Source organism: Helicoverpa zea, chromosome 1, assembly GCF_022581195.2.
Source record: "Helicoverpa zea isolate HzStark_Cry1AcR chromosome 1, ilHelZeax1.1, whole genome shotgun sequence".
Classification (NCBI taxonomy): domain Eukaryota; kingdom Metazoa; phylum Arthropoda; class Insecta; order Lepidoptera; family Noctuidae; genus Helicoverpa; species Helicoverpa zea.
The window spans coordinates 15397151-15467374 of record NC_061452.1 but is presented as its reverse complement, the minus strand read 5'-3'; the positions used below and the strand labels follow the sequence as shown (position 1 = coordinate 15467374).

The window sequence follows — 70224 nt, the reverse complement described above, 5'->3', positions numbered from 1 at the left end:
CCACTACTGGGCAAATGGCTTGGGCTTCATAAACTGACTGTTCAAGTTGGACATTAGAACCGGGTTTTCTCGGGACCTCTGGGACCGATTTCAAAAATATTTGGATTCCGTCTTAAGAGTGAAGTAAAGAACCTATTCTAACCATTCCCACTACTGGGCAAATGGCTTGGGCTTTATAAAGTGACTGTTCAAGTTTAACATTTGAACCGGTTTTTCTCGGGACCTCTGGGACCGATTTCAAAAATATTTGGATTCCGTCTTAAGAGTGAAGTAAAGAACCTATTCTAACCATTCCCACTACTGGGCAAATGGCTTGGACTTTATAAAGTGACTGATCAAGTTTAACATTTGAACCGGTTTTTCTCGGGACCTCTGGGACCGATTTCAAAAATATTTGGATTTCGTGTTCAGAGTGCACTATGGAACCAGCTGAAACTACTCCCACTGCTGGGCAAACTTTGAGCCCACACCCTGGCATTGTCCTTTCAAAAAATCATAACTTTAGTTTGGTCGCGACGACCCTTTCTTTTTAAAATTGTTACTGATAGTTTTAAGCGAGTTTTAGAACATATCCAAATTTTATAATTTTATCTTCATTAGTTTTTAAGATATTAAATTTTTAAATATTAGGGGTTAGACGAGGGTTGCTAATTACAACCCCTAGCAATTAAGTAGGTATCCCCAAAAATCTGGGACATTATTTAGAGTAGCAGCAAATTTTTTGGAGATTTTTGTTTTTTTTTTTTTTTTTTTAAATTTTTAAGCACTTTTCCGTGCAAAATTCCCTGTTTTTTGAAAAAATCTAATCAGGGGTTGAGCCAAAAAATATTTTTCCCCATCCATTACATAGCCCTTTCAAAGACCTTTTCAGCAAGCTAAAGCGCGAGTCTGTGGGACGATTAGAACTCGAGGAATCTGCGATTGAAATTTGGGGCGGAAATTGTCGCGAGGGCGGTGGAGTCCCGCCCAGTTCCGCCCAAACTTTCATATCGCGATAACTTCGGTTCCGGACGTCGTACGGACTTGCGGTTTCTTTTGCTGACCTTCCCCTAGCTTTTTGCATCCCTTCCACCCCCTTCCCACGTCTTTAACATCTAACTTTTGGACCCTTATATTAGGCCTTGATCCATATAGAGAGGGCGGAGGGAAGAACAACGAGCCATCGCACGACCCTGAGAGACGCTTCATTCCAGAGATATCGAGGTGCAAAACTTGGCGGCCATTTTGGACGGCCATCTTGGTTTTATACAACACGCGATATCTCGGGAACCAGGAGTCGTAGAGACGTGCGGTTTTCTTTATTCAGCTTCCCTCTTACTACCCTTTCATCCCATTCCCTCAGAACCTTCCCCCCTTCTTTGTAACCCCCCCCCCCCGTCCAATTTCAAACTAAATTAAATCCGGATGTTGTGTACTTCAGATAACGCAGTAATTGAACATAGTTGAGGTTCACCCCCTCACGTTGACCCCCCCCCCCCACCCCCTCTAAAACTTAGAGTTAGTTTTGCGCGTAGGTTGTTGACGCGAATAAGGGGCGAGGGACCTCACTGTAGTTTTTAAGATAGACTTAGGTAGAACTAGGAATCTACCTTGAAAACTTAGTTTTAGATAAAATATTTATTTTACAATTGTTACTCAAAATCAGAACTGACCCCCCTATACAGGGTCAAGTCTTTGACAATTTTCCCCGTTACCCTCGCAAGACTTTTTACCAAACACACACTACACTACATATACATACATACACAAACACAAACTTACACAATGTATCGCACTCCTACAACGTCGGGCACTTCCAAGAACGCCACACCTAGCCCCTCTGGTGGACCACCCGCAGCGCAGGACGCTGCCAAAACATTCATCCGCAGACCCGAGCGGAGTAGAAGGTCCCTGGACAACATGGAGGCGTATAAGAAACTCCAGGACAATTACGCGGCTATGACAAGCGACAAACTCCTCCAGGAGTTAATGAAAACTTTCGAGGATATTCCTTCGAAAGTCCGCGAATATCCGCAAATGCGGAAAGATATCAAAAGCTACCTGGAGATTCATTCGGACAGAGGCCAGCGGGTCCTCTACGAGCTCAGCAAGAGAATGACATGTCTGGAAGCAGGGACAAAAACACAACCACACACAAAAGGGACCTTAGCAGGAAACGACCAAGACGTTCTGATGCGCCTTGATCAGGTTGAAACCAACTTGGAGACACGACTCAACCTCCTTGAGTCAAAAATGACCGCAGCTTTTGAAGAGCAAACTGCTCTCCGCGACGATGGTGGCGCTGACATCATCGACAAAATCATCGACAAAATTGACGAGGTTAGAGCGGCTGTTGATACCACGACCGACGATGTCAGAGTCATGGGCCGCTCTCAACATACCCTCGGCAATAAGCTCGATGAAATTGCCGGTGATGTTGCGATAGCCAAAGAGAAAATCAACCAGGTTGCCACAGGGACGGTCACGTGTCAGAGTCCCAATCCCAGGACTTACGCCAGCGTAGCAGCGTCCAATCAAGTATACCGGCCAGCACTTCATTCGATGGCGGTCACCTTCGAAGGCAATCTGGAGACTGCTGATGAGGTACTCGCCAGAGTGAAAAAGGCGGTTGATGCCAGGACCACTGATCTAAGAATAAATAAGGTCAGAAAGGCCAAAAATCAGACTGTTATTCTAGGATGTGACACAGTGGAGGACCTAGAAAAAGTCAAGCACAGGCTAGAAAGTCAGGGTGAGGGACTAACAGTAGTACCAATGAAAAATAAAAACCCTCTAGTCGTCCTGAAAGATGTGTTTTTAGATAGTGATGATGAAGAAATGGTTAAGGCGCTACACTCACAAAATGAAAACATTTTCAGGGGACTTGAACAAACCGACAAAGAAATGGAAATAAAATATAAAAAAAAGGACAAAAAACCCCAGAACAGCCCACGTCGTGGTTCAGGTAAGACCAGTAGTATGGCAGAGGATGACGGAGTCCGGAGCCCTCTACCTTGACCTGCAAAGGATCAGGGTGGAGGACCAGTCTCCTCTCATCCAATGCACTAAGTGCCTCGCCTACGGTCATGGCCGGAAATTTTGCACCGAAAGTGTGGACAGATGCAGCCACTGCGGCGGACCGCATCTGCGCGAGAAATGCGCAGACTACATCGCAGGAAACGAACCGCAGTGCTGCAACTGCTTGCACTCTAGGCAGCAGAAAACCGACCATAATGCATTCAGCGCACAGTGCCCAGTACGTCAAAAATGGGATTACCTGGCCCGCGCAAACACTGCTTACCATTAACTCACGAATTGTGGGGTGCGTAACACACACTACAGCACGAAACACATACACAGACATGACATGCAATAACTCAAACCGGGAGTACAAAAACCGAGAACACTTAGGAGGAAAGAACAAAACTATGGAAACCGGAGAACAAAAAACAAATATACACAGATATGCAAACTATATAATGACCATATACAAGCATATCAATAACAACACACACAACATCAAACCGCACCCAACAAAACAAATAAAATACCAAGACCAAAATAGATACTGAAAAAGAAAATATGACAATAAATATATATAAAGTATGTATATATATATTATTGCCATTAATATAGTAGCAAGTAATAAATATGTTATAAAAAGTGAGTTAACTCAAGACCAAAAACATGTTACAACAACTTTTATAGTAGAAAAAACAGAAAAACAATAAATCATGTAAGCCCTTACAAAACTGTAAATCTTGTTCTAAAAATTAAAAGTATATTGTTTAAAATTAGTTTAAATAGAACAAGATGGAAAAGTGCCTACTTTTAGATATAAGAGCATAGCCATAAGCCATAAATAGTATTATTAATTTGTTAATGTTATATTTAGTAAAAAACAATGTCATAAGCTAAATTAAGAAATAAAACTGATCTAGAGCGTAAGAATCAAAATAGTGTAATCAAAACAACAACATTGTACCGAAACAAATTAAAAGTAAAGTTAAGAAACATTTGTTATTTCCTATACTTAGTAAAAGTTCAAGTAAATAAAGCCCCTTGAAAAAATTATTTTCCCTGTTGTTATAAATAGAAGTAGGGCAAATTAGCGGGAATCCCACCCGGCAGAGTGAAAAAGATGATGCATGAAAGGAGGTATGACGCTTGAAAGTGCGAGAGGCATAAATGCGAGAACTAGTATGAAAGAGTACCACTAGAATAATAAGGTCCCGTTGTTCTCATGAACGGGGAAAAGCAGAAAAAAAAAAAAAAAAAAAAAACCCAACATAGTGAAACCTACCTTTGAGCAACCCAACATAGGGAAACCTAACTTTGAGCAGCCTAACGTAGTAAAACCTATGAATAAGCTAATAGCTATAGCTAATATGTCAAGTTTTGTGGACTGGGTTAAGTTGTGTTCAATGGGTGAAGTTTTGTAGATTGCGTTAAGTTGTGTACTATGGGTGAAGTTGTGTACAATGGGTGAGTTCAGTACAATGGGTAAGGTTGTGTCCTACGGGAGAAGTTGTGTACAATGGGTGAGTTCAGTACAATGGGTAAGGTTGTGTCCTACGGGAGAAGTTGTGTACAATGGGTGAAGTTCAGTACAATGGGTGAAGTTTTATAGACTTTGTGTAGACTGGGTGAAGTTGTGTACTATGTTTAAAGTTGGGTACAATATAAAATATAAAAATATTAATAGGTATAGGTCGGGGTAGGTTTGTGTCGTGGTGGCCTAGTGGGTAAAGGACCAATCTCTCAAGTATGAGGGCGCGGGTTCGATCGAGTAGTTTTTTTTAATCTTCTATAATACTCTTTGGTTATTTGATCCCTAATAACACTATGTTCTATTTTTCCTGATTCATGAACTCCTAAATATTTATAGCTATCTCCTATGGCAAGTTGTTTGAATGTATCCCCACTTAATAAAATATGGCCCTCTCCTATTGTGCTGCTTCTTTGTCCTGAGTCTATATGTAATATATTGCATTTATCAAGCCCAAATCTCATCCCTATGTCATTTGTGAATATCTCTACACTGTCTAATAAAACTTTCAGATTATTTCTACTGTTTGTGTAAATCTTTAAATTGTCCATGTAAAGTAAATGATTGATCCAGTAAGTATCTCTAAGTTTGTACCCTTTTAATTCGTATTTGTTAAGTATGTATGAAAGAGGATTGATTGCCAAACAAAATAGTAAAGGAGAGAGGGAGTCGCCCTGAAATATTCCGCGTCTGATGTAAATCGGATCCGTGGTTATGGAGTTTTAGGAGCCTCGCGCTGTCATCACTACTCTCCACGAGGGCATTGAGAGTCTAAGAAATTTCTTGACTACAGCAGGACATTTGTAAATGTCCAGGATCTTAAGGAGCCATTCGTAAGACACGCTATCGAAAGCCTTTTGGTAGTCAATCCACGCCATGCTCAGGTTCTTGTGAGAGCGACTTGCGTCTTCTAAAATGGTCTTGTTAACCATGAGGTGGTCTTTGCACCCCCTGGCACCGCGCCGACAACCCCTTTGTTCTACTGCCATTATGTTGTTCTCATAGCAGTGATGGCAAAGTGTATTAGCTAAGATGGAGGTTAACACTTTGCATATACTTGATAGACAAGCGATAGACCTCCAATTTTTGGGATCTTCAGTGTTTTCATTTTTGGGTATCAATATTACCTGACCCGTCGTAAACCATTCCTCTATCGCTCCCCCCCCCTGTAATTAAATTCGTGAATATTAATATTAAAAATATTAATATGAATATTAAAGCTTATATTGTGTCATAAAATTTATTATTTGATATTTTCACTCTGATAGTTAATTTGTGATAGATATATGTGACAAAACATGTGCTTTCTTATCGGGCCTATAGAGTGCGACTTTTGCCTACCAATTTCGGCAAACCAAACGTTATTCTGTGTGTATTTTTGTCACTTTTAGGTAAAATCAATTTTTCGACCAAATCTTTGAAATTTTGTTCTATACTTACTCTCAAACACATACCATTGGATAGCTCTCGCTAAGACGCTTCTTTTGACACCATTCGCGTTTCGATATCTTTTACGAAACGTCAAAAAAACTTTGCCTCAAGGTCATATTGTGATTACCGCGTTTTGAATGTAATTTGTCTCGAAGTTGCTTGTAGTTACCCGCACAAACATCTTTTGTTATAACAAAACACTCATAGTCGTACCAGGGAGTGTCATGCGAGTGTTTTGATATTAACTTATTATTAACTTTTCGATATGTCGACCCGACAAAAAGCAAATATCAGTTTTGTGTATGAAGCTGTTCAACAGAAGACATCTATAAAGAATAATGTTTATTTTATACTGTGATAGGCTGGTTATAATTTCGTCCTCTTTTTGCACAAAGACCGAATCTAACGCGGACGAAGTCGCTGGCAGAAGCTAGTTGTAAATATACATATGCTATGCCTTATCTTTCAATTAAATATTTCTCTCTGAATTCCTTTAGGTACTTAGGTATTTCTTAATTTGCAAATTCCTAAATGAAACTTCCATAGTATTGTATGTTTGTTACTCAATCAAACAAAATCTACTGAAAGTTAATAGGTATAGTTTAGACATCAGATTTGCATAGGTATACCTAGACTGCTTTTATCTAGATATGAGATTTGTTTAGAGCTGTTGCTCTTGTCTTAATGTATTGATAATCTTGATGGAGTTACACTTGATAAATAAAACTTGAAGACTTGCAGAAAATAAAGTCATCATCCTCCGAGCTTTTTTCCCAACCATGTTGTGCTCGGCTTCCAGTCTAACCGGATTCAGCTGAGTACCAGTGCTTTACAAGAAGCGACTGCCTATCTGACCTCCTCAACCTAGTTACCCGGGCAACCCGATAACCCTTGGTTAGACTGGTGTCAGACTTACTGGCTTCTGACTACCCGTAACGACTGTCAAGGATGTTCAATGACAGCCGGGACCTACAGTTTTACGTGCCATCCGAAACAGTCATTGGTAATAATAATAATAAAAACGTTTATTTCATCTCCACAAATTACATTTTAGGAAAAACAGTTGACAGAATTAAAATATTAGGGTGACATTTTGTAATTTGTGGGAGATCTGGAGTCTGAACTAAGCCTAGGCCTGTATCTCAGAACTCCAGGCCCCCCATTACATCATAAGAGGCTGTCAACATATTGATTTAGGGCATGTTGTGTGTGTGTGTGTTGTGTGTGTGTGTGTTGTGTGTGTGTGCGTGCGTGCGTGTGAGTGCGTGTGCATGTGTGTGTCTACGTAATGATATATTGTATTCCAACTCTCCTCGGACCCGTAAACTCCTGCACCTTCTACAGTCATCCAGCTTAATTATATTGCCTCTTCAGGCTACTCATCGATCCACAATCGGTGATGATTCTTGGCTGGATTTAATGATCATTTCCAACCCATCCCTCATTTCCTCACATGGTCAACTTGTTGCTCCTGGCTTTTCTCATCACGACCTAATTTTCCTTTCCTATGTCCTTAAACCTCCTAAACCCAAGACTAAGGTTTTGCATAGGCGGTGCTTCGCACGCATGGATGTAGATCGGTTGCTTGAGGACGCCTTTGATATTGATTGGATACCTTTGATGACAGCTGATGCCGTAGATGACAAAGTCTCAATTTTTAACAACTCAGTGAACAAGCTGTACGATGTCCATGCACCAATCAAAAAGGTAAAGATAAAACGGCGACCAGCTCCGTGGTTGACCAGTCTTATCAAGATTGCCATGCGTAAGAGGGACCGGACGTTTCGCAAGTTCAAGAGGGAACGTACTGATGAAAACTGGGTTCTGTATAAGGCTGCTAGGAATCGGTGTAATCTGATGATACGCAACGCTAAACGCCGCCATATACTTAGCAATGTCTCATTATCTACTTCTGCTGATATCTGGAAGTTCCTAGGGACTCTGGGTATTGGCAAATCGCGACATTTAGACCTTCCTAGTTCTATAACTTTAGATGCTTTAAACAATCAATTCAGCACATCTTCCCATTTGGATTATTTAACCAAACAGGATACTTTCAACTTCATAGCGAGTCTAACGCGTCCTGATATTAATCCTTTTAATTTTCAGCCAGTCGATGAGGAAGAGATCAGAAGAATTATCCTATCGATTAAGTCTAAAGCGATGGGATGTGATAACATCAGTCGCCAAATGATTATTTCCATCCTTGTGCCGATCCTTCCTGTTATCACTCACATCGTCAACTATTCGCTCTCCTCCAGAACTTTTCCTTTGCTTTGGCGAAAAACATTCGTACGTCTTCTTCCCAAAATTTCCAGCCCCACTCTTCCCAGTCATTTCCGTCCAATCTCTATTCTTCCCTTCCTATCCAAAGTGCTTGCGGCTTGTGCTCATAAACAATTTGCGGGTTTTATTTATGCAAATAAACTCATGAGCCCGCTACAATCTGGGCTTAGGCCGGGCCACAGCACTTCCTCTGCCCTCCTTAAAGTGACTGGCGATATTAGGCGAGCTACGGAAGATGCTAACCTAACGGTGCTGGTTCTAGTCGACTTTTCGAATGCGTTCAATACCGTCAGTCACGATATCTTACTATCTATCCTATCCCATTCGATGGTCTCTCCTAAAGCTTTAGATTGGTTTTCTTCTTATCTTCGGGATCGCCAGCAGTCTGTTCGGGTGGATGAAGGCTCATCAACTTGGTGTACTTTGAATGTTAGCGTTCCACAAGGCGGCATACTCTCACCTCTTCTATTCTCGATATTTATAAATCTACTCACTCTCAAGCTTCAGTGTTCGTATCATCTCTATGCCGACGACTTGCAGCTTTACCGTCACACCAAGGCCATTGACTTGACTGATACGATTGACAAAATTAATGCTGATTTGGAAGTGGTGAAGACTTGGTCAGATAGGTTTGGGGTGGAGGTTAACCCTACCAAGTGTCAAGCTATCATTATTGGGGGCTCGAGAGCTATGAGCAAAGTTGATAGTCTTGGTTTACCAACGTTAGTGTTTAACGGGATTAACATTCCGTACAGCTGCACTGTGAAAAATCTTGGCCTACACCTTGACTCCACGCTGAATTGGCAATCACAGGTTGCAGCTGTCAGTCAGAAAGTGACCAGCACGCTTCGGTTCCTCTATCGCTTGAAAAATTTTCTCCCGGTAAACGTGAAGGCGACGCTTATGCAAACCTTAATCTTTCCCATAATCGACTATGGTGATGTTTGCTACTATGACCTGAATGCAGATCTGCTGAATAAACTGGACCGGCTTCTCAACAATTGCATTCGATTCGTTTTTAATCTCCGCAAGTACGATCATGTGTCAGCGTATCGAGCGCAACTTAAATGGCTACCGATAAGACAACGACGTGTGATGAGGGCATTAACTACTCTTTTCCCTATTCTAGATTCTCCCACTTCACCTTCTTATTTAACTCCTCACTTCCAATATATGTGTTCTCAACATTCCAAAAATCTTCGCTCTTCAAATAATCGTCTTCTACACTGCTCTACTCACCGTTCAGACATTATGCATTCTTCCTTTTTCGTTAAATCCATTCTTCTCTGGAATGAGCTTCCTCTGGAAATCAGGATGGTTAGCAGTCGTTATTCCTTTAAAAAGAAGCTACGTGACCACATCCACAGGAAATTGGCAGAATCGCTACCATAGCTTGTTTTCTTTTCTTTGTCTCTCATGGCAAAATGTAATATGTATGTGTATATATTATAATTATATATTATTATCCATATATTCTATATATATATTTTTTTTCTTCGCATGTAGACTATATTAAATACTGCACCTACCACTGCTATTTCCCCACCACCCAAAGGTAGACTGGGAGAAAACGCCTAAGGCGTTAAGTCCGCCATTGTACTGATTGTGCAAAAAGTCTTATAAATAACTAAAATAAATAAATATATTGGTATAACATACCAGCATATCACTACACAAGCCAAAACATCCCTCGATTCTACCAAATCAACACGACCACTTCAATGAGTTTTTCAGTTTCCGAGTATCCCAAACTAAGTAACCATTTTTTAACTTGATTTTTGCATTCGGTTTTGCGAGAATTTGCTATGGTAATTTTTTTATTTACTTTATTGTACAGGACGCCTCCTCGGAAGTGGAAGAATCTCTGCGCAAATGTAGTGTTGACAGTAGTGGGCTCACACATAGCGTAATTTCTTCTGGAGAGAGCTACATGAATTCTCCTTTCGTTGGGTAGGTTGGCATGTTTAAGTAGTACAGTCAACATTATATAAAGCTGCCGCACAGTCAGTATTTGGGCTTCTTCATAAAGACTTGAGGTAGGGGATAAACGAGGCTTGGATAGGCTCACTTTTAAAATCATTCTCTGCGCTCTTTCCAGCATTATCGTTTTAGTTTTGCATGCACCCCCCCCCCCAAGTCGTTATGCAATACCCTATGATAGATTGCACCAAAACCTCGTATACCATCCTCATAATCTGTTTATCTGCCACATCACGGCGCCCTTTGAAAATATAAGTGAGTTTACGTATTCTACAATTTCGATTCCAAGATACCTGATACATTTAGTACGACTAATATTAGGACAGTTACAGTTTGTAATTGGAGGAAAGTTGCATTAATGGGCATAAATATTGTTGGTAAGGTTGGCTAAATCAAGGTGATTCTGAATTGAGAAGACAATATATTTAGTTTTTCTCCATTTAGAGTCAGGAAGTTTGATGATAGCCAGTGGCATACAGTGTTGAATCCTTCCTGTGCAAAATTAAAAAGTTCATTCCACGAGTCTGCGAAAAAGGTAAGAGCTGTATCATCTGCGTATGCGGAGATACGGCAATTTTATATGTTAAGCATGCAGAGCTCATTGATGTAGCAGAGAAAGAGACTTGGGCCCAAAATACTGCCCTGCGGCACCCCAAATTCAATTGGAAGGACTTCACTGATGTGTTCTCCAATTTTGACACATTGGGTTCTGTTATTTAAGTAATCAGAGAACAATGCGAGTGGAACGTCTCTAATACCATAGTCTTCCAGTTTTTTCACAAGGCGTGGAACAGATACAGTGTCAAAGGCCTTTGCAAGGTCGAGAAAAATCGTCATACATTTGTTTTTATTGTCTAGTTTATTAACCAAAAAGTTTACGGTGTCTAAGATATACTTAGAAAGTACATACAAACTTAGAAAAGTTGCATTGGTACTTGCCTGACCTGGGATCGAACCCGCGCCCTCAAACTTGAGAGGTTGGTCCTTTACCCACTAGGCCACCACGACTTTTTTGGAAATATAGAAAATAAAGTAATTTAATTAAAATCCAAACTTGATATTAAAATAACTTGTGTACTCACTTGTACGGTCAAATGAAAACTGGCTGCTAAGTAAAATGTAATGTCTTTTTAAAATGTAGAAAAATGCAATTCAACACAAATATGTACTTTGTACATTCTTCCCTGGGGGAGATGAGGAGGCTGCGGCGCACAAATCAAATTAATACAAATATGTTAACGTGACAAATGATGAATGTTACAGCCTTTTTATCGTCCCACTGCTGGGCACAGGCCTCCTCTCGCACGGAGAAGGATTGAGCATTAATCACCACGCTTGCTCAATGCGGGTTGGTGATTTCAGACTATATAGTCCAGGTTTCCTCAAGATGTTTTCCTTCACCTTTTTATCAGCCATTGGTGTCTAAGATATATTTAGAAAGTACATACAAACTTAGAAAAGTTGCATTGGTACTTGCCTGACCTGGAATCGAACCCACACCCTCATACTCATACCCGAGAGGCTGGTTCTTTACCCACTAGGCCACCACGACTTCCTTTACCCACTAGGCCACCACGACTTCCTTTACCCACTAGGCCACCACGACTTCAAATGATGAATGACAAATGATAAAAATTAAAAATAATAAACATGGAGTATGGAAGACTTACAGCTAAGTACAATATAATAGGTGATTGTGTGACTAACTGACAGCCAATTACAAGTCTTCACTTCTAAAACTAGTTTAACATAAAAAAGGACAGTGGAACAAACACAACATACTGCTCATAACGCATGAGCAAAAATAACAAAACAATAATTAAAAATTTAAGAATTTGGATTGAATTAGGAATTAAGGATTTTGTGAGGGAAATGTTAAGTATTAAAAAATGGGAAAAATTAATTTAACTTTTAAAGAAATTCAATGCTAAACTCTTTTTCATCGAAATCACACTTGTTTTAAATATGTCGAAGTCAAACTGCTTACACACTTTATTAAAATATCTACACTCGCGCACAAATAAGAATGCCTGTAATTTGTATTTGATAATGGTATGCTTAGTGGTGGATTGAACCTTTTGGATTTACTTGGCACATTAAAATAGAAAGACGATAAAATTTCAAAACAATTTATAAACATCTTGATAATATAGCACAAATAAAAAGAATAAAATAAAAACAAATTCTTCTTGAAAACAGAGAGCTATCCCGTTGCGTTAGCTTGCTTGCGTCTCGATCCTCTCAGACTGATCTTGTGTTGTTATCGTGGCTAGACGACGTATGCTCGGCAGCGGAGGAGTTGCAGACGGGTCGGCTCCTACAGCTGCTTGCGGTACTTGCCACCGACGATAATACTCTCAATTATACTAATAATGACGTATATCATCACGTAGTGGTGTATGTCATGATATGATACATCCTCTGCTTCTGCCAACACCTGATCTTCTTGCATCAGTGTATGAATCCTGTTTCCGTTTGATTCTGTATCTTGATACAAATGCGATTTATTTCCACAGACCGACCACAGACAGACCATTGCGGTAATGTGATATTAATGACGTCATTTATAGGTGCAATTGTTGGTGCATATAAATTATTATAAATCAGGTAAAATGTTAACTTCGCTTGAGTGAGGGTATTCTTCCCGGACGCGATGGAGGCATATCGCTTGGTGCGGAAAATACAGCCGCAGTGAATCCGAACTAGCATCTTTACGGGCCATGGGGGGTTCTCCCAATATTTGCACCGCTTCAAGTGTCGGGAGAGCCCGTCATGAGTCTGCGACCCTGCGGTCGAGGAATCTGTCCAGCACATTTTATTTCAGTGCCCAGTGTTTGGAACTAAACGTTTCGACCTCGCCCAAAAAATAAATAAAGATGTGATTGTCGCAGACAATAGGACAAGAAGTAATTTTAAATCCTACGTCTGCAATCTGCAAAATTGTTGTGGAGAGGAACGCATCAGATTAAATCGGAGCATTTCTGTTCACAACAAAATAAATGTGACAAAAAACCCTTTAAGACATACAGGTCTCTGATTATGTCAGAGGTACATTGCAGTACCCAAGATGGCGGGTGCAAGTAAAAAAAAAACTTCCTTAAACATCTATTCTACCTATATTAAAGAGGAAAACTTTGTTTGTATGTTTGTTTGGTTGTAATGAATAGGCTCAAAAGCTACTGGACCATTTTTAAACATTCTTTCACCATTCGAAAGCTACATTATCCACAAGATGTACTTTCTTAATGCACTCCCCGTATGTACTCTCCTTATGTACTTCCTTTTATACTCCCCTTATTGAAGGATCAAAGGCCTTATCTCAGAAATCAAACAAGGATCGTAGAGATATAAAAGGATTTATTTCGAAACAACTGATCTGTACAATCGTTCAAAATGAAGTGGTCATCTTTTTAATGTCAAAATGACAGCTAGACATCTGTCATAATGTTACCATAGCTAACTCATATTCGGTATTCAAATATAATCGGATATATTCTACTAACGTCAACTAAAGCTGCTAAATCAAATATTTATACTCTATACACTTTGCGCAATATTTTGTGACAGTACCCGCGTCTTAAGTAATAAACCTTACAGTTCGGCCATCCTGTACAAAGTGAGTCCTCTCACTTGCACCGTGTAGACTATGACGAGTAAATAATCAACTTAAGTAATAAGTAACGATAAAATAAAATATTGTAAACACTCATTCATTCGAAAACTAAATTAACAACAATTTTTATAACTATCCACAATCAAGTAATCAATTCAAAATATCTTGACTTCATCTTAACACACTCTGGACTCGCTAATTACAATTCGGCTACCTATTAATAACTGATTATAGCACTTGGATATTACAATCTATTAAAGTATCAAAATTCAATTTTAGTTCAAGTTCTCATCGAAATCTTATTCTATCTTATCTCATATAAACATTGGTAATATCTTAATCACAATTCAAATACATAATACATTATCTATTTTCTCATTCTCTATTTCTTGCACAATCTGTCAAAATCTGTGGTCATCTGTGCGGCACCGTTATCTTGGCACCATTCAATGTCTGCACTGACCGTCACTGACAGATTGCACTCGCATCATCTAATCTTATTCACTATCTTGCAATTATCTGTGCGACTTCGGTTCTTCGAAGCCATTCTGTATCTGCACTAATTGCTCATCAGGCAACATCCTTAATAATGACACGTCTCTTTTGTTGGTAATTTAATTTATAATCGACCAAAAACTGTCAAATTATTCTGTAAAGTATCTGTTTCAAGAATCACTCTTTATCTACCTCTACATGTGTGTCATCACTCTGTTCACTATCCGTACTTTCACTACTATAACCTTTAAAATTCATCCAGGGGTGAATTTTATCCAACGCAACGACATTTTCGTATCTCTTTTTACCTCTTCTCGTCAAGGGAGTATCTTCGACAAGAAACCTGTCATTAGGTAATAGTTTAAGAATTCGATAGGGGCCTTGGAATTTGGGTATGAGTTTTTGCGATTTACCTACATGATTTTTGTCAATCACCGTTCTTTCGATCCTAACCAAATCACCTACATTATATTTTGTCCGACGTTTCCGATGCTTATCAAACTGATTTTTGGCGTATTCCTGCTGTTTTTCTATCCTTGCCTTAGCATTCGACCTTAATTCCACTAACGCCTCCCCGTCTATTCGTTCCGTTGTTTCGGTAATTACGTCAGTCAACATATTTTCAGATGCGTTCATCAATTTACACCCGAACAATAGCTCAGAGGGACTTTTTCCCGTTGTCTTATTAATAGTGGTATTGATACCTAGCTGTATATCCCCTACGAAATCGTCCCATATATTGTCATTCCCACCATGACATTTAGCACTCAAGGCGTCGGTTATAGTCCTATTAAACCTCTCGACCTGTCCGTTCGCTCTTGGAGTGGCTACCGCATTCAAGATGTGTTTTATTTTTAATTCGTTCATAAAATTCTTAAATTTTGCGCTTGTGAAACAAGAACGAGGCGCGAAGGGACTCCAAAGAAGCTAAAATGTTCCTTAAACACCTTTATAGCCGTCGTGGTTTTGGTATCTTTGACAGCACGTATATTAATGAATTTAGTGAATGCGTCTATAATAACAAGTAAATACATATTGCCTCTTTTTGAACGAATGAATGGGCCGAGATGGTCTGCATGAAGTGTATGGAACGGCCTGTCTAACTTAGGAATGGGATGGAGCAGCCCTTCCTTGGGACCACCCGGAGCCTTGTGATGCGCACACTCCAAACAAACCGATACGTACTTTTTAGTGAACCTACGCATTTTGGGAAACCAAAACGCGCTTCTCAGACGATTTAAGGTTTTCTCGAATCCAAAGTGTCCCACATCATCATGGTTCATGCGCAACAATTGCCACCTACAACCACGCGGAACTACCCAACGCAGTCCTTCGTCCAAAATACACATAGCTACCCTTTAACTGGTAATTATTTCGTACGTCAGCTACAAATTTCGTCTTATCATCTTCTAAAATATCTCTTATACGTTTTATCTCACTATCATCGCCTTGTACTGTAGCAATCCAGTCACGAACGTCTATGTGTAACACGTCAATAATATGCTCGGTATCGGTATCAGTAGGTTCACTAACAGGCCCACGACTGAGAGCATCTACGTGCGCCATGCGCGAACCGGGTCTGTACTCAATCTCACAGTTATACTCCTGCAACTGGATCCACCAGCGTGAAATTCGTGGTATAAGGTCTCTCTTAGTTAAGGTAGTACGCAGCGCATTACAGTCGGTGACAATTTTAAACCTTACCCCTAGTAAATAGACTCTAAAACGATTAAGAGATGCGATGACAGCTAAAGTTTCCAATTCAAAAGAATGACATTTTTGCTCATCTGGTGTTGTCTTCCGACTGTAATATGCTACTGGCCTAAGTAAACCATCTGCACCCCGTTGCAAGAGGATCCCTGCGATTCCAAATTTTGAGGCATCCGTGTGCACCTCGGTTTCTAAAGCAGGATCATACAGAGCCAATATGGGGCGCTCAACTAATTTTGCCTTTAACATACTAAACGATTCTGCCTCGACAGAGCTCCATTTCCATTGGAATTTAGACTTTAATAGGTCGGTCAATGGACGAGCGATCAGGGCGAAGTCCTTTACAAACCTCCGGAAAAAACTAGCTAAACCGATAAACCGTCTGACGTCGTGAACGTTTTGCGGAGTCGGAAAGTTTTCTATAGCTAATGTCTTACGCGTCCCGGGACGTATACCTTCGCCACTAACGTGAAATCCTAAAAATTCTAACTCGGTATAGAAGAAATTACATTTCTTTATTTTAAGAGTAAGCCCGGAATCTTTGAAGATTTGAAGTACCTCCTCTAACCGGTTCATACCCTGAGTGCTTAGTGCGAGTTTTCGTGAATTTTTTTACGGACTCACATGAGAGCGCGTATACTAAGATTTGTATGGAACAAAAACAGCTCCACCTAGTGTCAAAAATTGGAACCTGTTTTTGTTCCATACAAACAGTGTTGCCAACAGTTGTAGAAGCTTACCACCAGAGTCAACTTTTAAAACCACCAGAAAACCACTAACAAAAATTTATCCCACACTTAAAATCACCAAATTCACCACTAAAAAAATATTGTTTATATTTTATTGTAACCTAAAACAATTTAATCATCCAAAGATGTAACTCGGCAACGATAGAAAATTAAAACAGACAAAACATTACATCTGTTTAGCAATTCATCCGACCCGATCCGAATCCTTCACAAATTATAATCGGCGTAGTAGTTTCACAAATTGTTTAGTTACGCATTTGACCAATGAATGAGTACTTAATATAATTATATAGTAGTCGTTCACCTTTTTGTTTTGTAGATGCTTTTTTGACATTCCGTGAGACTTCAAATCTCCATAGTAACTCCTTAAAGTTGTACCACAAAACTTACATTTCGCTACTTGACCCGCAGTACTTTCAACATTTCGCCACTAAATAGGGGACTTAAACCACCAGTATTAGTGGAAAATCCACTAAGTTGGCAACACTGCATACAAATCTTAGTATACGCGCTCTCATGTGAGTCCGTAAAAAAATTCACGAAAACTCGCACTAAGCACTCTGATCAAAAGATTGTGAAGGAATAAGTACGTCGTCCATGTAAATAATCGTATAGTTGACCTTCGACAAGATTTTATTCATTGTTCGTTGGAACACAGAAGGAGCGTTTGCTAATCCGAAGGGCATCCGTTTAAATTGGTACTGCCCATCCGGAGTTACAAACGCAGTCTTGTTTTGGGACTTTTCTTCTACAGGTATCTGGTAATAGCCAGACGCGAGGTCCAAGCTTACGAACAGAGAATTACCAGATAACCTGTCAAGTTGATCGTCAATGATAGGTAACGGATAGTGTTCCTTCTTAGTTTTATTATTTAATGCACGATAATCGACGCATAGCCTGCTTTCGCCAGTCTTTTTCTTCACTAGTAAGACAGGACTAGCGTAAGGCGAATTTGACTCACATACAATGCCTGCATCTATCATCTCTTGAACCATAGATTGGACTTGCCTACGCTCCGGATATGAGAGTCTATAAGGACGGTAAACTACTGGTTGCGAGTCATTTAAATCAATCTCCATTTGCACTACATCAGTGTACCCTAAGTCTTTTAGGTTTTCCGAGAAACATGTTTCATATCTTTTGAGTAACTCTTTCAGTCTATCAACTTCATCTTCACTGAGTTGTTTGCCATAATTGAGTGTAAAACTAGGGTCAGTTTCGTCAAAATTCAATGAACGTATATTTAAACAGTCATTTGTACATACAGCTCGCGTAACGAGTGTGCCCTTCTTTAAAGTAACTGAACCATCACAAAAATTTTGAACTAATATTCGACTATTTCCATTTTCTATGTCGTATTCACCTGGCATCAAATAATATTCACCTTTTGGCGCACCACGTAAGGAACCACTAACACGAACCACACCTGAGTAATTTATTGTTGAGGTACACGGTAATGCAACCATTTCCTTAGGTGGTATCACAATATCGACCGTCAAACACAACTGTAATTTAAAAGTATGATCACGGGCAAATATCAATGAGTTTGTTGTTTTCATTATAACTATACCCGGTTTCTCGGTAAAACTATGCCCTACTAAAACAGAATATTTTATAACCGTATCATCAACGATATACGCATTGACTTCCTCCACAATATTTTGAATCTCGATGTTAACGTTAGAGACGCCTAACGGTATTACTATACTATTACCTATACCTCGCATACTCGGTAAATTCTTATCAGACCATGTGATTCCTAACCTCATTGCCTCACTATGACGGATCAACGTACATTGGCTACCCAAATCTACGTAACCTTGTATGACTTCTCCATTTAGCTTCAAATACAATAAATACTTGCTATCGCCTGAATTGTTCGTCTCAACACGCATGACATCTTTGTCCTTGGGTAAATCATGTTTGTTTGTCGAGTCAGAAGGCAACCTGGGACAGTTGATAGACAAATGGCCTAATCTGGTGCAAACGTTACATTTTAAAATCTTTTTTGTGCATCTAGAACTAAAGTGTCCAGGTTCATTGCAGTTAAAACATACAATTGGCATATTATTTTGGGGTTTGGGGGTTTTCGTTTCATTGCTATTTGGAGTCTGCCTATAATTATTGTTGGATAAGGAAAAGTTAGTGACGTTACGTTTATCAAAATTTGTTCTAGGCCGGTCAGGTTCACGAGACTGTTGCTTGATTGATAAAAAGTATTTTAAGACTTGCTCCGGTTCGTTACATTTTGCTGCCTTCGCGCCTAGTCGTAATGACCTATCCTCAATTCCATATAAAAGACAGTCTACCGCACGTTTACCGGCTATTTCACATCGATTTAGTAAATTAATTTTCTCATAATAATAATGTTCTAAAGAATCGTTGAATTTAACACGTTTCGATAACATCTCGGTGAGTAATTCGGCATAATCGTCGCTACTTGGAAATGATTCATGGAGTTTAGTTTTCCACTCGGACCAAGAGTAAGACATGGATGGGAGGGCCTGATACCAGGTCTTTGCAATCCCTGTTAGTTTTGGTAACGCATAATGTATTATCTGGTCATCACCCCACCCATAAAGCCTAGCACACTCATCCACTTTGTTAATCCACATAAGTATGGTCTGGTTCTTGTTCATGGGGTCGAAGTCCGGAATCACATTACCCAACATAGGAAATTTATTGCCCTGAGGTCGATTATTCGTTAAGGCTTCCACTAAACTGGCAAAAAACGCTTGCGTGTCATTATTAAGAATATTAGGGGTACTCACATGACTCGGCGCTGGAGGTGTATGTCGCTCACCGCTGGATTCACCGCGGCTTCGCCTCCCACGTCTCCTACTCTGGCTCCGCCTGGTCCGATGTCGACGATTTTCCTCGTAGCTGCTGCTCCGACTTCGATACTGGTCACGACTGCTACTCCGATGTCTCCGCCTCGAAGATAGTTTAGGAGTACTGCGGGCCACACTGTGCGCACATTTCGCCGAAACATCGCTCGATCGCTGCTTTCTATGTCTCCGCTCGCGATTACTACTTGAACGAGATCTTGAGTCTCTGCTCCGGTTACGTTGGCGTTTACATCTATGGCGCTCGCTAATGCCGCTAGTTTCCTCCATTTTTACTCAAAGTATACTCGCAATCTCCGTGCACACCAAAAACACGTGGTTGATTTTTAAGTAATTTCTTCAAAATCGTGGGCGTAATAGGCTTATCCCACTTCTGAGATGAAGGATCAAAGGCCTTATCTCAGAAATCAAATCAAGGATCGTAGAGATATAAAAGGATTTATTTCGAAACAACTGATCTGTACAATCGTTCAAAATGAAGTGGTCATCTTTTTAATGTCAAAATGACAGCTAGACATCTGTCATAATGTTACCATAGCTAACTCATATTCGGTATTCAAATATAATCGGATATATTCTACTAACGTCAACTAAAGCTGCTAAATCAAATATTTATACTCTATACACTTTGCGCAATATTTTGTGACAGTACCCGCGTCTTAAGTAATAAACCTTACATTATGTACTCTTCTTATGTACTCCTGTAATGTCATCACAAATCACATTAAATCCTATCACATATATACTTTATGAGTCTATGGCAAATTGTAAAAAAAAACTTTTTTACAAAAAAATTTAACCGACTTCCCAAAACACTAAAAAGGCAAAAAATAACTAATTTTAGGTGCATCGGCCTAGAAGTCGGTGTCTTATCAAGGATGTGCCTAAAAGTTAATTTTGCCACCGACTTCTAGGCCGATGCACCTAAAATTAGTTATTTTTTGGCATTTTAGTGTTTTGGGAAGTCGGTAATTTTTTTTTGTAAAAAGTTTTTTATTTACAGCTTTTCAGTGATACAAATAGCTGTCACTATCCGTATAAGTAGAAAGTTCTCATCAATACAAATATTTTAAGCCCAAATACGAGGTATTTTACATATTCAGTTGTCGAGTTCCCTCGACCTTCTCTGGTCTTCATCATCAGGTCAGCTCCAAACCTTCACTGTTGCAAAGATCTCGTCAATACAAATATTATAAGCCCAAACACGAGGTAGTTTACATATCCAGTTTTCGAGTTCCCTCGACCCTCTCTGGTCTCCATCATCAGGTCAGCTTCAAAACTTCACTGTTGAATAGTGCTTTCAGGCATACATCTGAGTGTCAACTTTTTACCCTATGTTTGCCTACAACTTTGGAAGGTTGCTCTCGATTTCTCAGGGTTTCCATCATCAGATCCTGACCTGATGACTATGGGACCATCTGGCAGCTATTCCGCGTCGAACAAAAAAAGAATCACGTAAATCGGTCAATAAACCTCGGCGTGATCGATGTACATACATAGAAAAAAAATAACCTAATCCATTTCGTGGTTTAGTCACAGGTGTAATTTTTTGTTATCATCATTTCCCACTAAGATATCTTTTTCATGAGTCTGCCACAGAATGAAAAAGTAGCCAGTCCGTCACTGGATTGCAGTATTTATATAAAGCATTCATGTCATGTCCTTGTCATTAGATACACAATCGCAAAAACAACGTTTGTAATAATTATTGACATAAGGTTGAATGCGGGCAATTAAGTCACAAATATGAGGCAGAAGCTACGTTAGGTAGCGACGCGACGGCCGACAGAACAGCAATTAAAGCAAATAAATAAGTGCTCATGTTCTGGGATTCAGTACATACATATGTATATATGTACAGTTTTACATAGCTGACTCCAGTATGTGTACTGGGGCCACGTCACCGCCCATTATACGATCGGTTTTGGGTGACAGGTTCCTTCATTTTTAGGAAGCCATGAAAAATTGGTACATTCCGGCTGTCATTTGAACATCTTTTGTAGTCCGAAAGCCAGAAAGTCGGACACCCAGTCTTACCAAAAGGAGTCAGGTTGATGAGTTAAGGAAGACAGGCGCTCAATGTGGCGCACTGGTACTCAGCTGCATCCGGTTAGACTGGATGCCGAAATAGCTGGTGAAAGAAGAAGGTGATTAGTGTGACTACGTTTATGTGTCTGCGCACTGTGTCCTCAGCCTGGCGATTGACATTGATTGTTGATAGTCTGTTGTTGGTTGTAAACGAGCTATGAATTTTTCATGTTTCTAATGGCCTTCAGCTATAGGAAAGGATAGAGCTATATCTATAATTTTATACTTTGCAACTGTCACCATTGCAAAATAATAGACCGTCAAACAGTTTCCTTGAAGTGTTTAAAATGCAGGTATATAAACTAGATTCAGTTTCTCTATAGATAGCTGCAGGAGCACTGCTTGAGTTTTTGGATACATATATCATAATTAGCTAAGCAGTTCAATTATATTGTGATAAAAGATGTCTCTGAGGTAAAATTTTTAGATGTATTAAGTAACATCACACTTAGTTAGAAAGTTTACTGCAGGCAGGTCAACAGACTTTGGTGAAACTTAGCAGTGATACATTTTTCATCAGAGTAACAAATAAGGCAACATTAATTACGCTGTAACCCACGGGGATGAGCTAAACATTATTAAATTAAAACATTTTGCTACCGCGTATAATATAACACCGAATCTCATACAAGTTTGTCATATTATCGTAAATTAATTTATCGAATGGTTTTTTTTTATTCATAAAACCTTACCGCTGACTTCGGGGTCCGCGCTTTTATTTACATGTTTTTACATAATTATAATTTTCATAAAACCTTACCGCAGACTTGGGGGTCCGCGCTTTTATTTACATGTTTTTACATAATTATAATTTTCTTCGTCTTGGCGTCACAAACTTATATGTCTACTGACTTCTAGTCTTAAGACTATGTGAGTCCATCGCGTATTCATGTATCTATTTTAAATATTTATATATATATATAGAATTTTTATTACACAATACTTAACACTATACACATGGACTTAGGCAACTTAGTTTGACACGATTATGGGACAGGAACGGATTGGGGATTGGTCTCATTTCCCACTAGCGACTAGGGACTGCGAGTGCTAGTAGGGCTAACATGACAGTAGTGGAGTCGCGATGTTGCAGGCCGTCTTGAGGTTGTATTTAAAATAGATTAAAGCTAATCATTTATAAAATACATCATCCTCAACAAAAACAAAATCAAATTGCGTTTGAAATATGAATGCATGATCACATGTTAATTTCTTGGATGGTAGAGCTTCACAACAAAGTTGTCTTTTAAATTGATTAAGTTGTCGCGAATTTGAGGGAAGATGTAGGCGTGTAAAGAAGACGAACACATGAAGTGCAGGTGTGTGTGTGTGCAGGTCGGAGTCGGAGTGCGCGCGCAGCGTGGCGCCGCACGTGCGCGTGCTGCGGCGCGTGGGCTTCCTGCGCGGCGCGGCGCTGAGCTCGCGGGGGCGCGCGCGGCGCCTGGCGCTGCGCGGCTACCACGCGCTGGCGCTCGCCGCCACCTCCCTCTACGTGCTGCAGCAGGCAGTATACGCGTACCAGGCGAGTCTACTCTAACTACTGCTTCCTGCGCGGCGCGGCGCTGAGCTCGCGGGGGCGCGCGTGGGGCCTGGCGCTGCGCGGCTACCACGCGCTGGCGCTCGCCGCCACCTCCCTCTACGTGCTGCAGCAGGCAGTATACGCGCACCAGGCGAGTCTACTCTAACTACTGCTTTCTGCGCGGCGCGGCGCTGAGGTCGCGGGGGCGCGCGCGGGGCCTGGCGCTGCGCGGCTACCACACGCTGGCGCTCGCCGCCACCTCCCTCTACGTGCTGCAGCAGGCAGTATACGCGTACCAGGCAAGTCTACTCTAACTACTGCTTCCTGCGGGGCGCGGCGCTGAGCTCGCGGGGGCGCGCGGGGCGCGGCGCTGAGCTCGCGGGGGTGCGCGCGGCGCCTGGCGCTGCGCGGCTACCACGCGCTGGCGCTCGCCGCCACCTCCTTCTACGTGCTGCAGCAGGCAGTATACGCGTATACGAATGGGCATTAGACACGTTATTTATAAAAAATAATGACTTTACTCAGACTTTACACATTGGAAATTACATATTAATTAGGATTAAAATACTCATCGGTTGGAAACTATTTAATAATTGGTACTCTAAGATTTAACAGTTACAAAACTGATTCAAGACGTAAGGTATGGTGGAAAGAAGAAACGAAGAGACCTAAAATTGGTTAACCAACCAAAAAAAAATTACAAATTCTGGTCGTACAGCTCGGCGAGTTCGACACACTACTGTAGATGTTTCTGAGAAAGTCCCAATGTGCAGGAGAGGGGCGACATGGACAAACTGTCTCAAGTGATGTTCCTGATGCTGTGCCACATGACGTGCGTCGTGAAGCAGATCGCGTTCCACGTGGACGCAGACCGCATCGACCGACTGATCGCGTCGCTAGACGGTGAGCGAGCGCGCGGCGCAGGGCGCGTGCGAATGCGAGTGCGAGTGCGAGTGCGAGTGCGGCTACAGCGCGCGTATGTTGCAGAGCCGCTGCTGAACCAGTGCGCAGGCGAGCGCGGCGCGCTGCTGCGAGGCACGGCGCGCGGCGCGGCGCGGCTGCTGCGCACGTACGCGGGCTGCGCGGTCGCTACTTGCGTGCTGTGGATCGTCTTCCCCGTCATCAATAGAATCCAAGGAATCTCATTCGAATTCCCATTTTGGACTGGCTTTAGTTACGACCACAACGCTGTGTAAGACCTTTAATTTGCCGAAAATAAAGTATTAATACCCCTAAAACCCAGACTGGTGCGTCTCGACTTACTGATAGTATCCACCTTCAAGTCATCTCTTATGGCGCATAAATTAGTATTTAAGAGTTTGGGTCCCTTTGACACCTAACTGAACTGAACTATCTTCGCGTTGTGGTTGTATATAAATCATGCCGACAAATAGGTAAACACTGACATTATCAGCGGACGGACGGACAGACAGACATGGCGAAACTATAAAGATTTCTAGTTGCCTACGGAGCCCTAAAACGTTAGAGAATCTCTGAATGTTTGAACAAATCTATGTTTGTGGAACTCGACACGGTGTAGTAAATAACAGAACGAAGTCGGTTAAGAAACGTCCTCACTTATAATAACAAACAAATTTTGATTTTAATATAGCAGTTTGTCGGCGGGGTTAAATGTTAACCAAGCATTTCACGCACTAATCATTTAGAAACATGCGCACGGATCATCATCTCCCGAGCCTCTTCCCTACTATGTTGCTATGCAGCTGAGTACCAGTGCTTTACAAGCAGCGACTGCCTGTCTGACCTCCTCAACTCAGTTACCTGGGCAACCCGATACTCCTTGGTTAGACTGGCGTTGGACTTGTTGGCTTCTGACAACCCGTAACGACTGTCAAGGATGTTCAATGAGAGCCGGGACCTACAGTTTAACGTGCCATCCGAAACAAAGTCATTGGTGTCTAAGATTTACTTATAAAATAAACATGCGCAAGGATATGATGGAATGGTTTCGCGTGAGTTCGATACGCACTTTGCCGATTTCCTTTGATTTTAATAAAAGAATCAAAAGAAGGAGTAACACCGTATGTCCCTCCGTATTCAGGTTTACCTTGGTGCTGCTCCAATCGTTCTACTGCACTAACTTGGTAGCCATCGGCAACACGTCGATGGATGCATTCATGGCCACGATTCTCGATCAATGTAAAACTCAACTGAGAATACTGCGGTATGTCGTCTTCTGTTCTCAATATGTTAGTTCTCACAAGCAGCATGATTGCATGATGCAAATCTGACCACAATTGCAGTCGACTGGCGGCTGGTCACGAATGGCAACACTTGTAATGATAAAATAAAAATTCGACGAACTATAACATGAACGTCATTAATGAAGAGCTCGTGAAGACGATTGTTTTGTTAATAACTAAACAATGGCTTCACTTGTTACTATGCATGTAACAAAACCTTGGAATCTTAATTTGACCCACTTTCCGGTCTTGGATTAGGACGCACACGCTTTGTGTTCTGATGTCAATACATGACTAGCTAACAAACGTCATTACAAATCCACTAAGGCGGCCTCCCTAAGATGGCGGACTGACTGTTTGAAATCCTCTCCTATGATGTGGATATCAAATGACCCTTTCATTTGATATCCACAGATTTGCTGTCAGAAAGAGTTATGCCCAATTCGTCATTTTAGTGAGTTGGCATCCATAAAAACGTGTCCCGATTTGTCATTCGATAAAATATTTTATTTTGCTTAGTCTCAATTCGTCATCCGTACTTTATTTTGTAAAAAGTACTGTCAACAAGAAAAGCTTTACAATATTGTAAATATGTTTTTTTTTTTTTAATTTATGTTGCATATGTTTTTTTCCGAATATGGCAAGACGCTATTAATAAAATCGCGATTTCAACGGCGTCACACAACGCACGGCCAAAACCAAAATACCAGGATCGCATAAATCAGATGAGTAATATACCAATCAACGAGTGTCCATGGAACTGCCCACCATGTACTAGGACCGCATAACTTACAGGAGTATAGCAGTTAAGAGTGTCACGATTTTAAATTACGATATATAAAATCAGGTAATAAAACAGAAGCCTTTTGTTTTCTAGAAAGAGACAAAATATAGAAGAAGGGACAAAGTATGGTCCGGTTTCTATTGTTTTGTGTAAGTAACTATTTACTATTATCGGTATTAGCAAAAACACATGTGGTGTAAATGCATTATTAGTTGGTTGTTGAGTTAGTATAAATGAATGTTTGCATGTGAGTTAGTAAAAATGAATACCGGAAAAACAGTAAATAGCACAATTTGCGACCAAAACTTAAGCACATTTAAATAAATAAAATAAATATATTTTCTTAATTGTGTATGGACGGTAATTGTCTATTTCACCACCACCCTAAAGGTAGACTGGTAGAGAGGCGTTAAGTCCGCCGTTGTACAATGTGTAAAAATTATTTTAAATAAATAGTAAGAACAAGAAGTTTAAGAAGATAATTGAACTGAAACGTTCTGTTTATACGAACAAGGTCCAATTAAAAAAAAACTGCAGTATGTGCAACACAACTGCTGACTAGATTCAAATTATTTTTGTTTGTGAATGTTTTTATGTATACAATCTCTTTGATAGTTATGGGCTCCTGGTACTTTTGTTACCGGTACAAAAAGTATCGAGTCACATTTTCGGGTTTATAAAATGCCCATGTTTATGCCCATTCACCTGTGTTTTAATGTAAATTTTATTATTTTATTATATTTATATGAGAGCTATTAAAACCTTTACCTACATGGAAGCTTTTCATTTAAAATTTCTTCTAACACTTTTATTTTTGACGGTACTCTGCTACGTGAAATTTTATTTATGCGATTGACGAAATGAAACTCAAAATTTTAATATTAAATTATTTATTTTGCTCGAATGACCAATTGGGATTTGGTGTATGGAAAAAATAGTTGGTGACCAATATCGGTACTAATGACAAATTGGGAATAACTCGTCAGAAATACCAAAAAAATGGTCATGTACCTGAAATCCAACATGGCCGCTGTCCTGAGGCGGCGGATTGAAATGCAGACCTAGGATTTATGTATAAACGTATAAAATAAAAATGTTTAAGGAACACGCTTTTCAAAATTTTAGAATGATTCGGACATTTAGTTTGATGAAAGATAGCGTGGAGCGTTTATGTAATCTTTACTCTTTTTAGACAAAACGCTCCACGCTTTCTTTTAGACTACATGCCAAATAATGTTGTTCATTGTTCGGTTTACTCGAATTCCGTACGTCATTATAGGGATCTAGCAGAATACCAGCGTCAGGTATGCTACCTGACACATGCTAAGCTGGATTTCAGTCATTCGGTGCAAATAATAATAATTTCTGTTTGCATTTTATGTTTCTCTTTTTACCCACCATTTGTTTTTTTTATTTCTTATTGTGTATCTTTGTTGTCTTTCTGTTTGTGTTGAATAAAAGTTTTATCTATCTTATTTATCTAACCACGATATAGTTGGGAAAAGGCTCGGCAAATGATGACATGAACCTTAATTATTTTTTACAGAATAAATTTTGAGTCGTTGCCTGAGAGAGCTAGAGCCTTGCATGTGGAATCCGGAGAAAATTATGACACGATACTTGACAAATTATTCGTTGACTGCTTGGTGCACTACAACAAGATAACCGAGTAAGTGGCTCCCAATGCGCCCTGCAGTGTGAGGTAAGCGGTGTCTGACCGAGCCTTGTGCAGGATGTGCACGGAGCTACACGACGTGTTCGCTGTGCCGCTGCTCGTACAGTTCGGCGTGGGGGGCTGGATTCTGTGCATGGCCGCTTACAAGATAGTCAGCGTGAGTATGTCACATTGATCGTCACACTCATCGATTGTTGCATAATTTTGTATTGGTGTGTTATTTCAGCTCGACGTGCTCAGCATCGAATTTGCGTCCATAACATTATTCATCACATGTATTCTTATAGAGCTCTTCATATTCTGCTATTACGGGAATGAAGTCACAGTGGAGGTAATTGGTAATTTTGATCGCAAATTAGTAATTAGTTGGTCAAATATGAGACAAATAAACTGTTTTGTCAGAGCGAGCGCGTGTCGCAGTCGCTGTACAGCATGGAGTGGCGACGCGCGCGGCTGACGTTCCGGCGCTCGCTGGTGCTGGTGATGGAGCGCGCCAAGCGGCCGCTGCGCCCCGCCGCCGGCCGCGTCATCCCGCTCTCGCTCGACACCTTCGTCAAGGTGCGTCTCTCTTCCACGTGTGTTGTCGCTGTGCAGCATGGAGTGGCATCAAAAAACCTTCCACATGAACAACTTTGCTCTCTCAAAAAATACTTAAATTTTAATATAGGATTTAATTGTGTATTCCTCCTTATACCGAGTGTGTCGTACCTAATCACATTAAGTGAAATACGTTATTACACTGCAGCACAAAGAAAAAATAAAATACGTAAAAATAAAAAATTTCAAACAAAGTAAATAGAATAATATGTGCGAGTATTAGAACACAATAGGTATAAGAGTCAGTCATTACAAACAACGGGAATTCTCCCTTGAAAACCGACAGCTGTCAACTGGTCAAAACATTCCATACTCCTAACTTTATCTCTAATTTTATCTCTGCTTTACACATAATGTTGTAAATTATGAAAACGAAAAATGATTCCTGTGGCTAAACCACTGGATGGATTAGGTTTTTTTGTTTTAACAATTCGCCATAGAATATCATAAAGTAAAAGTATAAGTGATAGGATTTAATGTCGTTAGGTATGAAGTACCCGATATATATCTGCCTACAACTCGCCTAGTTGCCAGACTTTCTGGCTTTGAGTTTCCGTTATGACTGGATGACGTTCTTAACAGCCGTGGCCCACCAATTCAACATGACATGACGGCGACGATGACGGTGCCCGCGTGCATACTCTGATTGAAATACAGTCACGAGGATATTGCAATGTGAAATACTTGTTTATTTTTGTTTTCAGATTTTGAAATCATCGTACAGTTTTTATGCAGTCCTTAGACAAACTAAGTAAACGAACGAAAAAAAAGTAATGAAGTAATATTATCATAAATTGCAAAAAAATAATTGTATGTTTATCTGTTACTAATCTATTAAATCATGTTTTGAAATACTTTTGCCTTTCCTTAAAAAAAATACTGAAATCTTGCTTATCACTTTACGTGGACTGGCTCATGTGGCCCGGGAGCCGGGTAAGCGAGACGCAACTAACCGCACATGTTCCTCTCAGTAATGATGTAAATATGCAATATAGTGTAGGTATTTACAAAGACCAACTGAATATCAAAATGAGGGGTATATATGTCCCTGCCGGGGCTGCGGGATTGTTCGAAAGAGTTACCGCGACCCTGGTACATAAAAGGCCTACGACGGAATACTACTTCCTCATCACTGATAACCCTCAGAGAGAGGGGTCATTATTTGATGATTTTTGGCGTCGTTAAAAAAAGGTGTTGTTAATACTTCTATCTGTTATTTTTGGCAAGTAAATTAGTCACCCATAGTTTATTAGCACACAATAAACACCTCTTCTTTCTCCTGCCCTGTTCCCAATTTTACTTAGGGTCGGCGCAATATGTCATTCTCTTCCATTTTCCCCTGTCACTCGTCATACTGACACTCACTCCCTTCCTATTCATGTCATCTTTCAGGTCTTCCTCTTCCTCTCCATCCTTATCTACATTCATACTTAGCACACACTTTGTTGCATCCCTCCTCATTACATGCCCATACCTTGACAATCTTCTACTTCTCATCTTTTCTGTAACTGTCGCTACTGTCAGACTTCATCTAATGTAAGCACACAATAAACACCATACAACACAAATAACTAATACTCTGAAATAAATCAAGATCGACCACATCAAATTGCCTGTGCTACACACCATCAATATACACATTACTATACCGACGCATCCCAGTGGATGCTGTTTACACTGATTTTAACAAAGCATTCGACAAAGTCGACCACTCTCTTTTACTCGGAAAACTTTAACTCTTTAGTGTAGGAGGTTCAATGATAGCTACAGCCTTTTTTATCGTCCTACTTCTGGGCACAGGCCTCCTCTTACACAGAGAAGGATTGAGCGTTAATCACCACGCTTGCATGGTGCGGGTTGGTGAATTCAGACTATATAGACCAGGTTTCCTAGAGATTTTTTCCTTCACCTTTTTTTCAGTCTAAAGTGGTTCAAATAATATTTAGTTAATATAGCCATTCAATGGTTTCAATAAATGAGCATCTTTCTCACCCCTGTTTAGAAAGTTCCGGAGTACCGCTAGGTTCCCGCTTAGGACCTATTATACTTTTTAATATGTATTTTAAATGTCATAAGATCATGTTTCAAATTATCAAAATTTTATTTATTATTGATGATGTTAACAAAGCTGTTGCTTTACTGACGGATTTTTTTTTGTATTCTGTGAAAACCCTGTCCATGTTCTATTCGCAAATGATCTTCAACTACCGATTTTATTGTATATTATATTAACGGAAATGTATGTAATCTGTCATTGTATACAATTCCTAGGAAATTTATGAAATTCCTAAAACCGCCCGGAAAAGTGTTAAATAAATTACATTAGACACATTTCCTAGGAAATCTATACATTTCCTAAATAATAATCGGTGATGTATGTTTAAGATATCAGGGGGTAAGCGGGGGATAGCGGAGCGAGGGTATTGCATTATCCGATCGGGCGCAATGTTACCTGATTGAAGCGAAGCATGCAAGAAGGCATGCAGCATGGAAGCAAACATGCAACATGCGGCAAGAATGGCTTCTGTCACGGCTCCGGCGCTGCGGGGCTCCGGCGGTCCTATGCGAGCTTATGGTCGCAGATGGTTTTCACGCTCACCTTAAAACGGCGAGCCTTAAAACTACCTGCGCCTCAGCTCGCAGGCCGCCTCGCCCCTCCGCGCCTACGCGGTTTTGAATTGCACTCTAGGGGTAGGGCAAACAAGACTACGTGGAGTCGGTTTTGCAGCGATTCACTTTCGTCATTACCCTTCAATTTTTAATACAACGTGTTTTAATTGAAGATTATAAATGGCAATATGCTAAATAAAATGAATTCAAATGAAATTCTACCATCTTCATAGTACGCCAATTCTGCCAGATAGATGGAACCCGACAGAAACCATTGTTCTTATACATTTCCTAATACGATATTGGAATTTTATACAATGCCTAGGAAATGTATACATTTTCTAGGCATACATACATATATGTATCAAATAATTATTATTGAAAGAATATTTCATACATTTCCTACATAGCTTCGGAATTGTATACATTTCCTAGGAGGTGTATACAATTCCTAGACTTCATATATTTCCGGTAACATATACAAATCTTATAAAACATTTAACCCTCCGAAAAGTCTGCTGTTTTTGCTATTGCACACTTAGTGAAAATAATTAATTATAGTGGGGATAAGGTACAGCTTTGTGGAATTCCAGGTTTTATTTTGACTACAGCTTTCTCCTCTCCTATTTCGTTTATCATTTCTTGATTTTTGCGTCTTCCTCTGTACTTAAGTGCTTCTTAAGTGCTATCATGATTTTATTTATTTATTATACTTTTTGCATACATTTTACAAACATGAAAAACAATGTACAAAGGCAGACTTAACGCCTTAGGCGTTCTTTACCAGTCAAACTTTAGGTAGAGGAGGAATTTTATGTAGAGATAGTTAAATTTATCAAAGGCCTTTTCCAAATCTATAATTGCGAAGTAAGTGCAGTCTTATATGCCTTCTTTAGTATTCTTAACCCTGAAAAGGCTTCCATTATACCTTTATTTTTTCTGAAAAAGTACTGATCTGGTACAATTAAGTTAGATAAGACAAGACTGATAGGCATAATTTCTAACCGTTAACACTTATTGTTTATACATACTAAGGTAACAGTTACACGGCATAGCGCCAGCCGGACTGACGAGCGCACCCTGCTCGTGAGGCTGGTAATACGCAGCCCCCACCCTTGCATAGCAGGCAACCACTGACATGATTCTATAAACCTCAAACTTATTTTTATGCAATCGTATTGGAAAATGAAAAGTAAGTAACTTAATAGGTGTATAATTAAATGCATGATGACATTAATGTATTCTTCGACGAATAAGTCATTAGCGTGGCAGGGGCGGCGCACGCAAGGGGCGTGCCGCTCCAACCGTGTCATTAATCTGTTGATGTGATCGACGTGTAATTACAGTCCCTCTACATAAATGTATAATTAACTCATTACTGAAACAGAACGCTGTCAGATTTGTGATATAGATTTCAGTGCCACAGCTACATGGATTCCAAAATGTTAGAAAATAAAATTTTCAAATATATTTTTATATGTAATGCTCAAATACCTATATTATTTCTAAAATAGATACATTATTGAAGGTGGTCGGTAAATGTGGATGAATTTCAAGTGTGCCAAAAAAGATTGTAATTTGTATGACGACTAACAGAGTGGAAAAGAATGGCCAAAACAATTACATATTGTGTGAACGGAAACAAAATTAGGAATTGATCTAGGATCAGATTTAAGGTGGTTTGACAAGAAGTGTTGTCAAGTTAAGAGTATTTACATGACACGCTCCTTCCATCTCCTTTTCTAGAGATTAATGTAATGAGTTGTTGAATACTTTCCTTACTCCAGTCAACAAGCTAGCCTTCAAGCTAGGCCATGTTTATATATGAATTTATTTATTTAAATCGAGTAACTACACCACGCATTCCATAAAACTGATACAAATTATGAAGCCATTAAGAGTATTGTTTGGTCAGTGTAGAGTAGAGCGCTGCCCGCAGTGCGGTACAGTGGGTTGTGTGTGACAGGTCGCTGTCGTCGGCGAGCCTCGTGACGCACCTGCGGCTGCTGCGCTGGTGCGGCTACTGCCGGCTGGCAGGCGGCGCGCGTCTGTCCCGGCTGCATGCGCTCTACCGAGCTCTAACGCTCGCACTCACCACGGTCTACCTGCTACAGGAGTGCGTTTACGCCTACCAGGTTCAACCGAATATGGATCAAATCTTGTAATCTCTATTAGAACGATTCTAGACCTGCGCATTATATTCATATGTAATGTTGGTAGGTACAGCAAGATATGGACAAGTTAGCCCGAGTGATGTTCTTGCTGCTGTGCCACATCACGTCTATTGCGAAGCAACTCGTGTTTCACCTAAAAGCGGAGCGCATCGACGAGATGTTGGCCGGGCTGGAGGGTGCGTGCGGCGCGAGAGGTAGGGAGCCGCGCGGCGCGGCGGCGACTGAGCTTGTGCGTCTGTGCAGATCCGCTGTACAACCAGCCGGAGGAGGCGCACCGCCGGCTGCTGGGCGCCACGGCGGCCAGCGCCTCGCGCTTCGTGCGCGCCTACTCGGGCTGCGCCGTGGTCACGTGCACGCTGTGGATCACCTTCCCTGTCATGTACCGCCTGCAGGGACTGCCCGTCGAATTCCCTTTTTGGATTACCGTTGACTATAATCGACCAACAATGTTAGTCTTACAAGAAAACATCTGTGAAAACGGCTGCGGATTAATAATACAAATTCCTGACACAAGTAATTTGCAGGTTCATCTTGGTACTTGCATATTCTTACTATGTAACCACTCTCGTGGGCATAGCAAACACAACCATGGACGCATTTATGGCTACTGTTCTGAATCAATGCAAAACACAACTCAGACTATTACGGTAAGTAGGCGTGAAGTCACTCCACACAATTTTGAATTTACTTTTTACAACATTTGAATCTTTTATTTAGTTTAATTGATTATTTGAAAGAGTCAGATTGGTTCCGGGATACAAAGGCACATTTTGGAATGAATCAAAACGGACAAAACAGGGTTCCCTATCCACGAGTCCTTACTTATAGGTAGACGTAGCTGAATTGCTTGTTATTTCACCAGGTCTATGTGATAGATCTGAATGCGGAAAACAACAAACAGTCGATGTAGTGCCACAGTTTAGATATAATCTCTTGTAAACAGTTGTGACGGTGCCTACTAACGTTTGTGTCACTCACACATGCATGTGCATCGACCAGCTTTTATCGGTGCTCTCGGTGCTGTTAGTACTAAGTGTCGCGGTAAGACCATCAAAAGTATCATCTACCATTAAAAGTGACAACCCTATGCCTCAATGGAGCTTACGCCATTATTGTGCCAACTTGGCTCAGCTTCACTACTGGTCATCTTTACGGTTCAGCGCGGCACATTCGCGTTGTTTCACCCACGCAGGACTCACTCTTAGTCTGGAGCGTACAACGTGCCTGTACTTAACCTGAACATAGTCATAACTTAGCCTCGATGGACAGCAAAATATTTTTATTTGTACCAAACCTAGGTTGTAAGTATTGAACTTCATTTACATAAATACATATATTTACTGTAGATAATGAATAAGTTGATAGTGTTTATGGCGTGATGGCAACTATTAATGTGTTGTAATTTGTTAAGCGTAATGCAGTCATTGTTCGTCCCAGGGTGTTGTTTGGTAGGCCGTCCGATAATGGAAGCGTTTGGTCGTGGCAGGATGAACTTCGAGTGCCTGCCGGAGCGCGCGGCGGCGCTGAGCCGGCAGCTCGGCTGCTCGTACGACGCGGCGCTGTTCGCGCTGTTCCGCGAGTGTCTCGTGCACTACGAGAAGATCACTGAGTATGCTTTACTTTGATCAACTGCTCACTTGGAAACGTTTGACTCCTGTGCTTGCCAATAATGACTCGTGTGCATGCTGTACAGGACCGCCAAAATGTTACAGAACATTTTCGGCACAGTCATTCTTATTCAATTTGGGATTGGTGGATGGATCCTGTGCATGGCCGCCTACAAGATTGTAAGCGTAAGTGCTGCTGGTTTTTATTCCTTTTCATGTACTTCATTGATTATTTCATTAATTTATTATAAACCTTTTAAATAAATTTCGAGAAAGAACAAATATTAAAAAAAAGTAATCTAAACTACTACAAAAATTCTTTCACCGTTGGAAAGCTATACTGTCTCCGCATACTGTATATACTGTATCCTGTTACTGGCAGTAATTCTCATGGGATGCGTATGTAACCGCGGGGTATATAATTCTTTATCGTTTCGCCATCTATTGGCCAAAACATTTTGTGGTAATTATAGAACGCTACTTTGGATGCTTTTGTTTTGCATAAACTATAGGGGCTTGTATTTGTAGCTGAACATGCTGAGCGTGGAGTTTGCGTCGATGGCGCTGTTCATCAGTTGCATCCTGACGGAGCTGTTCCTCTACTGCTACTATGGGAATGAAGTCACTGACGAGGTCAATATCAATCTTACAAATTATCTGTTTTATATGATTGTTCCATTTTCTATCGGATGAGGAAAGGATAGGAATGCAATTTTACACACTTTTCGCATCTGACTTTTCTGTCATGTTGTGTTTTGTCAGAGCGAGCGCGTGTCGCAGTCGCTGTACAGCATGGAGTGGCGACGCGCGCGGCTGACGTTCCGGCGCTCGCTGGTGCTGGTGATGGAGCGCGCCAAGCGGCCGCTGCGCCCCGCCGCCGGCCGCGTCATCCCGCTCTCGCTCGACACCTTCGTCAAGGTGCGTCTCTCTTCCACGTGTGCAGTCGCTGTACAGCATAGAGTGGCGACGCGCGCGGCTGACGTTCCGGCCCTCGCTGGTGCTGGTGATGGAGCGCGCCAAGCGGCCTCCGTCTGTCTGCCACGTTTACAATTCGTAGGATATAATTCTCTCTGTCAATCAACAGCGAAGAAGTCTTCCAAGTCTAATTCTTCTGCACAAACCCGAATAAAAACTAGCCTATAGCCTTCTTCGACAAATGGGCTATCTAAAAACCCAACATCGGTTACTGCACAATCTATATTTATAGTAGGTATTATAAAGCTGAAGAGTTTGTTTGTTTGTTTGATTGAACGCGCTAATCTCAGGAACTACTTTTCCGATTTGGAAAACTCTTTGAGTGTTAGATAGCCCATTTATTGAAGAAGGCTATAGGCTATATCTTCACGCTAAGACTAATAGGAGCGGAGCAGAAATGAATAATGTTTCGAAATCGGGTGTTTTTTTGTTCTATTGAGAGTTTCTGCGTAACCTTTATCATCTTTTCGGGTCCAATAGGAAAATCTTTACTTAGTGTAAGTAGATATATTTTTCTTTTTCAGATAATAAAGTCTTCATACACTTTTTATGCGGTTCTTCGGCAGACAAAGTAGAGCGACGATACAGCGCACTTCCTACTGCTTTTATAATATTGTAGTTTCAATTGATTGCTAAAACATTTACCTAGATGCACCTATTATGGTTTTGAGTTTTATTTTGATTGTATTGTTAGTACGTTCTACAGCGAATATTATATACTTATATTTATATTTGTATATAAATAATTCTGGAAAATGCTGCAATAAAATTTTTCGTTTCATTTTGGATATTTATTATTTTTATGAAGTTTTTATGTAATCATTTTCCACTGGCTTCATTTCTGACTATATTGGGGTCAGCTTGCAGTCCAACAGTATTACAATGCTATCCGTAAGGCCGAAAGGGAGTTTAAAATGGCTCCCCATAAAAAGTTATTTAACATATTTTTTTCATCATTGTATTGATTTTTGATTTATCGCGAAATAAATAAAAAACCATTGAATTTTTCATTGAGAAGTAAAAGCCCTTGCTCAGTAGGGCGAAGAAAATCAAAATAACCAATCCAAAGCAGAATAACGAAGAGGTGTTGCATTACTGACTTCAAATGTTTATTTATTTATTTGTCGGAGACTGTCAATAGTACGGACACTAAACGTCACGCAAGCGCGCCCTCTAGCGGCGTTTCCGGTGAAACAACATTTTGGCTCGCTTGGCAGAGTGGTGGCGGTCAGCGTGGCGTCCGCGGAGCTCAGTCTTAGCTCAGTCTTGGTCGAAGCTTCGTCTAGTCTTGGTGGAGTTGTCGCGTTACTACCTTTCGTTACGTGTAGTGTACCTGGTGTTATTGCCTAGCGTTGTAGTACCTAAACTTATGGTAAGTCTTGTGATTTTTGAATTGTAATGGTTCTTCTATGGTATGGTATGGTATGGTATGGTATGGTATGGTATTATGGTCTATGGTATGGTTCTTGTGGTATTTGAATGTTTTGTAATGGTTGGTATGTGTTGCTGGGGAGTTTGTTCCGCCACTTCTCCCCACCTAGAACACGTAGGAAGTGGCGAAGGGCGGGCGTTTTGGGGGCTGTCTTTTGCTCTGACTAATTTGAATAAACGTTTGAGTTCTGAGTGTTTGAGTTTCTTTGAGTTTCTTTGAGTTATCTCTTTGCTTAAATACCCTAACTGATGTCGGACGATAGTGCCATCCTGATGACGCCTCCGACATATTTATTTGTTCCTTTATTTCAGGCAACTAGGGCCCATAGAAAATACAATACATAAATAAATGACAGTACAATACTTATAAACTAATACATACAAAAATAAAATAATTAAAAGCTACGTGTTGACACGAGTAGGCGGTGTCATGTTGCACTTCGTGGTATCGCCCCGCGGAAACACGACACCCTTCGGCCAAAACTGTTCTTGAAACATGTCGAGATGCTGAGTCGGCACACGAACCACAAACGATTTAAAGTTCGTGTTATGATTCGACTCTAACTTCTCGACTCTCAAAGTCCAGTTGGTCTCCACTCGAATATACTCCACGATCTCCTCGACCTTCGTAGAGTAACGCAAGCGCGAAATACAACTGCGTCGTAGGTATAGCTGGACGCAGCAGCATGTTGCAATGCAGTTCCGCAATGGTTCCGAATGGATGGCTTCTTCTTTTTCCTCTCCACCTTGATGAAACCATCTGCATCAGCCTTCCCGTTGCTAGGTTCAAGATGAACCGTGCCTTGGGTTACTTCGGGGTGACTCTGAGTTCCCACAATATCCTTAGTTTGCCGTTCAACGGGAATTTGCTTCACGGCAGCCGAGTAAACACGGCTAGGCTTTGACGTGTTCATCGGCGTCCCGATGACAGGAGACGCGGAGGGGGCGGGGCACAGTTTAGCATCGCTTGCAGTGACGGCGACCGGCGACGAGTGCAATTTTGCTGACGCGGCGCTCGGCGATGCGTTGACCTGTCCGTGGCGTGTGTTATCGCTGTTGGCAGGCGCAAGTGACCTACTTACAGTGTTTCGTAATTCAGCTACTTCACTGCGTAGACCGCTGATGGTAGATTGCGATGTTTCCAGCTTCAACTGCAGCTCGACTAGGCTAGACCTCATACTCGTGATGTCCTTTAATGCCCTAATGCCAATAACCTGGTGACGTCGACGTGGTCAAACGTGACCGGGGGCAGTTTGCGCAAATCGTTTGCCACGAAAGTTGGTACGTCTGGGTCGGTCTCCTTCAGCACTTTAATGATGTCTTGGAGACTCCTCTCTCCCTTTTCATCGCTCCTGCGGGACGGCATTCGGTCTGCCATAAGCAGCGTCTCGTACAGCAGCGTTTTGGCGCTGCGTATCTCCGCCTCAGTGAAATTTGAGGTGCAGATCTGGGTCACACTGACCTCATCCATGACGTCCAGCTGGTATTGCAGGAACGCCAGGACCTCGTTCGCCACGAGTTCTTCGGAACGCATGGTGTGAAAAAATGCGGCGACGGCTAATACCGTGCTCGGCCGAATGAATCGGCGCGTCCGATGTCAACGCTAGTACGCGATGCACTGTGCAAATTATTTTTCACTGTTCTGGTTTTTGAAGTCGAATACCTACCTTTTGGAACCGTGCGACTACTAAATACTAATTTATTTATTTTCTGATTTGATGTAAAACAGAGTAAAGTCTATCTAATATTCAAGTCAGGTAATTAGAGAAATCCGTTGACTGAGACGGTACGGAATTCGAGGATAGGCTCTCGAACTCGTGTCTTTTCCTACGTATCCAACAGATAGCAAAAAGTGGAAATCTGCGGCTCAAAATTTTTGCAGACAGTGGTTAAAAAGGGCGTACCTCAAGGCTCTATACTTGGTCCATTTCTGTTCCTAGCATACATAAACCACAATCCATATGGTGTAAACTGTCGTTATAGATGTTATTCTATTTGCAAATGACACTTCCCTTGTTTTTAACCCCCGACGCAAAAACGACGGGGTGTTATAAGTTTGACGTGTCTGTGTGTGTGTGTGTGTGTGTATGTGGCATCGTAGCTCCCAAACGGATGATCCGGTTGTAATGCGGTTTTTTTTGTTTAAAAGGTATGTCAGTCGGGAGTGTTCTTAGCTATGTTTGGTGGAAATCGGTTCAGGTCTTCAAGGTCATCAGCTCGTTTGCCAGATGTGATAGGAATGTTACACGCTCAGTTTACTTGCAAGTATATGTGGGATCTGAAATTAGAAACACTAATGTCTTTTGGAACCACTGAGCTGGCCTGCTGTTAGGGCACGAAGGTAGGAGACGTAACCCTGAACTGCCTTTTAGTAAACCCATCGAGTTTGGGCTCGTTGAATTTGTCTTGACGAGTTCTCTTCATATTTCTGATTGACGAGAACCTGATGCTGGAAATGGGATGTGGCGGATGAAACCCTGAAATGCCGGAATGAAACGGATAAACCGATTTATATTTTTGCTGAAAATCTAGAATGTCCAAAGGTTAATCTTTATTGTTTCTCAATCTGTGCAATTCTCCCAGAGCCAGTTTGTCATGAGGATTGTTAAACAGCTTCCTTTGGCCGAGATCGCATATAGCGACCCCATCTTAAGATAAAATAATTTAAAGGAAAAATTAAGGAGCTCCTTTAAAAGCATGAAATAAAATTAAATTATAAATTTAAAAAACCCCCGACCCAAAAAAAGTACGCAATAATTATGACAAAAGGTTAAAAACGCTAAACCCTATAAAAAGCAAAAAATAACTTTTAACACTACGTAAACTAAATTTTGACGTGTCGGGGGACCGCTTTTTACCTTCATAAATACTTACATAAATCAAATGATACCTACCTAATTACAACATTCGTTTAAAAAAAAAACACGTATCTAAAATAATGAATTAGAGCGGTCCCCTGACACGACAAAATTTAGTTTACGTAGTGTTAAAAGTTATTTTTTGCTTTTTATAGGGTTTAGCGTTTTTAACCTTTTGTCATAATTATTGCGTACTTTTTTTGGGTCGGGGGTTTTTTTAAATTTATAATTTAATTTTTTAATATTTATATTTATGAAAGCCTGGACACTCTTTAAATGATTCGCAATTAAAAAATACAAACTTAATAACTTCTGCATGTGTGATAAAAGTTATGTTTTGCTTTTTATAGGGTTTAGCGTTTTTAACCTTTTGTCACAAAGATTGCACACATTTTTTTGGGTCGGGGTTTTTTTTTTTTTAATTTATAATGACAATATAAAATATGTATATTATTGCCGTAAATACTCTTACATACCTATTAAAGTTTATTTATTTTAAAGCTCAATTTAAAAATAAAATGAGGGTAAAAATCCACCTATAAACAATAACAAAAATGACTTGATTACTTGAATCATTTTTTAAGCAGTAGTTAATTCGTTAATTATAATTTTATTTGATAATTGTAATCATCATGATGATGATTATTTGTTTAATATCTATTTGTTTAAAAAGTCTTGTCACGGTTGTCAGAAATGGAGTATTGTACACGACGATGTTCGAAATTCAAATTACTTTGAAGCTCTAGAGTTTAGCTAGAGGCTAAAAACGGCTTTTGCACTTCGATATCGAAGAGCAAAACTACTCTTGCCAAGATGGTGGGATGAAAATAACTATTTATTTATTTATTTATTTATTTTATTTATTTAATAGTTCATGTACACAGATACACACACAGAATATAGAAGAGAAGAAAGAACTATTGTCTCACATAGTAGATCAGAGTCTAACGGCACACAGAACGATCAGTTCTTCTTCAATAGGACACATGCATTTCGATAGTGAAATGAAACAAAGTACTGAAACTCATGGAAATAAGTTTAATCAACATGTGGTAAGAGGTATGACACGACAACGCTTACAGCTAGGTGAGTATGTACAGCGTGCACAGCAGGTCGCGTGGACAGCTGCGGCACGCGCCCGAGGCCGCCTCGTACCCGCCTCGTGTCCGCCCCGCGCCAGCCGCTACTGTAGCTCTGGCGCAACTCGCCTGCTGGCACTGTTAGCAATTTGCTGTACATTGATCCAAACAATCATTTTAAGCAGAACCAAGTATATAAGGGCCTTACTACAAAAACTTTAAACCCTGTTTTACACTTGTCTAATAAAATTTTGGCTGCAAAATGAACCATATGTCAACGTCATAATTTGACAATTTTTTAGACAAGGCATAAACTGACGTTTAAAAGTTTTTGTGGTAAGACGGTAAGTCTCTAATTCTAATAATGAATGATACTGGTCGGGACTCTCAAGATGCATACGGGACTGCCCAGTAAAAATGCTGAAGGTATCATGTCCGGTATGGGTAATACAATTAGGTAACGTATCACCCTCTCTGCGTTAACGAAGGACGGGAGCGTTTCAGAAGGAGAACGGGAGAGGGAGATTTCATATCATAGTTTATTGCATTCCATAATGTACCTACATTAAGTGGAAAATATACAAAGATTATCACAATTATGGACCCTGATGGGACGCAGAAGGCGCACCGGGGGCAGGAGAAGGGCGGACAACATCCTCTTCCGCCCCCATGAATGGGTCCAAGGGCGAGAGACTTGGGGAAGACCCCACCCCGTTCTCAATGGACTCGAGACGGTGAGGCGCGCGTGTGTATCGGCGCGTGCCCCTACGGTGAAGCACCGAGTTGGTGAACACGTTACTACCGCGTGCAAGAGATGTGGCCCGAGCGAGGGCCAGCACTAGCGTGGGGCTGCGGAAGATTCTGGATTCCTGCGGCCCGCGCGCACGAACAAGGAGGTCGCCGGGGTTTTTAGGCGGTAAGAGTCCGGCAAGCCCCTCTGCCTCTCCCCAGGCGGAGGTAGTCCATGAAGATATCCCCCGAAACAAAAAAGATGGGAGCGTTTGGGACTTCACATCAGGTTTGAGTCACTATGATCTACTTGGCAGGAGGAAGGGGTGGGGTAACATGCAGAGTCTGCGATCGCTGTGTGTTGTTAGCGTCGGCAAGCACAAGCCATGCTGGGGTCGCGACTGGCTCACTAGTCGATGCAGGTTTAATAAGTAATTACCGAGTCTAACGGTCCTCTATATCGTCTTCTTCTTAGAAACGGTGGCTTCATTGAAAACAGAAAATGCCAGTTTACTATCCTGATGATGTGTTCGAATATTAGCACAGCTTAGATATTATAGATTACAGTAACATAATTATGTGCTATTTCACAGTGTAAGTTAATACCTACCTAATTGAAAATAATTTATTTATAATTGAAGTAGGTGCTTTTGTGTGATAGATAATATTGTAGCGTACCTGCTGCAGAAAAGTACGTTTAATGTGTGCGAATAGTGCGCATTCACCTGACGGTAGGCGGGTCGGCGTGGCGCGGGTGGTCACGTCGACGGCGGGCGCGGGGCGCGGGACGGCCGCGCGGGCCCCTGGCCCCCGGCTGGTGGGAGCCCGGCGCGCGGGGCCCCGGTGCTCCCGGTGCGTACACCGAGTCCTCGGCGCTGGAGTCAACGGCAGGTAGCGTGTCTGCGGCACAGAGACGGATGAGCGCGACGAGCGGGCGGGGTGCGGGGCGGGGCGCGGGGTGGGGCGCGGGGCGGGGCGCGCGAGTCTCACCGGACAGGTGCGCGGCGGGCACGCGGTACAGCTCCGCGGCGCACGCGGCGCATGGTGAGCCGCTCGACTCCGAGTCGCTTTCGCGAGAATGCCCGTACTCTGACACATACAATACATTTTTTATGATATGAACTATGTGGGTTACCAAAAAGTTTTATTCCTAAGAGTAAGCGCATACTTGTAGACGAATAGCTCTTTAAAGAACCTAGATAGATTTAGTCAGTACTAAAGTCCGACACTAACTTCCGCTGCACCCATAGAGGATTAGATCATTAGTGTTACCTACCTTCTAACTACGTACGTATCAGTGTTAATAATTTTATTTGACAATGGTAATGGTAGAAAGTTAATACCTGGTGTGTGCGCCAGGAGGTTGGGACGGGGCGGCGGCGCGGCCAGGTCGAGCGGCTCGGCGCGGCCGAACGTGCGCAGGTGCAGCGCGCAGCCCCCCCCGCCGCCCCCCTCGCTCGGCGTCGCACCCCCCGCACTCCCCGCACCGCCCCCGCCACCCGCGCCGCCTGCGCCTCCAGCCATACTGAACGTTGCATAAGGACTGATCTCGTGCAATTCACCAGCAACTGTACAAGTACACGTTTACACATATACCTACATACATATGATGTATATCAGCCTTGTTACGATATTTTAGTTAATTTAGAGAGTTACGTATCTCGGAAACCAACACTTACGATCGGGTGGAGTAAGAGTTTTGCCATTGCGTTTACTGGGCTCAGTGGTGTACAGCTGAGGGTGCGGCTGGCACACGCGGTGCAAGGAGCAGTCGCGGCGCAGGCAGGAGGCTGCCTGCCGTCGCCGAGCTACCACCAGCCCTGCACAGTCCAATATGAATTACATCAAGTTGTGAGAGACTGCAGTGCGGCACACGGCACGTACCCGCGAGCGCCGCCAGCAGCGCAGCCAGGCCTCCCCCCAGCAGCGCGGGCGCCAGGCCGGCCCTCCACAGCGCCGCGCCGGAGCCTCCCGGCGAGCTCTCGCCTACGCCGCCCAACACGACCCCACGCACCTCGCTTGGCACCTCCACCGGCTCGCCTATGCGTTCTGTTTCACGTAAAACTGTTGAAGTGTGCTATTTAACTGAAGCGGGAACATAGCATGTAAGGGCTGTGTATGTACCTCCGCTGAGCGTATGTGTGGCGGCACGGTACAGTGCCGTGGTGTCGCCGGCCGGTGACCGCGCTTCTACGCGCACCTCGTACCAAGCGCCCGGCTGCAGCCCGCCAGCCTGCAAGAGGTTAGTAAGTAAGCACAAGTGTCAGTGACGTCAGTGCTCGGCAAGCGATCCGAACACGTGGTCTTACTTCGGCAGTCTCCCCGTCGCTGGGCAGGTCGCGCCAGGCGCCCGCGCCTGCAGGCCGCAGCGCTAAGGACCACGCCGCCACGGGGCAGCGGCCTCCCCACGCCAGCAGGTTGAGGCGCAGAGCCGTGCTGTTAGCCCACACGAACTCTTTGCCCGGAGGTGGCTTAGCCTCTATGCACAGTATATTCTCTCATTCTCTCAAACAAGAGCAATGAATAGACACAATCGAATCCATCTGACAACCTTCCAATTTGATAATAGCAGTTTTATGAAAGTTATTTAAACGATAGCAACTCTAAAAACATGATGTTATTTGAGTTGTCTATTTATGGAGCAGATGTAAGATGTAGATAATGAACTGACTGTCCCCCCTGGTGCGCGCCAGCAGCGGCGCGGAGTGCGGCGAGGCGCCGACGGCGTTGTGCGCCTGCAGCGTGACGCGGTAGCGCGCGCCGCACGCCAGCCGCGCCAGCCGCAGCGCCGTGTCCGCCGCCGGCAGCCGCCGCGAGCCCGACTGCGCGCCGCCCGACCACCACACCGTGTACCCTGCCGCGGCCTCTAGCCTCATCACTCCGGCAATGGCTGACACTACATTGGCGGCTCTACATTAGTGCCGTGAAGCCCCATCAACAGGCGTGAACGTGAACGTGGATGGTTTTCGTGGGGTTCACCATCTTAATTTTTTTAAAACGTTTTCATAAACTTGCAAGAATTTACGGCTCCAATGTAGAGCCGCCGTATCATGGGATCCTGAGGCAACTACCTCCTGCACCCTAAGAAACCCCAAGAACTTGTTATTCTGATCTAGAGGCCAAATTTCCTCAAAATGTAGTAGTATTTACGAGAAAGGGTACAAAACATACATAGGTACACATATCTGTACGTCATGTACAAAGTTCCACTTTCCTTATTTGTAGAATTTGCTAATTTTAGAGTAGTTCAACTGCATTCAGTTCGACTGGATGCCAATAAGGTGGGAAGCGTGTTGGCCGATTTAGAAGTTGATTAGGCTCGTGTTACCGAGTATGTGCGCGCCGCCGTCGTGCGGCGGGTCCCAGGCGAGGCGCAGCTCGTGCGCGGCGGCGCTGCGCAGGCGCGGCGCGGGCGCGGCGGGCGGCGCGCGCACCGACAGCGCCACGCCCAGCGCGTCCGAGCCCAGTGCGTTGCGCACCTCGCACGTGTAGTTGCCGCTCGCCGCCGCCTCCACCTCTGCGGACACACCCGATACTGTCGCCGCTGTCTCGGCTGCCCGTGCCAGCTCGCTCAGCGTATTAGCGTACGCCCTTACTGTGTATGATGAGATCCCCGTCGTCAGTGACCGTGTGTGCGCCGGGCAGCGGCGACCAGCGCCAGCGTAGCGGCAGAGCCCCGACCGCCGCGCAGCGCAACCGCACGCGCGACCCGAGAGCTGCGACCACCACGCGACTGAACGACGATATCCTGGCCATCACTAGAGTCGGTTCAGGTAATTAAATTGCCAGCATGTATAACGCAGTTATTTAGGTAAGTGCACAAAACAGTTTCAGGAAAGCCGCTTAACTGTATGGTTTCTTAAACGTACGTGAGGGAGCGGGCGCGGCCGTGACGGGGCGGCTGGGCGCGCCGGCGCCGGCGGCCGACGCGGCGCGCAGCCAGAACTCGTACACGGTGCGCTCGCGCAGGCCGCGCACCTCGCGCCACTGCTCCAGGGCGCCGCCCAGCGTGCTCTCCGGCGCCGCGGCCTCCACGCGCTGCGCCCACTCACCGCCCACTCTACACATCACGGAAGCTATTAACCAGCGCAGTGCACATTGTCTCCGGTAGTGAGGCATGCGAGTGAGTAACACACGAACTTGCCGAGCTCCCGCGTGTACAGGGTGTAGTGCGTGAGGTGCGCGGCGGCCGGCGACAGCCACGTGACGCGCACGGCGGCCGCGCCGGCCGGCAGCGCGCGCACGTGCTGCACGGGCTCGGGCACTGCGGACAGGGGCGCGGTCAGGCGAAGGTGGGGGGGGGGGGGGGCGCAAGGCGCGGGGTGGGTAGGTACTGACCGTCGTCGGCGGTGGCGCAGTAGACGGGCGGCGCGGGCGGGCCGGGCCCGGCGGCGGCGCGCGCACGCACCCACACGGAGTAGTTGGTGGCGGCGCGCAGCCCCTGCAGCGTGGCCTCGCCGCCCGGCCCGGCGCGCGCGCCGCTCCACGCTGTCACACACACACAATTAGCTAACGTACCGCTTACACCTACCGTCAAATATTATTTCGCTATTTCTAGCAAATTACGTTCATTGCCATAACTGATTAGCAATAACAAAATATTAATATAGCCACAGATCCGATTTATTTGAAGTACTTCTATTTAAATTGTAAATACAAAATGCAAAATACCTATTTTGAATATAACATTTAAATGCTTTTTACCCACGACGGAACGGAGCAGGTATATGCGTTTAGGGTGAGAGATGTACGTTTGTGTGTGTGATTGTTGTTGTTGTGGGATTTGTATAGCCGAATTTGACCGATAGAGGCGCAAATGCATGTGTAGGATATGTCCCAGGTAATAACTAGCTTATGAGAGCGGCCGCCGTGGTCGACAATCGGCTAGGACGCCATTATTATTATTACCCGATATTATATAGCCAGTCGTTTCATGTAAAACACTGGCTCTGAGTGGCTCTCAGCTGCTCCCGGTTAGACTGGAAGCCGACGCCAACATAGTTGGAAAAAGGCTTGGTAGATGATGATTTGATCTCCACAAATCAATTACCCAGGCAGCGCAATACCCCCTGATAAGATGGTTTTCTGACTTTCCATCTTCTGACGATCCCTGGTAAAATGATCCGAGCGGTTTTGACTTAGCGACGAGTCCTTCCCTAAACATTGTAAGTAAACATACAAATATTCAGTTAGTAATGTCATTTACAGGTAGCAAAGTGCAGCGGTGCGTAGTGGAGGTCATAGCCCCGGAGCGCATGCGCGGAGGGCAGCGGCGACCAGCGCACGCGCAGCTCGCGCGGCGACAGCGCCTCGCACGCCACGTGCGCCGGCGCGGCGTCGGGCTCGCCGTCCGGCGTGCTGGCGTAGGCGGCGGGCGAGGCGGGCCCGGCGCCCGCGCGGTTGTAGGCGCGCAGGGTGAGTGCGTAGCGCGCGGACGAGCGCAGCCCGCCCAGCGCGAGCTCGGCGCTGCTCCAGCCGGGCGCCACCGCGCTGCCGGTGCGCGCCGCCGCCTCCTCCTCCTCGAAGCGGCCCAGCTCACGCCACGTCGCCACGTAGCCTAGCAGCTCCCCGTTCCAGCTGTCCTGGGGCGGCGCCTGTACGAACATCATGCCTGTTCATGCAGCCTACCCACGGCGACATCCTCTGTAGCATGTCGTACTTACCGACCACGACACGCGCAGCTCCCCGGGATTAGCCGCTCTCACTCTTACATTTTGCGGAGAGGCAGTGGGAGCTGTGGGCAATATAGACAATATTCTGGTCTGACTACGGTCCTATTTATTTATTTTATTTATATATTTCGACTTATAAATCGCACGAGTATAAATTATATACTTTAATGTTGACAAGCACTCTATCAATGATACGAGCTGTACCTTCTTCCAGCGTAGTAAACATGAGAGGTTCAGAGTGCGGAGACACGCCCACGTGGTTGGCCGCCGTGAGGCGCAGGGAGTAGGCGGCGGCAGGGCGCAGTCCCTCCAGCCTGGCAGACAGCGTGTGCAGCCCGTCTGCGTCTGTTCTATAAAAATATAAATCTACAGAACAGAAGGTACCTAACTTAATGGTGGTGATAATAAAATAGTCTAACGCAATAACTATTCATATTATATACATAGGCTGTGTGAGTGTGAGATAAGGTGTCCACCTGGGCCCATCGTCCCGCACGGACAGGTTGGCGGCGGCGGAGCGGTCGGCGGCGGCGGGCAGCGCGTGCAGCGCCGTGTAGCGCGCCGCGTACTGCAGCCCCGGCGGCGCCGCCCACTGCAGCCGCACCCAGCGCGCGCCCACGCCGCCCAGCCGCAGCCCGCGCGGCGCCTCCGGCGGCTCTGCGACACACTGCGCGTGAGCAGGCAGCGCGCGGCGCCGAGCGCGCGCACACCGAGGCATACCTTCCATGTGCAGGTAGTGCAGTTGCTCGCTGCGCCCGAACTGGTTGTGCGCGTGGCAGCGGTACTCGCCGGCGTCGGCGCGCTCGGCGGCGCGCAGCTGCAGCGTGGAGCGCAGTGCGCCGCCCGCGCGCGTCTCCGTCACTGCCCACCTGCGCGACACTCACTGCTCACGTCGTGCTCGTACGGCTAACTCAACTATTTTATCCCTTTATAGGTGTATCTACGGTATGCGATGCACGGACAGTTACTGCGCACTGGTCCGAATGAACGGTTCTATCTGGGGGTTTACACGAAATATATCCGGTATCCTAACACCGTGTTTCACTCAACCCCCTGCGCCCCACGACCAGAAGAGGCAGTGCTCAATCAGGGATCCCACCTAACTATGATCCCTAAAGTAGTATTATTATTTGTAGATTTATCGAGTATTGAGAAATATGAGTCATTTAAAGAAAGCCTAGCACGTATGAGTACGTTTGTATGAATTGTCTACAAGATAGTAAATTGTGTAGAGAAGTGTATGCGCACCGGTAGGAGGCAGTGTCGAGGCGCGCGCCGCGGTGCGTCCAGTGCACGTGCAGCGGCGCGTCGCCTCGCGCCACGCACGCCAGCGCCGCGGGCTGGCCGCGCACGCACGACGCGTTGCCGCCCGCGCCCTCCAGGTGCGCCGGCTCTGCACATACACGCGCACTCATGCGAACATAACTAGCCTCAAACGACTTTCGAATTCGTTCTTAATGTTGCACTAGCTGTTTTCCCGCGGTTTTACCCTCGTCCTGGGGGACCTTCTTCTCTAGTCTATACTAATTTTATAAAGAGGAAAACTTTGTTTGTTTGGTTGTAATGGATAAACTCAAAAACTACTGGACCGATTTTAAATATTCTTTCACCATTAGAAAGCTATATTATCTGCGAGTAACATAGGCTATATTTTATCCCGGTGCGGGCAGTAGCTCCCTCGGGACGCGGGGAAACGGCTAGTTCAAATATGTTACTCGGGGATAGTGTAGCTTCTTTCGTGCTTCGTACAGCACGTACCTTTGGGCACCGCAGTAGTAAACATTGGTGCCAACTTGGCTACACCGGGTTATGTATGATACCGTATTTAGGTACAGATTAGGTAGTCTGATGATGATGGAACGGAATATGAGCGCACTATTGCAGGCGTTGATAAGCTTGGTACCGTGCACAGTAATGTTGACGTGCTTGAGCAGCGGCGGCCCCACTCCGTTGTCGGCCACGCAGCGGTACAGGCCCTGGTGCGCGCGCGCCGCCGCGCTGGCTGCGAGCGAACCGTTGCGCGCCCGCACTCCGTCTACTCCCCATTCACCTGCCCCCACCGGTTCCCACTGCTCTCCACTGTCACCGCCTAGCGAAGCGCCCTCGCCTGGAAGCAAGGGCTCACTGGTAGGAACAAAGCTGCAGAAAGGCAAGTTCCGCAAACTAACCGCAAAAGCAATGATGTAACTGACCCATACGGCGGTACCACGTGACAGCGGGCGCGGGATGTCCGCGGGCGGCGCACTCGAGCTGCAGCGGCGCGCCCAGCAGCACGGCCGCGTCCAGGGGCTCCGTGGCCCACGCCGGAGCCACTGCAGCGAGCAAAGCAACGGTCACCACGGCTGCCGGGCGCAGTGCGCAGGAGGCGGGGGCACACTCACCCTTGACGCTGAGCTGCGCGGTGTAGTTGACGGTGGCGGCGTGGTTGGACACGCGACACGTGTACTCGCCACTGTGTCGTGCCGTCAGATCCGAGAACATCAGTAGAGAGAACTCATTCAGACTCTTTTCTTCTATCTGTACGAACACGAAATCGTTTCATTGAGTTACCGTTGGCAGTTCATCTTGTTTTATAATAAGTCTGACAACCGTCTTACCAAGGGTTGCCCGGGTTATTGAGGCACTCGCTGCACCAGGTCAGACTGGAAGCCGATTCCAACATAATGGGAAAAGGTTAGACACTTGATAATGCCTGTGATAATGAGGCTGTAACTGCTGTAAGGCCTCGGCCTCGAATTTTGCGGGCAGCGGGGCGGCAGCGGCGGCGGCGCGGGAGCGGCAGGATCTTACGCGTATATTCATATGGACCGGCCCTCGAATACAGCGGGCAACGAGCGGTGCACTCGGTGCCCGCCCGCGCCGCCGCCGCTGCCGCCCCGCTGCCCGCAAAATTCGAGGCCGAGGCCTAAGCCTTACTGGGATAAAGAAATAGTGAATAAAATAAATAAATAAAAGGTCAAGATTATGATGTTTAGTAAGTTGAATGACAATGTGAGCATGAAATGTTATCGGTTAAACTTTCAAGATTGGTAGAGGAGACTGACGCCGGCAGCAGTATGTAACAGCACGGTACCTGTAGGTTCGGCGGTAGAGGAGCACCGTCCTTAAGCCATGTGAAGTACATGGGCTTGTCCCCGGACGACACGCCGCACAGCACCTGCACTGAACTACCCTCAGTGAGTTCCGATGAAAAAATAAATGGAGAAATTTTCGGAGGGTCTGGAAAAAATTCAATATTTATTTCAATCGAACACTTGTAGTTTGAATAACAAGGTCAGTAATTTGAAGAGGTGTGTACTGACTGCGGACTTGTATGTCGATGTCGCGGCGAGCGGCAGGGCCCGCGGGCGCCGCCACGGCGCAGGCGTAGACGCCGGCGTCGGGCGCCAGTGCCGGCGCCAGGCGCAGCTCGGGGCCGCGCGCGCTCACGCGGCCCGCGCCGCCCACCGCCACGCCCGACCCGCGCCGCCACCACGAGATGGAGCTGCCACAACACATCATACGATACCTCAACGCTCCAGCCGCTGTCTTTCTTTAAATGACTCATATTTCTCAATACCGACATAATCCACTCCTTTTTTAAGCAGTTCTCATAAACTAGACACATATTGTCGGAATATAGTAGAAATCACAATTTCATAATATTTATTAATAGTAACAAACTAAAGTGTAACAGTTATTTATAGGGGGAAGCTTATTACGAAAAAAAAACCACAGAGTACATTTGTATACACCGTGACTTTTTAGTCGTCTTACAACGGCAGCCCACTTCATGTATCCAATGACTAGTAAACGTTCATATAAAAAATATATATATTTACGAGATTTGAATAATTTAAAAATAAAAATTAATTCATTATTATGATGCATGACGTAGATTATAAGAACACCCTGTTGTGAGCGCTGCCCGAATCTTGTATCAATGGAGCGCGGCGCGTTGGGAAGGTACCTACTTTCTACCGTTTGATACGTAAACATTTTTTTTTCAGTATTTTTCTTTGCACCTATTATCTTAATTAAGTAAGGCTATAAAATTAATAATTATGTCTAGTGGTATTTTATGTCGGATAGATTGAGTCACGGTGTATACTGTTTGTAATGACTTAGGTTAATGTTGTTCTAATTCTCGCAAAGGAGAATGGGCGAAATGTTTGGATGTTGGTCTACTCCCCCTCTAGTAATGAGTCATACATCATTTGAAAGGTCTTTTCAAGCGTTACATTTTGTACTAACATACTCCTCACCAAATCTTAGTACTTTAGATGTTAGAACATGTTTAAGGTTTTCTTTTTATCGATATGGGCTTTCAAGACAGTTCTTTGATTCCTTCTCTAGTAATGAATTATTTATCACTGGAAAGGCCTTTTTAAATAGATCATTTCGTATGAACATACCTCCAACGTATTACAAGTACTTTAGAAGTTAGAGCTTATTTTAGATAATATTATCGATAGTTAGTTTCATGTTCTTAGATTCCTTCTCTAGTAATGAATCATATATCACTGGAAAGGCCTTTTTATATAGAACATTTCGTACTAAAATACCTCTAACAAATTGTCAGTACTTTAGAAGCTACAGCAGATTTAAGACAGTTATTATTTCACTAAACACGTTCTAACTCCCTAAATACTAACAAATGACAATCGCCGCCATACCAGAAAATACTCTACATAACACAAGCTTTCTATTGATATATCACTTAATGCTAGAGGAGAGGTAGACCAAAGCACTCATTGTCCTTTTTAACCCCCGACGCAAAAACGACGGGGTGTTATAAGTTTGACGTGTGTGTGTGTGTGTGTGTGTGTGTGTGTGTGTGTGTGTGTGTGTGTGTGTATGTGGCATCGTAGCTCCCAAACGGATGATCCGATTGTAATGCGACTTTTTTTGTTTGAAAGGAATGTCATTCGGGAGTGTTCTTAGCTATGTTTGGTGGAAATCGGTTCAGGTCTTCAAGGTCATCAGCTCGTTTGTTAGGTGTGATAGGAATGTTACACGCTCAATTTACTTGCAAGCATATGTGGGATTAGAAATTTGAAACACTAATGTCTTCTGGAACCACTGAGCTGGTCTGCTGTTAGGACACGAAGATAGGAGACGTAACCCTAAACTGCCTTTTAGTAAACCCATCGAGTTTGGGCTCGTTGAATTTGTCTTATTTATTTATTTATTTATTTATTTATTTAGGCACACCAACAACTTATTTACAAATACTTTCACATATATAAGTTTATAATTGTAATAAGTCCTGCGTAAATATGTTAATTACAGGTGCGCACAACATTCAAATTAAAAATAACTTAAATTAAACTAAACCAAACTATGCATAACAAAAATAATAATAAAAAAAAGAAGAAGAATCGATAGAGGCAAATGACAAGGTACTATTCAAATTGGTCAATTTTGTGCAAAATTTAATTTATAAGAGGCATTTACATTGCGCTTAAATTTATTATAGGGATCATGGAAAATGTCAAAATTGTCTTGACTAGTTCTCTTCATTTTTCTAATTGACTAGAACCTGATGCTGGAAATAGGATGTGGCGGATGAAACCCTGGAATACCGGAATAAAACGGATAAACCGATTTATATGTATTTTTGCTGAAAGTCTAAAATGACCAAAGGTTAATCTTTATTGTTTCTCAATCTGTGCAATTCTCCCAGAGCCACTTTGTAATGAGGATTGTTAAACAGCTTCCTTTGGCCGAGATCGCATATAGCGACCACATCTTAAAATAAAAGAAATTAAATGAAAGAAGGAAAAATTAAGGAGCTCCTTCAAAAAGCATGAAATAAAATTAAATTATAAATTTAAAAAAAACCCCCGACCCAAAAAAAGCACGCAATTATTATGACAAAAGGTTAAAAACGCTAAACCCTATAAAAAGCAAAAAATTACTTTTAACACTACGTAAGTACCAACTAAAGCATGTCAGACTAAACTAAATTTTGACGTGTCGGGGGACCGCTTTTTACCTTTAAAAATACTACATTAATCAAATGATACCTACTTAATTACAACAGTCGTATAAAAAACACGTATCTAAACAAAATTATATAAAAAGTTATAAGAAGTATATATAATGTAGTAGTATATAATTACTTCTAACGTTAAGCTAATAAATTAGAGCGGTCCCCCGACACGAAAAAATTAAGTTTAGTCTGACATGCTTTAGTTGGTACTTACGTAGTGTTAAAAGTTATTTTTTGCTTTTTATAGGGTTTAGCGTTTTTAACCTTTTATCATAATAATTGCGTGCTTTTTTTGGGTCGGGGGTTTTTTTTAAATTTATAATTTATGTTATATTTAGTGTACTCTGTGTTAATCGACAAACATATACATATTAACGTATTTACCTATTTAATTTAATGTGATTAGTTCAATGCCAGCGTTATCGTGTCGTTTTATACCACAACGAAAATGACGCATGGTCTATCATCGATTGACCTAGCACTAGTAAATTTAGGAAATATCCTATCAAAATGCACCTCTATGGACCTGATCGGATATCCGGCGTAGGGGCAGTAGACGGTAGCGTTGGCGCCCGCCACCACGCGCACCGGGCCCAGCGCGCGGATCGACGGCGGCCCTGCGGTGTATCAAAGTACACTATTCATGAGTGAAACCGATAAGAGTTCATTCCAATCCTAACAGTTTATTGTTTCGATAATAATCTTGTCAAGTTTGCTAGTTGTTCGTATATGCCGTAGCGGGTGTCGGCACACCGCGAGCGCTGCGGAGGTGAGTACCGTATATGTTGAGGCGTGCGGAGTGGTGCGCGTGGCCGAGCGCGTTGTGCGCGCGACACGTGTAGCGGCCGCCGTCCTCCGGCGCCACCGAGCTCATGTTGAGCGTGGACACCACGTCGCCGTTGAGCGACGTCTCCTCGCTGATGAAGTAGCGGTGCGGCGCGCGCACGTGCTCGAGCGGCTGCTCGTCCAGCAGCCAGGTGAAGCGCGGCGCCGGCGAGGCGGACGCGGCGCAGCGCAGCGACACCGCGCCGCCCGGCCGCAGCGCCTGCTCGATGAACGTGTAGTGCAGTTCCGGTGTCGAATCTGCGCACATGCAATATCACTCATTTTTCGTGGAGTCAATACTCCAAAATAGATATACTCCAAAATAGATATGCTCCATTTGAGTAGGCACTTATTTGTGAAGATTTGGGTCAAAATCAATGTAGCGCGCGCTCACCGCCAAGGCGCAGCTCCGCGGCGGCCTGCGCGGAGTCGTGCGCGCGGCGCGCCACGCACTGGTAGACGCCGCGGCTGGCGCGCGCCACGCCGCGCAGCAGCAGCGCCGCGCCCGCGCCCGCCGGCGCGCCGTCGTGCAGCCAGCCCAGCGCCGCGCGCGCGTCCGACGCGCTGCAGTTGAACCGCGCCGTGCTGCCCGCCTGCGCCACCTGCACAGTACAGATGCTCAGTCTACAGTTGGGAGACGGGGCTCCGTTTAAAACAATATTTTTATATTAGATTATTAAAGTGGTGAGTGCGCTCACTAGCACGGTGGGCGTGACGGTGACGCTGAGTGAGTCCTGCACGTGCAGCGTGGTGTGCGCGGTGGCGTCGCCGAACACATTGTAAGCCTTGCAGATCCAGAGGCCGGCGTGGTGGGCGGCAGCGCGCACGCAGCGAGCCGCGCCGCCCCCCCACGCCCAGCCGTCCTCCGGCGCGCTGGCCGGCTGCAGCCGACCCTCGCGCGAGCGGTACCACCTGCGCCACATACACACACTTCACCACCTGCCACTTGTCAATTAACAACAAGCTCTCAAAAATCAAGATGATCACATCAAAAAAATGCAAATGAGAAAGAAGCCGTGAGCGACGTGAGCGCGTTTATTTTTCTTAAAGGAATCAAAAAGTAAACAATATAACAAACATACAAAAAAAGTATACTATAGGTAATAGATAAATAAATAAAAGAATCTAAATAAAAGTCGTGGTGGCCTAGTGAGTAAAGAGCCAAGCTATCAAGTATGAGGACGAGTACCAATGCAATTTTTCTAAGTTTTTATGTACATACATTCTAAGTATATCTTGGACACCAATGGCTGTGTTTCGGATTTCACGTTAAACTGTTGGTCCCGGCTGTCATTGAACATCCACGTATGTCACAGAAGCCAGTAAGTCTGACGCCAGTCTAACCAACGGGTATCGGGTTGCTGGGGTACTTGGGTTGAGGAGGTCAGATAGGCAGTCGCTCCTTGTTAAACACTGGTACTCAACTGAATCCGGCTAGACTGGAAGCCGACCCCAACAATTGGGAAAAGGCTCGGGTGATGATGATGATGAAATAAAAGAATCTAAATATAACTACTTAGATGAAACCGAAGAAGATAAATTAATAAAAGAATCCTAACCTAGCAGATAAAACCGAATACAGGGTGCAAAATATATTATCAAAAAACTTATTATTTACTTAGTAAGGAGCTTAAGCGTTTTGGTTATGTATTAGCATGATAGACAATGCGTACGTGTACTGCGGCGGGGGGTGGTCGGAGGCGACGCACGGCAGACACACGAGCTGGCCGGCCGGCACGCTGAGCTCGGCGGGCGCGGCCAGCAGGCGCGGCGCCGATGCGGGACCCGCGCCGCGCACGGACAGCGTGGCGGGGCGCGCGCGCCGGGCCGCGCCGGACAGCTCGTGGCGCGCCAGGCAGCTGTACGCGCCCGCGTCCGCCGCGCCAGCCTCGCGGATCAGCAGCGTGTTGCCAGCCACCAGGTAGCGCGACTCTGTACATACACCCACACTCACACTAACACTGCTATACATGTTTGTGTCTACATATGTTACACTTAGCTGGCGCGCACGTCGTCATCTTATTACACAAGAAAGACTTACGGCAGAGATGCAATGATGGCCGCGGTCAACCAGCTCTCTCCTTGGCACCTCTCAATAGTTTTCGTTAGAGAGTCAATAATTTGTTTTATGGAGTGATAGGTACCTGGCGCGGGCGGGTCGAGGTGCAGCAGCACGTCGCCGCGGTACCAGAGCTCGGCCCGCACCAGCGGGTCGGCGGCGCCGCAGTGCACGGCCGCCACCGCGCCCGCCGCCGCGTCCCCCGCGCGCGCCGCCGCCTCCCACGCCGCCTCGCCCACCGGCACGAGCGTCACGTCGCGCGACAGCGTCACGCCGTGCGCGTTGGCGGCGCGGCACCGCACCGTCGTCTGCGCCGCCGCCGCGTGCGCGCTCGTCGCCAATATCTCCAGCGTGCCGTTGTTGTATATGCGCCTGTATCCACACCGAATATATGTTCCTACTCAAATGACAGTTTACATGCTTTTCTATAAATTAATGCTATTAAAATTTAAGATTTAGATTTTTAGCTGGAATTAAGAACCAAAGTCTACAAGGTGAGACGTAAGATAGTAATAATTGGGCTCCATTTTCGCAAACGGCGGTGCTCGACGTCGTGTGTGCGCACCTGTGCGGCGGCAGGTCCCTCAGCACTGCGCCGTCGTCGGCGAGCCAGGTGACGTCGGGCGGCGGGTCTGCGCGCGCGGCGCACGTGAGCCGCACGCCGGCGCGCGCCGCGTACGTCACGCGCGGCGGCGGCTCGCGCACCAGCACCGGTGCGCGCATCGTCAGCTCCGCGCGCAAACCTACACCATTGTGTTATCACTCGTACCTCACGACCTACGTATTTTTATGCGATTTCTTCTGAGAACAATTACGAATTTATTCCAAGATACGAGTTTGAGAGCCCGCGGTGGGATTCCGCACATAAACAAAGACTAACTTTAAGCCACTTAAAAGTCTAACAGCGCAACTTCAGTTTTAAAACCGTTTGACCTAAAAAAAGTGGCCGTTTGTCGGCGGGAGCGAGCGGGCGCGCGGCCGCCGCTACTTTGTGAAAGTTGCGTCGCTGTCCTCTCACAGAATTGTCCTCAAATGTGTAATTCAGTTGAGTTGGTTGCTGCTTGCTTATAGTATTTGTTTACTTTTACAGTTAGATTGAGTAACCATTGCATTTATAGTCATCTCAGATGATATTAAACATTTCGCAGTCAGGGATCATTCGGCTAGCGAGGAACGTGTTGAATTAATTAGCGGTATCGCTCGATTACTGCCTAAACTACATAAGTATATATGTGTTAGGAAATGATGCGACAAGTACACAGGTGCGCCAGTGCGGGATACTCACGCGGCACGAGCAGCGCCAGCAGCAGCGGCAGCAGCGGCGGCATGTCTGCCCCCGCCCGCACCCCGCGCCCTGCACCCCGCGCCCCGCGCCCCGCGCCCCACACCCCGCGCCTCGCGCCGGCTTTCCAACCTTCCGACAAGTCACATGATGGCAGCTAAATGTAATAATAATAATAAGTGGCGAGTATGCCCACAGGGAGCGCGTGATCTGCGTTTAAAGTCCGCCGAGGTAACCTCACCCTTCAGCTCATGTCCCTGTTGCCCTCTTGTTACTAACACACCGGAATATTACCCATGTCAAGACAATTCTATCATATTATCCAGCACAATATTTAGCAGGAGTCATTCCAAACAACCTATACAATAACCCAAGTCATTGATAATTAGTCTGTCTACTTATATCTATTTATAGGTTCTATTCTATTCTATTCCAGAAAACAGCTATTGTAAACACATGCAGATTAACCCGAACATTATTAAATACTTAATAACTACAATTCATTTTATTTAACCGTACCTGGCTTCGGCCCGTGCCAATTTCACCCACGTATAGATGTGAGGTATTTAAAAAATAACGAGAAATAATAATAATATAATATCTTGCACACACGGTCGGTTAGCCTCATGATAAACTTATTTATTGACTTGTGTTGCAGGTGCTGATGCTCAAACAACCTGATATTTATAATGTATGTCTAGCTGTCGCATAGCGTGGCTGCTGTACATGAGGGATCGGGTTTGATTTCCGGGTCGTGCACCGGCCCGCATTCGCTTTGTGGGTTTCAGAAACTTTCACTAAGTTTCCCGGAGTCTGTAGGTGATTGATACACCGGTGCATCGGAGTCCACGTTAATGTTGGTCCTGCGCCTGATCTCTCTCCGATGTTGCACATGTGTTCGTGCACATCATCATCATCATCATCGTCTCAGCTATAGGACGTCCACTGCTGAACATAGGTCTCCCCCTTAGATCTCCACAGATACCTGTTGGAAGCGACCTGCATCCAGCGTCTTCCGGCGACCTTTATGTTGTTCGTTCGACGTTCACGCACATGCTTGTGCACTATAACATGCCCTTCGCAGTTGGCTAATCCTAAATGATACCAGCCGCCGTGACCGATTATATTATCATCATCATTTGTAAAGTACTACATACTTTTACATTATGAGCTCAAACAAACTATAGACTGACTAAAAGTTTGCAGTGTTCTCTTAACCTGATTAGGTAATTTATTTGTCGTTTCATTCAATATTTTTTATTTAGTCCATAAAAATATTAACATTAAAAACTATTCTTGTACAGAACCTAAAACTAAAAGCATTAAAAAATTGTTTGATTGGCCGAGATGGTTATATTGCATTTAGTCGGTGGTTTTGGAAGCGGCGTGACTAGTTACCGTAGTCGAGCTGTAAGTTTACATTTTTTTATGCGATAGATAACAGTGACGGAATTTATAGCAAGAATTTAGTGTTTGTATAGTGGTAACATTTTAGAACTGTGTGACATGAGTAGCACAGAGTGGTTCGGGAATGTACGACGTTATAACAAAGCACACAACAACCAGGCGTAGACTCGGCAGTGTAGTAAGTATCAGTTGTTATGTTCAGCACCGAGCGCCTCCGGCGGCTACACGTGCTACGTAGCGTCGTAGCGCTCGTAGCTTTCCGTAGCAGTCCGCAGCAAATGTACTACGAGATGCGAAAAACACACGCTTTACCAATTTATTATTTATTTATTATTAAATTACAAGGCACACCAACAACTTATTTACAAATACTACGCAGATATTAGTATAGAATTGTTAGTTCTGTGTAAATAAATCACTTACAGGCGTGCACAGCGCTCACAGATAATAGCGTGGTCGGCTGTAAATAACTTAAATCAATAAAATTAAATTAAAAGTAACTAAAACATAAACTATACAATTAAGAAATTAAAATAAAATAATACAAAATTTGATAAATTAGACAATTAAATTAAACAAAATTAAATCAAGTAATAAATCAATAAAATTAACGAGATCCAACCATAAAAAACTTAATTAACAATATTTATTGATGGGAGATCAGTGAGAACTACGAATCAATCCTTCTTTTATAATTTTAGAGCGAAATTGAGAGAGAGCATCCGAAAATATATCAATGTCAGCATCTTGAGTACTGGCACTGATCTTATTGTAAGTGTCCATCATCCTATTAAGGGGAGCGGAGCGTCCCAGGTTTGTACGACAGCTTCTACTCACAAATGTACTACGTGCCCTAACCGATCTCACCCGACACCCGCGAGGAACGTCTAATTTGATCTGTTCAAGCAGTTCGGGAGTGCATGTTTGACCGTTCACTATCTTGAAAAGCAGAACCATATCCGCCAGAATTCTACGATCTTGCAGAGAAGACAGTCCAAAATGATTCATACGAAGCGTGTAGTCAGCTCTGTTGGGGCAGCTATTATCCCTGAACCGTAAGTAACGTGTAAAGCTTCGTTGAATCCGTTCGATTCTGTCCGAGTGAACGCTGTACATTGGATTCCAGACCGAGGAAGCATATTCCAACGTGCTACGAACAAGGCTATTAAACAGAGTTTTTAACGCTGCAGTGCCTTTAAACTCTTTGCACGCTCTTTTAATAAAACCTGCCATTTTAGCAGCTTTCACGGTAATGCTGTCAAAGTGAGAAGTAAAAGACAGGTTATAGCTAAGATGCACGCCTAAGTCCCGAATAGTCTCAACTCTCTCCAAAGGAGCACCTGCAAGTGAATAGGATGTTGGAATCGAGCGTTTTTTACGTGTAAACGTGATGTGATGACACTTGCTTACATTTAACATCATGCCGTTGGCGACGCACCAAGACTGCAACGAGTTGAGGTCCCTTTGAAGTAGTGCAGCGTCCTCTAGTGACCCAACAACCCGGTAGATTTTCAGGTCGTCAGCAAAAAGTGAACACCGACTATGACGAAAGCTATCTGGTAGGTCATTTATAAAAATTATGAATAATATTGGGCCAGCATGTGAACCCTGTGGCACACCGGATGTTGCAGTATATTCCGAAGAGTGGTACCCTTCCATTACTACTCTCTGTCGGCGCTTATCCAAATATGAACAAAACCATTCCAAGAGACTCCCATGAACACCAATGTTTTCAAGTTTTAATAATAACGTCTGATGGTCGACTTTGTCAAAAGCACTGCTAAAGTCAGTGTAAATGGCATCTATTTGTTGACCTGCGTCCACAGCTAATGACAGGTCATTAATGTAAGATACTAAATTCGTGACAGTTGACTTATTACTGCAAAACCCGTGTTGCTGAGGTGCAATCTGACATTTAATATGCGCATTTAATATGGGACAAACTAAGGACTCGAATACCTTTGAGAAAATAGAGAGCATGGATATGGGACGATAGTTACTTGCGTCAGCTTTATCGCCTTTTTTATATACCGGAACCACGTTTGCCTTTTTCCACTCCGAGGGAAAAATTCCAGTTGACAAAGATCTATTATATATCAGTGATAACGGAAGAGTAAGACCTCGGACACACTTTTTGATGAAAATTGGTGGCAATCCGTCAGGACCGGCACCTTTCGTAACATCTAGCTTTTTTAGTGCTTTAAAGATATCATTTTCATTAAAATTAATTCTACCCAGAGATTGTTGGGGGAAATTTTGAGGAGTTCGCGCAAGCGGGATATTCTTTCTATTAAAAGTGGAACTGAACTGCGAGGCAAAAAGGTTACAGATATCGTCGCCATTAGTAGCCACTACATTATTGAATTTAATTGTAGATGGAACAGCAGCAGACTGTCTATTTTTGGCCTTGACGAAAGACCAAAAACATTTGGAATTTAACCGCATATTGCTTTCTATTTTATGCACGTATTTACTGTAGCACTCTTCAATTTGAGCCCGGGCTCGGTCGTTGAGAATTCTATATTCAACTTGGTCACGTGGATTATTATATTTCCTAAAGCGAGATCTTAATTTTTCTTTTTCGTTTAAAATGGTGACCAGAGATTTTGTGTACCAGTGAGGGTATTTACAATTAAGTCGCTTGTATTTGGGAACAACTTCACTTATTATAATGTTTATACGTTCATATAATGTAAAGACCATTTGATCTACATGCGAACACAAACCTAACAGCTTTATCCAGTCTATCTCACACAATTTGTTGTTGATTGATTCGTAATTAGCACTGCGGAAGTTATATACTTTGGTCTGTCTAGGCTTTAATGCCGCAACAGTTACAAACTGGTAATCTATTACAAGAGGTGGATGGTAATTGTCGACTCTGCTAATCGGGGTTTCACACTTTTTCACTACGCCCGATTGAACATTCGTGAGAAACAAATCTAAGATTTTATTCTTCGAGTTTTTCACTGAGTTACATTGCTGCAGGGAGTTCAGGGACATGAAATCTATTAACGAAAAACCTAGACTATTATTATAATTTGAGGGAACCGTTACGGTTGCATTCTTGACGCTAAGGTCTACTTCCCAGTTTATGAAGCCCAGGTTGAAATCTCCGAGTATAATTACTTCTTCACCAGACGCGTCGATAATACTTGATGCGACATCGAGGAACGAGTCCAGTTGCTGTTGATTCACTGGCGGGGGAAGGTAGACGGCACAAATGTTAATCTTCTTCCCGTTGTTTAGTTTTAACCTGACCCACAAGTCTTCCGCTGGGGTTTCCCATTGACAAGCACGTGATGAATCAAACCTCTTAGACACCGCGATCAGTACACCTCCCCCTTCTTTACTTCCCAATGCACTGGAGGCTCTGTCCCTTCTATAGACGTTATATGAGGCATCAAAGATCTCTCCGTCGCAGACATTGCTGTTGAGCCAAGTTTCAGTTGCAACAATAACGTCGTACTGGCTAGCACCAACTTCCATGTTAATATCCTGGAGTTTCGTTCGCATACCTCTAAAGTTTTGGTAATAAATTGTGAATTTTATATAAAGACCTATAGTATATGTCATATATGCACACGTTAACACAACAATTCCCTAAAGTAGTGCGATAGCTTGCAGGGATTTTACTTGCCTTGCGCTTGTTCCGTCATCTTTGCGAACAAGAATACGCCCATCACGAACCCATACGTATCAATAGCCTTTCTCGCGTGCCATTTTCCTGGTCTCAGCGTGAATGGCTTTGTTTAAAGGCGATAAATGTTCGGAGACGAAGACCGGCATCTTAACACCACCGTATCCCAAGTGGCTGGAATTAAGCTTTTCTTGTGGGTGGGCCCGGTTGAACTTGGCGACAGATGCGAGGATACCATCTCGAACCCTGGTACTTCTCAGCTTTACAATGACCGAGCGTGGACGATCACTATGGGCATCCGTTTTCCGAATACGCGCAAATGACAAGATGTCTTGTTCCGCGATGTTGTGAGATATCGCATTTCCTAGCTGTACCACGGTGCTTAAGAGATTTTCGTTTTTGTTTTCAGGTATTCCATTTATTTCTATGTTATCTTGACGTGAGTGTTGCTCCAAAATGTTGACTCGTTCGACCAGTTCCGACATGGACTTCTTGAGACTATTGTTCTCAGACGCAAACTGCTTTATGACCTCCTTGTTATTATTGAGTTCAGCCTTTATGTCATCAAAGGTTTGACTCATGAAGGTTACTGAGTCTTTCAATTCGCCAAGCAACTTAAGACTATCCCTCAATTTAATAAACTCCTCTTCAAAGAATGCCTTCAGCGACACTTTAAGCTGCGATGAAATTACAGACTCAATCTCGTGACGGATAGATGCGAGAGCATTGTCATCGAGCGCACGAACTACACTTTCGTATTCGGTATAAGTTGCATTATCCTCACTTGAAACACTATTAGGCGTATTATCAACACGCGCCCGCTTTGACGGCTTCGACCGAGAGGGAACGTTGCTGACTTCCCGATTCACAGGAGTAGTTACAGCCTTTTTCTGGTCCTCTTCGCCATGGGTAGCGATTTGCCCTACAGGTGGCGGGGATCTTTGCACGCGAGGCATCTTTTTTATAATTGAACGCGTTGGTGATTAGTCGGAGTGGAATGTATTTAACCGATACTAAAATCGGGGTGGCGCCACTTTCGCAGTGTCAGTTTTGTAGCTTGAGCGCACTGTATTTATTACCTGGAACGCAGCGCTCGTGACAGTGCTGGAATGTTGGCAGCAATGACAATCTATCAATACGTGCACGCGCGCAGGATTCTGACGGTTATGCAGGACACTTAACCGCGACAATTCCTTGAGTACGCAAGACAGTCACTGTGATAATGCACTTTTTCACTATTTAAGTTATTAAAAGTTTTAATGTTTATAGACGCACAGAATGTTTGTATGCACCGTTGGTGGATTGACACTTCACTGTTTTTGAGTTTTTAATGTAAATTAAGTTAATTAGCAGCCGAAAAATTATTTTACGAATAAAAGATTACGAGCAGTATTAGTCGGTTACGGAGCGCGTTCCGTTTTCCAATAGATATAATGGTAACGTAAAGACATATAAGGTAAAGCCAAGCGTGAACTAACAGTAAAAATAAAACTAACATAACCAAATGACAATTAATAGTTATTTGTTATACAAGAGTGCAAAGTTGCTTTTTAACCGCGGGCTCAATTTTGATGACCGAGCAAGCGAAGGTTTCAATAATTAGAATCCTGAGCGATAGCGAGGGAATCAAAAGAGCACAAGGTGAAAAATCTTTGCACTCGAGTGCAACACGTAACTTTTCATCCCACCTCATCGAGGAAATTTCTAAACTCAAAAAAACAAAATGGCGCGCACATATGAGTATCAAATTAAAAAGAAGTAGGTACCTATTAAAGTTCATTTATTTAAAAACTCAGTTTAAAAATGAAACGAGGTTAAAAATCTTTGTAAAAACAATAATAAAAGTTACTTAATTAATTGAATAATTATTTAAGCAGTATTTTATTTGTTTAGTATTGTATTTGTTTGAAAAGTCTTATCAAGATTGTCACAAATGGAGTATTGCACACGATGTTCTAAATTCAAATCACTTTGCCGCTCTAGAGGATAAAAACGGCTTTTGCACTCAGATATCAAAGGGTAAAACTACTCTTTCCGAGATGGTGGGATGAAAATATTATTACTTTCGCAAAATTTAAAACACAATACTATTATATGAGTAAAATTGTCCTCGAAGAGATCGCAGTCCGGGTTGGCTTCCACAAGCTTACTTATGGTGTTGAACACACGCGGTACGGGAGACGCCGCGCGGGCTGCGCTCCGTGCCTTCATGTCGGTATTTAATTGTTACTTGCTTATGTTAAAGTTTTATTTTTTCATTTTTTTATTGTCAATTAGTTATTTTTTAGAAATTTTATTTTAAGTTTTTAGTTGATATTATCTTTATTTTTAAGTGATGTACCTACTTACTTAACTACTGTGATTTATGTAATTGACTTTTGTAGTCGAAAGTCAAGAAAGTAAATAAATAAATAAATGTTTTATAACAACTATTTATTTTACACAATTATTGCAGTTAAGGTCAGTTCGTTGGAACACTTGCTTACGCAAATAAAAACTGCAATCGTTAGTCAAGTTTATTATTTACTAGCTTCCGCCAGCGGCTTCGCTCACGTGGTGTGTTCATAAAAAGTAGCCTATGTGTTAATCCAGGGTATCACCTATCTACATTCCAAATTTAAACCAAATCAGTCCAGCCGTTTTTGCGTGAAAGAATAACAAACATACATCCTTACAAACTTTCACAATTATAATATTAAGTAGGATATTCCAAATCATAATAGAGGTATAATAGAGGTATAATGGGGCTCGAAATATGGGGCCAGAATTCAGGGCTCCTATACAAGGACATAGCGAAAAGGCTTGTCGATGCTTCGCATGACCAGAGAGCAGGCTTGTTCTTCGCACAAAGAATTAGCATTGCCATACGAAGTGTTAATGCAGCCAATCTTCTGACGACGCAGCCAAAGTGCAGTGATGCGGAGGAATATTTCGACGCCTGATTAATGTTCTTAATAATATTTTTGTATATAGGTTTTTTTTTTTAAAGATAAGTCTTTTAATTTTGCATTTAATAATGTATACATATTTTTTTATAAAAAAAACGTTCGATTATCACTATTATTTATATGACTACATAGTTTATAGCAAAGTAGATTTTTAGGGTTCCGTATCCAAAGGGTAAAACGGGACCCTATTGTTTTCGCTCCTCTGTCTCCTCTGTCCGTCCATCCGTCCGTTTGTCCGTCTGTCTGTCACCAGGCTACAGCCTGGCTAACATCTAACTATCACACTATCTATTCATGAGATGTATCTCATGAACCGTGATAGTTAGAGAGCTGTCACAGGTGATGTATTTCTGTTGCCGCTATAACAACAAATACTGAAACCTAGAATTAAATACATATTTTGGGGCTCCCATACAAAAAACGTGTTTTTTTTGTCCGTTTTATAAATAATGGCTCGTCCGCAAGTCCGACTCGCACTTGGCCGGTTTTTCTGACCCGTTTTCCCTTTGTACGCTTCAAAACTACGCAACCAGTTTTCGTGCTGTTTTTTAATAGATGGAGTAATTAAAGAGGAAGGCTTATATGTATAATAACATAGTGGGGAAATACTGCTATCCCGTGCGAAGTCGGCGCGGGTCGCTAGTATAGTAGAAAGCAAAGTCGGTGTCCCTATGTATGCTGAAATCTTAAACTAGGTACGTATTTTCTTGTGCATACCCTATGAGTTCATGATTCAAGATTGAAGCCTACCCCGGAGCGTGTGACACTCGGTCAGCGGCGCTCAGCACGCCGACCTGATGCTCGCACACCTCAACTTAAACTTGTGAATGAGAGATATATGTTGTAACATCACTGTGAGTCTCATTCAAGCAACTGCCTGATAAACTGATTTCACTGCACTTTTTTAAATATTAAATTCACTGTTAGTAAAGTGATGTGCGATTATAAATAAGCGTGTTAAAAAACAAGAGCAACGGATTTAAGAATAACTTCACAATATTTTTGGGCTACAATAAACTTTTTCACTGAGATGATGACGTAAACTCCATGTTTAGTTAATTTAAATATATTAATATAGATTAGTAATGCAATAATGAATAGCAGCGCACACTTGATGAGGACACGACAAACTCGACACACGTGAACTAGTTGCCGCGAAGAGCGCGCGAGAGCGCCGCACGACACGTCCGCGCCGCCGGGTCCCGAGCGCCGACTGGCGAGCCGGTGAGGCGCTCGGCTCGCATGCCGCGCGTAATTACCTACCAATTGTGACATGATATTGCCTGCTCAATGATTTCATTAATCCTTTGTCTCCACCGCCGCTCACACTACATTGCCGACCAAACTATTTGTTGGCACGCTACGCTGCTACGACGCTGCCATGCTACGCCAGCAGCTACGACGCTGCCATGCTACACCAGCAGCTACGACGCTGCCATGCTACACCGGCCGCTACGAAGCAAGCTTCTATGCTATTACGATATTACGCTGCTAAGCTATTTTCGTCTTGTTAAAAAATACATGATAATTTATTATTTTTGACAAATACTCGTTTAACAGGTATAGGCCAAAAACATCTGGATATATCGGATGTGTCGTACCTAATCACATTAAATTCTATCATATATACTTTATAATATTCTATGGCGAATTGTGAAAAAAATAATCTAATCCATGCAGTGGTTTAGCCACAAGAGTCAATTTTCGTTTTCATAATTTACAACATGATGTGTAAAGCAGAGATAAAGTTAGGAGTATCGAATGTTTTGATCAGTTGACAGGTGTTAGTTTTCAAGGGAGAATTTCCGTTATTTGTAATGACTGACTCGTAAATGGTGTTTTAATTCTCGCACATTTTAATTCTATTTACTTCAGTTGAAAAAAAAAATATTTTTACGTATTTAATTTTTTATGGCCGCTAATAAATATATTGATATTAACGTATTTAATTAAATGTTATTAGGTACGACACACTTTGCATGTGCTGAGTGGGAATCTGAGTTCTGTAAGAAATGAGAGATGAGCACCAACTGCTGAAAAGTTTCTAAAAGTAAACGAGTTACTTTTGTATCTTTTTCTTGTCGTAAAATTATTTGTTTATTTTAAATTCCTGTAAAGTTTTACATCTTGTATAATTTGATATCTCTGTGTGAACATGTATCGGCGGACATTCACTGTTGACGGACAACGATGTTATCCTATAAATCTAGAACCCTGACCATACGCATGTGCATTTCTGAACTCTTTCAAAGTGGCTGGCTGTTTCATATACAAGCTGTTGTTTTGCATCCGTGCCAAAAAGTGATGACAAAATGATTCTCGACCCAAATCAATAATAAAATTGCTAGGTATTTTTTTTAAATTATCTACGAAAATCCGTCAGTGACACCCAGCCGTATTTGAACTCGGTGCGTGTGTTGCTTTACAACTGCGCTGCGCTCTCACACGGACGCAAACACAAAGCACCGATCATTCATAAATTACGTGCATTTACATGCTCTCCGATGCACGGGTGTACCAATCACCAACTTCCAGGCTCCGGGTTGCTTCGTGAAAGTTTCTAAAATCTTCAAAGCGATTTCGGCCCGACCCGGAAATCGAACCTGAGACCTCGTACTCAGCAGCCGCGCTTGCGACAAATAGACCAACGAGGCAGTTATAGCAATTTATTATTTACGTATTTTTAACCCCCGACGCAAAAACGACGGGGTGTTATAAGTTTGACGTGTCTGTGTGTGTGTGTGTGTGTGTATGTGGCATCGTAGCTCCCAAACGGATGATCCGATTGTAATGCGGTTTTTTTTGTTTGAAAGGAATGTCATTCGGGAGTGTTCTTAGCTATGTTTGGTGGAAATCGGTTCAGGTCTTCAAGGTCATCAGCTCGTTTGTTAGGTGTGATAGGAATGTTACACGCTCAGTTTACTTGCAAGCATATGTGGTATCTGAAATTTGAAATACTAATGTCTTCTGGAACCACTGAGCTGGTCTGCTGTTAGGACACGAAGATAGGAGACGTAACCCTGAACTGCTGTTTAGTAAACCCATCGAGTTTGGGCTCGTTGAATTTGTCTTGACGAGTTCTCTTCATGTTTCTGATTGATGAGAACCTGATGCTGGAAATGGGATGTGGCGGATGAAACCCTGGAATGCCGGAATGAAACGGATAAACCGATTTATATTTTTGCTGAAAATCTAGAATGACCAAAGGTTAATCTTTGTTGTTTCGCAATCTGTGCAATAGGCATGATGACAGTAATCAAAAATCATTAAAATAATATATTTATTAAATTAAACTTGAAGCTTGGAATATAAAACGCGCATTGTTTTCTTTGTTAATAATGTGATTAATATGTATTTTTATAAAATAAAATTACGAAATAAGGCAATCCGCCATGATATCTTGAACACCAATCAGAGCTCGTGACGTCATCTCTGAAAACAACTCGCGCGAAAGCGCGCGAACGTCACATTTCGTTACTGTGAACTTCCACTGCGATCTTTGTTTTTAATTAATTAATTGTTTATAACACGAGTTATGGAGCCCGGATTTATCAAGGCAAACAGCGCTAATTTGCCTAGAATTGATATCATAATGCTGGGAAAGTTTTTGGCATCAAATAAAGATTTTTGTTCAGCTGAATTTAGAAATGTTAAAACTTCCATGTAAGTATACTAGTTTAATTAAAAAACAATGAGAGATGAAACCTAACCTCGAAATAGTTATTTACATTATAAACTATGCTAGAATCTAGAGAACTATGTAATAACTTACATCAAAGTGATCTTCACAAAAAAAAAGTTGTACCCTGGGCAATATTGCTTTTGAATCTCGCCTTGCAAGTTTAAGCCACTCGTTTCGTATTTTTTTATTGTGAGGAACGTACACAAATAACTTATCAGGAGTTGTTTTGGATGTGTTCTTACACTGGGGGACCCCACAACACCTATGCACTTTCGAATTCATATTTAATAACACAAAAAACTTAATTATTGCACGAGCGTTGTTTACTTGCGTCTTGTAATTTCAGTCGTGACGTCACAAGTGACGACATGACACTGACAAGCGTTTTCGCGCCGGATTCAAAGTGGACAGAGAAAAATGCAATTATTTGATAAAAAAACTTCGCATTTTCTTAAAATTAATAATTTTTCATATAAAATAGACGTATACCTACATCATACAAAGGAATTTAAAAATTTGTCATCATGCCTATTCTCCCAGAGCTGGTTTGTCATGAGGATTGTTAAACAGCTTCTTTTGGCTGAGATCGCATATAGTGACCCCATCTTAAAATAACAGAAATTAAATGAAAGAAGGAAAAATTAAGGAGCTCCTTCAAAAAGCATGAAATAAAATTAAATTATAAATTTAAAAAAACCCCCGACCCAAAAAAAGCACGCAATTATTATGACAAAAGGTTAAAAACGCTAAACCCTATAAAAAGCAAA

At 43.1% G+C, this 70224-nt stretch overlaps 7 protein-coding genes across 9 annotated transcripts; 2 read left to right on the top strand and 5 right to left on the bottom strand.

The window, feature by feature from the left end:
• Positions 1-22129: 22129 nt before the first annotated feature.
• On the top strand, positions 22130-29260 carry LOC124630837 (odorant receptor 4-like). The gene is made up of 10 exons (XM_047164859.1): positions 22130-22140; positions 23062-23248; positions 24019-24148; positions 24233-24437; positions 25308-25430; positions 27780-27902; positions 27966-28065; positions 28135-28239; positions 28311-28466; positions 29210-29260. Exons 1-10 carry the CDS (start codon positions 22130-22132, stop codon positions 29258-29260), a joined length of 1191 nt encoding a protein of 396 aa, XP_047020815.1.
• A 3285-nt stretch (positions 29261-32545) lies between these two features.
• Positions 32546-36559, top strand: LOC124630847 (odorant receptor 94b-like). Its single transcript, XM_047164871.1, has 10 exons — positions 32546-32559; positions 33082-33250; positions 33336-33465; positions 33533-33737; positions 33814-33936; positions 34776-34898; positions 34983-35082; positions 35425-35529; positions 35659-35814; positions 36396-36559. Exons 1-10 carry the CDS (start codon positions 32546-32548, stop codon positions 36444-36446), a joined length of 1176 nt encoding a protein of 391 aa, XP_047020827.1. The 3' UTR covers positions 36447-36559.
• A 4619-nt stretch (positions 36560-41178) lies between these two features.
• LOC124631335 lies at positions 41179-44848 on the bottom strand. 3 transcript variants are annotated; one of them, XM_047165701.1, is made up of 9 exons: positions 44640-44848; positions 44278-44447; positions 44093-44201; positions 43853-44032; positions 43648-43788; positions 43312-43536; positions 42959-43057; positions 42647-42868; positions 41179-41377 (listed from the first exon to the last, which is right to left on the bottom strand). In XM_047165701.1, the coding sequence occupies exons 1-8, from the start codon at positions 44842-44844 to the stop codon at positions 42690-42692; spliced, it is 1308 nt and encodes a 435-aa protein (XP_047021657.1). In that variant the 5' UTR covers positions 44845-44848; the 3' UTR covers positions 41179-41377; positions 42647-42689. The 3 variants fall into 3 exon arrangements, with proteins under 3 accessions (XP_047021657.1, XP_047021643.1, XP_047021649.1); XM_047165687.1 differs by having other exon boundaries at positions 42694-42868; XM_047165693.1 differs by having other exon boundaries at positions 42694-42868; positions 43853-44017.
• A 406-nt stretch (positions 44849-45254) lies between these two features.
• On the bottom strand, positions 45255-47065 carry LOC124629693 (Down syndrome cell adhesion molecule-like protein Dscam2). The gene is made up of 6 exons (XM_047163208.1): positions 47059-47065; positions 46307-46456; positions 46109-46232; positions 45838-46028; positions 45565-45726; positions 45255-45485 (listed from the first exon to the last, which is right to left on the bottom strand). Exons 1-6 carry the CDS (start codon positions 47063-47065, stop codon positions 45271-45273), a joined length of 849 nt encoding a protein of 282 aa, XP_047019164.1. The 3' UTR covers positions 45255-45270.
• LOC124633505 (contactin-2-like) lies at positions 46313-48376 on the bottom strand. The gene is made up of 4 exons (XM_047168755.1): positions 48117-48376; positions 47845-47990; positions 47632-47702; positions 46313-47562 (listed from the first exon to the last, which is right to left on the bottom strand). Exons 1-4 carry the CDS (start codon positions 48365-48367, stop codon positions 47167-47169), a joined length of 864 nt encoding a protein of 287 aa, XP_047024711.1. The 5' UTR covers positions 48368-48376; the 3' UTR covers positions 46313-47166.
• A 430-nt stretch (positions 48377-48806) lies between these two features.
• LOC124629684 (Down syndrome cell adhesion molecule-like protein Dscam2) lies at positions 48807-51138 on the bottom strand. Its single transcript, XM_047163200.1, has 5 exons — positions 50943-51138; positions 50714-50859; positions 49833-50157; positions 49544-49747; positions 48807-49033 (listed from the first exon to the last, which is right to left on the bottom strand). Exons 1-5 carry the CDS (start codon positions 51136-51138, stop codon positions 48807-48809), a joined length of 1098 nt encoding a protein of 365 aa, XP_047019156.1.
• A 3675-nt stretch (positions 51139-54813) lies between these two features.
• Positions 54814-57826, bottom strand: LOC124629674 (Down syndrome cell adhesion molecule-like protein Dscam2). Its single transcript, XM_047163190.1, has 6 exons — positions 57784-57826; positions 57064-57241; positions 56584-56870; positions 56113-56371; positions 55138-55351; positions 54814-55041 (listed from the first exon to the last, which is right to left on the bottom strand). The coding sequence occupies exons 1-6, from the start codon at positions 57824-57826 to the stop codon at positions 54814-54816; spliced, it is 1209 nt and encodes a 402-aa protein (XP_047019146.1).
• Positions 57827-70224: the final 12398 nt, after the last annotated feature.

Coding starts and splice junctions, on each gene's coding strand:
- LOC124630837 (XM_047164859.1), top strand. Junction 25,431..27,779: donor ACTCAACTGAGAATACTGCG/GTATGTCGTCTT, acceptor TATTTTTTACAG/AATAAATTTTGAGTCGTTGC. Junction 28,467..29,209: donor CGCTCGACACCTTCGTCAAG/GTGCGTCTCTCT, acceptor TTTTGTTTTCAG/ATTTTGAAATCATCGTACAG.
- LOC124630847 (XM_047164871.1), top strand. Junction 34,899..34,982: donor CACTACGAGAAGATCACTGA/GTATGCTTTACT, acceptor CATGCTGTACAG/GACCGCCAAAATGTTACAGA. Junction 35,083..35,424: donor CCGCCTACAAGATTGTAAGC/GTAAGTGCTGCT, acceptor TTGTATTTGTAG/CTGAACATGCTGAGCGTGGA.
- LOC124631335 (XM_047165687.1), bottom strand. CDS start 44,844: ATGAGGCTAGAGGCCGCGGCAGGGTACACGGTGTGGTGGTCGGGCGGC. Junction 44,033..44,092: donor CACACATACGCTCAGCGGAG/GTACATACACAG, acceptor ACACTTCAACAG/TTTTACGTGAAACAGAACGC. Junction 43,058..43,311: donor CCTCCTGGCGCACACACCAG/GTATTAACTTTC, acceptor TGTATGTGTCAG/AGTACGGGCATTCTCGCGAA.
- LOC124629693 (XM_047163208.1), bottom strand. Junction 46,233..46,306: donor CTGCGCCACCGCCGACGACG/GTCAGTACCTAC, acceptor CCCTGTCCGCAG/TGCCCGAGCCCGTGCAGCAC. Junction 45,727..45,837: donor GGCCGCGCCCGCTCCCTCAC/GTACGTTTAAGA, acceptor AACCGACTCTAG/TGATGGCCAGGATATCGTCG.
- LOC124633505 (XM_047168755.1), bottom strand. CDS start 48,367: ATGGAAGGTATGCCTCGGTGTGCGCGCGCTCGGCGCCGCGCGCTGCCT. Junction 47,991..48,116: donor GTGCGGGACGATGGGCCCAG/GTGGACACCTTA, acceptor ATATTTTTATAG/AACAGACGCAGACGGGCTGC. Junction 47,563..47,631: donor AGCTGCGCGTGTCGTGGTCG/GTAAGTACGACA, acceptor ATGTTCGTACAG/GCGCCGCCCCAGGACAGCTG.
- LOC124629684 (XM_047163200.1), bottom strand. CDS start 51,138: ATGTGTTGTGGCAGCTCCATCTCGTGGTGGCGGCGCGGGTCGGGCGTG. Junction 50,860..50,942: donor CATCGACATACAAGTCCGCA/GTCAGTACACAC, acceptor AATTTTTTCCAG/ACCCTCCGAAAATTTCTCCA. Junction 49,748..49,832: donor CACGTGGTACCGCCGTATGG/GTCAGTTACATC, acceptor CCTTGCTTCCAG/GCGAGGGCGCTTCGCTAGGC.
- LOC124629674 (XM_047163190.1), bottom strand. CDS start 57,826: ATGCCGCCGCTGCTGCCGCTGCTGCTGGCGCTGCTCGTGCCGC. Junction 57,242..57,783: donor GCTGGCGCTGCTCGTGCCGC/GTGAGTATCCCG, acceptor ACAATGGTGTAG/GTTTGCGCGCGGAGCTGACG. Junction 55,042..55,137: donor CCGTCACGCCCACCGTGCTA/GTGAGCGCACTC, acceptor TGTACTGTGCAG/GTGGCGCAGGCGGGCAGCAC.